The sequence below is a fragment of the Borostomias antarcticus genome (genome assembly GCF_949987555.1).
Source record: "Borostomias antarcticus genome assembly, chromosome: 2".
Lineage (NCBI taxonomy): Eukaryota > Metazoa > Chordata > Actinopteri > Stomiiformes > Stomiidae > Borostomias > Borostomias antarcticus.
Window position 1 is genome coordinate 23,771,913 of NC_140235.1, and position 71,593 is coordinate 23,843,505.

A 71,593-nucleotide genomic window follows, 5' to 3' on the forward strand; every position below is an offset into this window, starting at 1 on the left:
AGGGAGATGGAGGGAGATTGAGAGAGTGGCAGAGTGGATGGGATGAGATGAAGGGAGGGAGGGAGGATGGGTCGCACAGCCAGGGCTGATGAGAGTGAGCAGAAGATGGATGGATGGATGGATGAGAGAGGGATGGAGGAGGGAGGGAAGAAAGAGATTATCAGATTAGTGGCTGGTAAAGAGTTGCTAATTATGAGGCTTGAGCAACTGCAGGGTGGGGGTGGGGGGGTCATAGCTGTGCCGGCCGGGGGGAGAGGCGGGTTGGGGAGGTGTGTGTGTGGTTGTGGGGGGGGGGGGGGGGGGTTAGAGAGGGCTCAGATGATGAAACCTCCAGGGCTGGAGCTGGGGCAGCAAGCTAACGCCTCTCGCTCTCCTCTAATCCTCCCCCCTTCTCTCCTCATCTCTCCCCTCTCCCTCACTCCTCTCTTCTCTATTCTTTCTTCCCTCCCTCACTCCTCCTCCCTCTCTCTCTCTCTCTCTCTCTCTCTCTCTCTCTCTCTCTCTCTCATCTTGAGTTGGGCCGTACCCTAGGGTTTAGCATGCGGATGCTGACTTGTAGGGTAAAACGAGTGACCCAGTCATGTTCTAGCTATGTGTGTGTGTGTGTGTGTGCGCGTGCGTGCGTGTGTGTGTGTGTAAGCTGAGCTGAGGGAGAGACCATGCCATGCTACCGGTGGGGGTTTATCACTGTTGCTCATCAGACAGCAGAACAAAGCCTACGATAAGTGAGCAGCTGACCGGGCGCTAGTGTTTATGGCTAGGCTAATTAGCATTCTAACACTAGCCCCCCCCCCCCCCCGCCGCGCAACATAGGATCCCACTCGCTTCAACTCCGTCAGACCCACCGACCGCTAACAGCCACACGTCTGATTTCCCAAACCGAATTAGACCTGATCACACGCTGAAAAGCGGTTGTCGCGATAAAATAAACAGGCCCGGGCCCAGAGCGACTGAGAAATTAACGTTTACAGATAAGGATGATAAATAAGCGTGTGTGTGAGAGAGAGAGAGAGAGAGAGAGAGAGAGAGAGAGAGGGAAAGAAAGAAAGAAAGAATGCAGCCAGGCTGCCGCGGGGCCGGTTGACAGGCACAGACACGTGTGGGAGGCCGCTGGAGGAGGAGAGGAGGAGAAGCTGGGAGGAGGAGGAGAGATCACTTTTTGCCTGCTCCTCAACTGCAGCATCTCTCGATGTATGGGTTACGCCAGGTAAAGGTTAGCAGGAAAACAGGGATGGGGGAGGAGGGAGATGGAAAGAGTGAAAAACGAGTGAGAGGGAAAGATGAAAAGTTTATTTAACCAGGTAGAAGAAGCTTGAGCCAAATGACCTGACCAAAATGGCAGCATAAAACACAACAACAACAAAAAACTACAATCAAAGACAAACCAATATAGGACAGACAGACAGAGAACAAAGAACATATAAACAAAAAGAGAAGAGGAGAAAGATAAAAAAGAGTATGCAGTAGCCAGGAGGAAGGGGGGGGGGGTTATAGGGAATTGCTGTAGAAGGAAGGTCAAGATTATGTTAAGCAACATACATAACATTACTACAGTGTGTACAATGAGCAGTAAGATTATGTAGTGAAGCATTTGCACTAGGGCTGGGTATCGAGTCGAATTTCAAGAATCGATTCGATTCCGATTCACAAGGTTCGGAATCGATTATCACGATTCGATTCGATTCAATATCGATTTGGTTAGTGTTACTAAAACCTTTTTTTTTTTAGCTGTAACCTTAATTACATGACTGCCAAGTTATGCAACACATCAATACTAGGGCTGGGTATCGATACTGATTTACAAAAATGAATGAATGAATGAATCATTGAATTAATTATTGAACTATTCATTCCTTAATTTATTCATTAAATAAAATATCGATTTTGGGATTCATGAATTGATTCTGAATCATTTGATTCAGAATCGATTCAGAATCGATTAATCGATTTTTTAAACCCAGCCCTAATTTGCACACGCCCAGTTCAGTCATTAAAAAAAAGTCAGTGAGTAGGGTTTTAAAACTACGCAAGGTATTAATAAGAGCCGGAGCTTAAGAGTTTTTTGAAGTCCATTCCAGGTAGAGGGAGCAGAGTGCGTGAAAGCCCTCTTCCCAAACTCGGTGCGAGATCTGGGGACTGAGGCAGTTACGTAGTCCTGAGAACGCCAGCTATAAGATGGGTTTGACGTGGGAGTAAGGTGTGTACAGAGATGTAAGGGTAACAGACCAATGAAAGCAGAGCGAGGAAAGCGTAAACAATAGGAGCACCGGAGAGAGCGAGAGAGAATCCGGCTGAACCAGCCGGTCTAGTTTGTTTCTCCGTGCCGTCGGGAAGCTCCATCCCTGCGTGTGGCGCCGGCGGGCGACTGACCGGCTCCCCTAGTCCCGCTCCAGCCAATCGCCCCGCGGCGGTGGCCGGGGAGGGGGAATAAGTCCCGCCTCTTTCCGGGGTCCCATCTAGACGACTTATCTAGACGAGCTCTGTGCAACCAAACAGCTGCTAACGCACGCACGCGCACACACACGCACGCACACACTCGCAGTGACTAGTCAATGAGTCACATCTCTTTGTGAATGCCTGTGTAGGTCTCAGCGAGAGAGAGAGAGAGAGAGAGAGAGAGAGAGAGAGAGAGAGAGGTGAATGTTGAGGAATGTCCTCCACACTGACTTGTTTGCCAGCGTTTTCATGGAAAGACACGGCCTGATATGACACTTTCAAATCTTAAGAAGACTTGTTTCGATCGATGGACTTTTGGCCGATCGATGGGTTGATGTGTGGCGTCCTCCGAGCAGAGGGGCGGGTTCTGGTCAGGCGGCGTTCTCCCGTGCGGCCCACTGGTCCCGACTCCTCTGACTGGGCTGGAGGGAACAGCAGCGTCTTCACATTTCAATAGACTCATCTGCTCCCAGCAAAAATGACAGCAATGCAAAAATTGAAGTCATCTGACCAGCCCGTGTGTGTTTGTGCGTGTGTGTGTTTTGTAACAAGCGGAGGGGGAAGTGGTGTTTTAATTCATTTACAGTTAAACCTAGTTTTCTTTTCCCCTACCCCTAGTTTTCAACACTTGTCCGCATGCACGCAGGCACACGCATTGCTCTCAGATGGCGGGTCTAGTTGTTTTGCTGCTGAGAGAGAGAGCTTTGGCAATTGTGGCATTCATTCGTGTGTGTGTGTGTGAGAGAGAGAGAGAGAGAGAGAGAGACATGCTGGATTTTGTATTAAAGGTGGTCTCTTTCCCTGCAGTGTGAGCAGTGGTTGCTGACACACACCAGCTGGGCAAGCGAGAGGCGCGACTCCTCCCACTCGCCGCTCAAGCCGCGCCCCCTCGCCAACCCCCAAGCTCCGCCTTGACCCCGCCTCCGAGCCCAGCTGCGTTTTCGCCCTGGTCTCTGGACGGGTAAATATACCTACCTGCCTCCTCCTCCTCCTCCCCTCCTCCTCAGCGCGTCCCTCTTCCTACCTACCTTCCATCCCTCCGTCCGCCGTTCACCGCCATGCTCCACTCCTCTGCCACACGTCTCTCTCTCTCTCTCTCTCCTTCCCTCGCTCCTTCCCTCTGTCCGCCCCTCGCTCCCACGCAAAGCCCCCGTTATTCGCCTCCTCCACCTCCCTCCAACCTGCAGACAGACTGAGCAGAGCTGCTTACACCTTCTCACCATCATCATCATCATCTTCTTCATCATCATCATCATCATCACCTCAGTGACGCTTCATTCCGCATGTCCACTCCTACTTCCCCTTACTTCATATTGCATCCAGCGTATTATTTCCTTCAGTCCTTTGGCGTTTTCGCATAATTTTTGTTCAGCATCCGTGCTTTCCTCTTAGATGACCGCCGCTGTGTCATCGGTACCACCCGAAAAGCATTCATTCATTCATTCATTCATTCATTCATTCATTCATTCATTCATTCATTCATTCATTCATGCTTTCTCTCTTGTATGTGATGAATCAGCATGTGATTTTCCTGAGGCTGTCTTCTGTGCATGGCATGATCATATATGAAATAAGGCTGCTCTATAAAACCCATTTGTAAGAAGAACCCACTGAAAAAAAAGAAAAGATTCCAGATAGATGGAACCCGGGTCTGAAAGAGGCATGCTGGGTTCCAAACGGCACCGCACGTTCTATCTGGAACCCTGCGGACATGAAAAGGGGGTTCTTTTTCAGAGGGGTCTTCCGGAGGGTTCTACACAGCACCAGCTCGGCGTCTTCAGTCCAGCTGCTGGTCAGGACTTCCTGTCCTCAGCTCAGCGCCCTGGTTTAATAACACTGTACAACGCCTTTCACTCACTGGTTTTGTCATGAGCTGTGCAGCTGAAATCCATACTTCAGATACTTTGTGTTCTACTGTCTTTTACTGTGTTCTACTGTGTTCTAAATAAGGACCTTGGGTTTTCTGACTGCTCATTATGAAGACCTTAATGTGCTTTTAAATGTGCGATGTTTTTGTCGCCTGCGGCTGCAGTGCTGTGCTGAAGTGGTGCTGTTTTCCTGTGTGTGTGTGTGTGTGTGTGTGTTTGTTTGTGTGTGAGTGTGTTTGTGTGTGCCTGCGTATGCGTGCAGGTGAGTTTGAGTACAGCCAAACCAGCCCGTAGGAACCTGTTTTGTAGGGAAGCCTACACACACGCACGCACGCACGCTCGCACGCGCACACACACGCACACACACACACACACACACACACACACACACACACACACACACACACACACACACACACACACACACACACACACACACACACACTGGCCTGGAGCTGTCGAACTACAGCAGTCTCCCTCCGCCTTGTCAACAGCAGCTAAAACCAGCAGCTCCCTCACCAGCTCCACAGGTCCTCACAGAGTGGGTTCTCTGACTAACATAGATAAAGGTTTGATAGAATAGCTCAGTTCTTCAATATGGTGAGAAACAGAGTGTGAGAGTGTGTGTATGTTTATGTGAGAGAGAGAGGGAGAGAGGGAGTGATAACACGAGAGAGAGAGAGAAACAGAGAGAAAAAAAGTTCGCTCTCAGAGGATGAGAGAGAGAGAGAACAGGAAAAGAATCCTCCGCCGTGATTGGCCGGGCTGTGAATCCCGGCAGACATTTTCCTCTGCCACATTGTTCTGAGGTTGGCCGAGACACACCCCTCCCCCTGTCTCTTCCTATCCTCCCCTCCCTCCTTCCCTCCCTCCTTCCTCTCCTCCTGTGGCCTGTCTCTCCAGGCAGAGTTGTGAGGGGCCAGAGCGGAGTCGGAGAGTTTCATATGATGTTATCTTTCTTATCAGATCTGTCTCAACTCCCATGCACTGGGAGAAGGATGTGTGGGATTGTGTGTGTGTGTGTGTGTGTGTGTGTGTGTGTGTGTGTGTGTGCGCGCGCGCGCTTCAACGAAAAGTTATAGGTCTGCTTTAGGTCTAGGCTACCGTAGGTCTGCTTGAGTTTTGAGATATCATGCACACACACTTACACAGACACACTCCCATCAATCTGTAACTTCTTTGTCATGTTAGCTTAGCATAGCCTAGCCTGGCCTTTTATTTATGTTAGCCTAGCCTAGCCTGGCTCTCACTATCTAGCCTGGGTGGGGACTCAGTGAGAGAGAGATACAGATGTGGAAGACAGAGTGCATGATGCAAGACTGGGAGGAGGGAAGAGAGGGAGGGACAGAGGTATGAAAGAGGAGGAGAGAGGGAGGGAGGGAGGTATGGAGGGAGAGAAAAAAGGGACAGGGAGATGTGGAGGAAAAGAGGAAGCAGAGAAGAGGGTCTTTGTAGCCTCTCGATCCACCCTGCCCCCCTCCCCCTCCTCCTCCTCCTCCTCTCTTCCTCCCTCCTCCCCCTCTCCTCAGCCTGCCTCTGTAAACATAGAACCACACCGATACTGTGACCTTTGGTCTGGGGGAGGAGAGGAGGGGAGGGGCGGGGGTCGGAGAGGGGGAGAGATAGGGAAGGGAGGGTGATGGTGAGGAATAGAGAGAGAGAGAGAGAGAGAGAGAGAGAGAGAGAGAGAGAAAGGAGGGGTTGGATGTAGTGGTAGCTAGAGCAGGGAGCAGTGTGTGTTTGTGCTGTGGGAGGGGGGCAGGGTGATGATGATGGTGTGTGTGTGTGTGTGTGTGTGTGTGTGTGTGTGTGTGTGTTTGCGTGGGTGTGTATGTGTGCACGTGCGTGTGTTTGCGTTTGGGGCAGGGTGATGATGGTGTATGTGAAGCAGCCTACCTGTTGCATCTGGTAGTGAATGCTGCTACGTGGTGCCCTCTGGCCAGATGCTATTAATAAATGTGTGTGTGTGTGTAGGCCTCTCCCTCCGTCCATCCCTCTCTCTCCCTCTCTCCCTCTACCCCTCCACTCTCTCTCTCGCTCTCTCTGAGTGTGTTGTGTTGTGTGTAGGTAGTTAGGGCAGCTTGCTGTGTGTGTGTGTGTGTGTGTGGGGGGGGGGGGGGGCTAGAGGCTGTGTGTGAGATGGAGGGAGGGAGGGAGGAGAGACGAGTGGAAGAGAGGGGGGAGGGGTGGTCCTCTAAAACCCGTAGGAAGCTGGGAAAAAGGAAGAGAGAGAACTTCTCTCATCAATCAAACACACACACAAGCACGCACACACACACACACACACACGCACACACACACACGGAGGGGAGGGGAAGGGAGGGAGAGGCTCTTGTGACCGGGGAGGCGTGCGTTTCCTGTTGTGATTAAGGAGAGCGCCATGCTCCGCCACTCTGGCTTCAATGCCTCTCAGTCTCGCGCGCACACACACACACACACAAACACACACACACACGCACGTACACACACAAACTCAGATGCTACATGGTTCAGACACATATAGGCCTAGGACTAATTGAGTCCCCTGAGTTTCTTCACTCTGTGTGTGTGTGTGTGTGTGTGTGTGTGTGTGTGTGTGTGTGTGTGTGTGTGTGTGTGTGTGTGTGTGTGTGTGTGTGTGTGTGTGTGATTGTGTGTGTGTGTGTGTGTGTGTGTGCGCGTGTGTGTGGGTGGGTGCTTAGTTCAGTGGTGTCAGGAGAGAGAGACTGAGAGGAGGGTGGTAATAAATAGCCAACATATGGCCACCGGATCCCCCTCCCTCCATCCCTCATTCCCTCCTCCTCCTCCTCCTCAAGTCCCTACCTAACCCAGATCATGAGCTGACAAGCTAGGCTTTGATACAGAGGGCCCCTCAAACACACGTTCTCTCACCAGAAAACCCCCAACAGCCTAGTTCCCATTCCAATTCCTTGCCTCCTCTCTTCCTTCCGTCCTTCCTTCCTTCCTTGCTTCCCAACCACTGATCTGTGAGCGACTGAACCAGCGAACCTCCACGCGCACTCACCTATCCAGCCCTGTTCAGATCTGTGCCGGGGGCCCGGCTAGGTCAATAACACACAGGGACCAGGCTGCTCTTTCCCTGCTGTTTGCTTTCAGGACCACGTGTCAGTTCTGGCAGTTTGGCTCCAGGCCACCGTCCGTCCGTCCGTCCGTCCGTCCGTCCGTCCGTCCGTCTGTCTGTCTGTATCTCCGTCTCGTCAAGGATGCTGCTCACCACCTCATCACCGAGGCCCTGTCTGCGCCGACAGATGGCTACACTAGGCAGACGCAGAACACACACAGTCTTAACTTTATGGAGCTTTATGGACACACACACGTTCTGAAGCTGTGGGTATGCTGGTGCAGCAGTTGAGGCCTGCACCTTTTAAACTAGGCGTCACCTGACAGCACTCGAACGAAACTATGCACAGCTGTATACTTGAACGTTATCCAATTGCACTGCTTACATCATGGACACAGACACGGCCATCTGTGATCGGATGGGATGTGTAGATGAAGATAATACTGATTGATGAGACTGCTAGATGACGGATAGTATGGTAAATGACCTATTTGGGAACCTTTAAATGTCTAGCTGAGTACCTAGGACTGGAATGAGGAACTGACTAGTACTGATAAGATAAGTAAGATCAAGTGATTACAAGAATTACAATGTACATGTACCTGTACTTGTTGCACATGGCAAATCAACTTTCTATTCTATTCTATTCTTGACACACACACACACACACACACACACACACACACACACACACACACACACACACACACACTCTCCCCCCATACTCCTCCATAACGAGTTCCTGTCACTGGGTTACGTCCTCACACAGGTGTAGGAGAGGGTGTGTGTGTGTGTGTCTACCCCCCCACCACCGTAGGAGCGTTTAATCGAGTCACCCTGACCTCCACCCTGTACTTGGTCTACCGAATGCTGCGGTTGCCAGATTGGTGCACGGGGGGAGATAGGGTTGCCAGATTTAGCCTGGATGAAGGCCCCAGGTTGATTTAAGGGGAAGGCTGCTGACAGGAACCCTGGGTAGAGAGAGACCAGAGCTGACGCGGTCTCTCCGTGATTCAGACAGGTCTCCCTCCTGAGGACTCAATATTTCACCACATCTGATGGCGAACAACCTCACTGAAGTGGGAAGGACAGGCGGAGATGCAGACTAAGAGAGTGAGGAGAGAGAGGGAGGGGGGGAGGGAGAGAGAGAGAGAGAGGGGGAGGGAGAGACAGAGGAAGGGAGGGAGAGAGAGAGGGACCGGGGGACTGGGAGAGAGAGAGAGAGGGAGGGAGAGAGAGTGGGATAGAGAGAGAGGGAGGGAGAGAGAGTGGGATGGAGAGAGAGTGGAAGAAAGGGAAGGAGAGAGAGAGGGAGAGGGAGACAGAGGAAGGGAGGGAGAGAGAGAGGGAGGGAGAGAGAGTGGGATAGAGAGAGAGGGAGGGAGAGAGAGTGTGATGGAGAGAGAGTGGAAGAGAGGGAGGGAGAGGGAGACAGAGGAAGGGAGGGAGAGAGAGAGAGAGAGAGAGGGACCGGGGGACTGGGAGAGAGAGAGAGGGAGGGGAAAGAGGGATAGAGAGATGGGGGTGGAGGGAGGAAGGGAGGGAGAGGGCGCAAGAGAGAGAGAGAGAGAGAGAGAGATGGGGGTTGGATGGAGATGGAGATGATGGAGGCAAGTGCCCAGAGAGGCAGCAGACAAAACAAGATGGAGGAGAATGGAGGAGAGGGGGAGCAGGAAGGGAGAGCTGGAGGAAGGAGTGAAGAATGGAGGAGAGATTGGGTGGACTAGGATGGGGCAGCATTCCTTTTTGCTGGTCTTTTGGCATGGAGAGATGACTTTTCCACTGCTGCTGACACACACACACACACACACACTGACTAAGTAGCTTCTGTACTGTGCTCACAGTGTGACCTCCATGGCTCTCTTTTACAAGGATGTGCAAGAATGTCAGGATGTCAGGGCTGTACGTGTGTGTGTGTGTTTGCATGCGTGCGTGCGTGTGTGTGTTTCTGTGCGTACGTATGTCTTTGTGTGTGTATGTGTGTGTTGGAGGAGGGGGGGGGGTCATGGGTGGGTGTCAAAGCTGGAGTGAGAGTGATGGCTGGGAACAGATGTAGTAACAGCAGCCACCATGCCCCCCCCCCCAACACACACACACACACACACACACAGAGAACACTTTCCCCTGTGTGAGCTCGTGATTGCATCTCCTAACAAGTACCTTGTATCTTCACCACCAGTCAGTCAGTCACCAAGATCTGCTGTTAGACAATCACCATCAACCTACCCTCTCTCTCTTTGCCTCTCCCTCTCTCTCTCTCTCCCTCTTTCTCTCTCTTCCATCTATCTCCCTCTCTCTCTCTCTCCCCCTTACATCTCTCTCTTTCCCTCTCTCTCTCCCTCCGTCAGCTGTCTTTCCCCCGCTGGCGTCTGGAACCCCTCTTTCCTCTCCTCTCCTCATCATTCACGTCCCCCTCTTTCCTCCCTCGCTTCCTCTCTCTCTTTCTCTCTCTCTCTCTCTCTCTCTCTCTCTCCCTCTCCCCCTCTTTCTCCTCCTCTCCCTTCCTCTTTCTCTCCCTCACGCCATCTGTTGCCGTTCGTTTTAGCAGGCAGTAAAAAGTGTTTCCTCAGCGTTTGTTCCTCCAATCAGTGCTCAGCTGGGGAGGGGGAGGGAGGGAGGGGGGTTGGGGGGAGGGGGTTATGGAGGGGAGATACTAGGCTAATTAAAGAAAACAAATCCTGGGCTAAGCTTGAGATCAGGGGGGTAGCACCGTCGCAGTGTGTGTGCGACTGTGTGGCACCTGCCATGGCACGTTAACTAGTTTCTGTAACGTCACTTTACAGCGACATAGGGTCAACGCACATGCGCACATACGCGCACGCACGCACACACTTACTCTTTCTCTCTCTCTCTCTCTCTCTCTCTCTCTCTCTCTCTGAAACAGTAGCCTATATCAGCCTTTTAACTCCCATTTTGTCGTCCATCTTCAAGGGCCCGTCCTGGTGAACTTTAACCTTTAACCTCGGTCTCCTCTCCTCCGTCTTCTGCTTCATTCCTTTTTTATCTCTTCAGCTTCTGTCGTTCAGCCTTTATTATCTTCCTCCAACCCAACTGTATTTTTTTCCTTTTCACACACACGCACGCGCGCATACACACACACACATGTACAAACACACACGTACACACACACAGGGAGACAAACACAAGCACACATACAGACACACAAATATACATACTGTATATAGTACACACACGAGGCACACACATTCAGCCCCTCTCTCTCTCTCTGTCTGTCTGTCTCTCATTCTCTCTCTCTCTTTCTCTCTCTCTCTCTCTCTCTCTCTCTCTCTCTCTCTCTCTCTCTCTCTCTCTCTCTTCCATGAGGAGAAGGAAGTGGTCTGGTCCGGAGAGAGACTTCCTGTGGGGCTGTGTAACAGGAAGCAGCAATTAGCAGAAGGAGGAGGGGGGGGGGGGGGGGGAGGAGGAGGAGCAGGCATCTCTTTTACTCCCCTCACTTCCCTCTCTCCTCTTGCCATTTCTCTCCCCTCCCTCTCTCCTTGCCTCTCCTTTGGTTGCCCATGTGAGACAGGTGTCAGCTCTATAAAACACTGTGTTTGTGCTGTGTGTGTGTGTGTGTGTACGGGTATATTATTAAACCCTTGTCCACTGGGCGCCGTGCCAGACCGTTCTCTCTGTCTCTCAGACACAAGGTCACCTCATTCATGGCCCCCCCCCCCAACACACACACCAGCTACGTGGTACCCTCCACCTCCACTATCCTCTCTGCGTTTCAGAGTGTACTTTGACATGGCACGTCTGTATCAATAGATCACTTCAGTTAGTCATACGAGGTTAAAAATAGCGTCAGCAATAGATCTGGGAACTTACTTCCTGGAAATGTCACATGATCTGAATAGAAAGTTGATGTAGACATGTAGTCTCACCATGCCTTAGTGTGTGTGTGTGTGTGTGTGTGTGTGTGTGTGTGTGTGTGTGTGAGACCCACAGAATGTGTTTGCGTTTGTGTGTGTTTCCAAGATACAAGCTCACATTGTGTGTGTGTGTCTCAAGAGATGCAAGCTCAATGTGTGTGTGTGTGTGTGTGTGTGTGTGTGTGTGTGTGTACGTGTACGCATCTCCTCACCATCGCGTGTCTTAATGTGTGTTCACAGTGATGGAGAGCGCCACAGAGGACAAGCGTCCGGGGGGAGGAGTCAGCGCAGCCCTGACCGCAGAAGAGGCGGAGCGTTCCGGGGAACAGAACTCAGACTCCACCCACAAACACAACAACCTCACAGGTGCGTGTGCGTGCGTGCGTGAGAGAAAGATCGAGATTGCGTTTGAGAGTGTGTCGTGGACACCGCACCCCTTGTGAAAAATGGTTCCCTCCCCGCTCTTCGTCCTGCAACGACGGACGAGCTTCGCCTCCTGACGCTCCCGTGAACAGCTCCGCCTACTTTGCGGCAAACTTTTGTGCGATCCTGGAAAAGGCACCCTTTTGGTGGCACAAAAACTCCAAAATGTCAAATCACCTTAGCCTTCGACTATAGCGCCCAGTGGCTTTGCGTGACCAAATTAGAGCCCGGTGTGCACGCGTGTGTGTGTGTGTGTGTGTGTGTTAGTCACCACACTCTTGCCTCTCTCTTCCCAGGAAGCAGCAGAGCGATGGAGGAGGAGGAGGAGGAGGAGGAAGGAGGGGGTACGAACGGAGAGAGCGGGAGGGAGGGGCTGGAGGGCCCGGACGGAGGCGTGGACCTCTCGTCCATCAACGCCATGATGACGACGGTGATGAACGCCAGTCAGCTGAACGGAGTGGTGGATGCCGCCCCCTCGGCAGGCTCCACCCCCAGCAAGACCACGCCCTCCAGAGCCCCCAGCATCAGCCGCAACGCTCGGAAGAACCAGGTACGGATGTCTGTCACACGCACTCACACACACACGCACACACACACACACACACATATACATCCTGTCTCATTCACTCACTGTTGCGCGCGCGCGCGCATGCACACACACACACACACACACACACACACACACACACACACACACACAGCTGCAGACACACACATACACATCCTGTCTCATTCACTCTCTGATGCACACACACACACTCAGGCACACTCACACGCGCACACACACACACACACACACACACACACACACACACATCACAGTATACAGAGTCGCACACGATACACTGAGGCGTGTCTATGACAGAGCGAGACTGTAAACTGAGAGCAGTATTAGTAGAGAGAGAGAGAGAGAGCCTAGCTCCATTCCCTGAATTACGATTCAGGGTCTGGTTAGGCTCTCATCCAGCGTGATTTCTCGGTTGGTATTCCAACCGGGCCAATCGGCATCCTTCGAATGCGACGGAATTAAACTGTGCAATGTGATTGGTTAGTGGATGAACTGAGGACTCCCTCTTCGGCAGCACCCATCCCTGAAAACGACTACAATGAAATTAAATGGCAAATCAGTCTGAGAGAGAGAGAGAGAGAGAGAGAGAGAGAGAGAGAGAGAGAGAGAGAGAGAGAGAGAGAGAGAGAGAGAGAGAGAGAGAGAGAGAGAGAGAGAGAGAGAGAGAGAGAGAGAGAGAGAGAGAGAGCACTCAGCACCATCAAGTCTGAGATGAACGGTCAACTGGCGGAGGTGGAAAAGGCACAGGACAGTCAGTACACACTAGAACATCATGCTCTGGCTGTCATCCAGCTGTGTGTGTGTATGTGTGTGTGTGTGTGTGTGTGTGAGATTGCGAGACGCCAGGATGAGGAAGAGCAGGTGATGAGACCTCCCCCCCCTCACCCTCCACGTCCCCGCTTCAAACGAGGGGCGACAAATGGTTCCCCTCCTCCCACCCCCCTCCTCCTCCCGATCCCCCCATCTCTCCTCTCTCAATCCTCCCACCCCCCTCCTCCTCCCCCCGATCCCCCCACCTCTCCTCTCCTCTCTCAATCCTCCTTTTGTCCACGGGGCAGGAGCCACATGGCCCATGTTAGAGCGTGAGGTTGGCGGGCTGAAACACCAACAGGTGTCACTTACGACACACACACACACACACACACACACACACACACACGCATGCACACACACACTCTTGTCTTGGAGGGCTACAGGCTGCCTCATCTCGGCCTGTTCCCCATGTTTCCAGCTGTTAATTCTCCACCAATGAGCCGTTCGCAGTTCAGATCAACATCCTTAGCCGAGAGATTTGATTGGCTATCGAATAGCTACCATGGCCCTGTCCAGAACTACAGATATTCCTTCATACTTTCCGTAATTTCCTTTTTATTATATTATAATAATCCAGTAGAATTCATCCCCATGAGCTCTCCTTGTTTACAGTCCTTGTTCTCAGGGCATGGTCCTCCACTGAGGTGGGATTACGCAGTGGTGGTTATGTAATCTACCAGATAATGTCAGACTATAACCAGAAGAAGACACAGGTACACAGAATTAGCACCGTTGCGTTCGTTTGTGTGTGTGTGTGTGTGTGTGTGTGTGTGTGTGTGTGTGTGGCAGAGAGGCAGATACACAGGTTTAGCACCACAGTGCACACAGTCAGGTGAGGAGAGCGGAGCTCTTTAGGAGAGCCGACATGTTCTCACTGTACGCGGCTGGAATGTGCTCTTCACATCACTTCCTGACGCAGGGCTGCCAGACAGGAAAAAGGAAGTGTTTCCTAGAAACAGTGCTGGGGGATTCTGTGTGTGTATGTGAGTGTGTGTGTGTGTGTGTGTGTGTGTGTGTGTGTGTGTGTGTGTGTGTGAGAGTGTGCACGTGTGTGAGATGATGTGCGTGCGTGCATGTGTATGTGTGTGTGCGAGTGTGCGCATGCGCATGTGTGAGATGTGTGTGTGTGTGTGTGTGAGATGGTGTGTCTGTGTGTGATGGTGTGTGATGGTGTGTGTCTGAGATGATTCCGTCAGAGTGCAGTGCTATGCCTGAGGCAGCTGCAGAGTTAATGATCAGCTGTAGTGTCAACAGAGAGCGGAGAGGAGGAGAGGAGGAGGATGGTGTCGGGTTACATCAGGCTTAAGGTGAACTAGGAAGCACTTCTACTGTTCCAGGATGGTCTCAACAGTCACACACACACACACACACACACACCACATAGGCCCAGTGGTGTAGTGGAGGGTATAGAGGTATATGAGTATACCCTCTAATTTATCCATGGACCCACAGTATACCCATGTCTTTAAACACCGCTAATTTAAAAACTGTAACACAGTTATTAAATAACAGTATACAGTATATCCACTTCTTCAAACACCACTAATATTTTAAAATATTTCTACACACTTCTTTAGTCAGAGTATACCCACTTCTTTAATCACCACTACACCGCATATGCCATTTCCAAATATGTTTCCCTGCATCTGAACTGTGTGTGTGTGTGTGTGTGTGTGTGTGGGTGTGTGTGTGTGTTTGCAGGATGCCAAAGACGACAGCTCTTCAGCCTTCATCTGTCCACTGTGTGACAAGAATTGCATGACCCAGCATGGCCTCACCATGCACATCAGACAGGTATGTAGTACTAATACAATATACTGCTATCATAATATTAGAATAGTACTACAATAATACTTAGTACAATGCTACTTCCAGTACTACTGTACAGACCTTGCACATCGGACAGGTAACACTGCTGCTACCTGTGTTCCCTGATCCCTCCCTCCATCCCTCCCTCCATCCATCCCTTCATCCGTCTCCATCCCTCCCTCCTTCCCGCAGCACAACTCTGAGAACGGGGCGACGGACCACTCCTGCAGCATCTGCGGGAAGGCGCTAAGCTCCGCCTCCTCGCTGGACCGCCACATGCTGGTGCACAGCGGCGAGCGGCCCTACAAGTGCAGCGTCTGCGGACAGACCTTCACCACCAACGGCAACATGCACAGGTGAGACTGGTGACGCGCGTGCGCGCACACACACACACACACACACGCACAGACACACACACACACACACACACACACTAATCTGTCTCGACTCTCAACTAAATGTAAGAGAGAAACAGATACACACATACACACACACTCTCTCCCTCGCTTTCTCTCTCTCTCTCTCTCTCTCTCCCTCTCTCTCTCTCACTGTCTTGCCCCCCTTCCATTTCTCTGAGCCTCAGCTCTCATTCTTGTGTTTGCCTGACCTCAGCTCTCATTCTTGTGTTTGCCTGACTCACCTCCCCATACATTCCTTGTACGGCCCAGCCTATAGAGCATCTATACAGCCCAATATAGCATATAGCCCAAGTGTGTTAATGTCAATAAGCCTTTCAGTAGTCTGGCTGGCCTGGCTAGGTGTGGCCGCCCCACCCCAACACATGTGGAGTCCTGTCTTGTCCTGTCCTGGCCTGACCCATTCAAAACCGCTGTTAGCGCTTGTGTCGTTAGCACACTGCTATTCCTGGGTCATAGAAAATGCACTGTTGACATCTGTGTTAGCTGGTCTCGGGTCTGTAGGTAAGAAACCACCGTAGAAATCCGTTAGCATAGTGCTAGCGCTGGACCGTAGAAAAGCCCTGTTGGTGGCTGTTAGCGTAGCGCCGACCGTCCTCTCATCATCCAGTCCCATTGAAACGAGCGCTAGCTCCGCTGTTAGCACCTGTAGCTAGCCACACCTTCCTGGGGGCGGTGGACGACGAGAAGAGAAAAGACAGAGGAGGGTCAAGAGAGGAGAGAGAGCGTATCTGAAAATAAGGCGGGGCATCATGGCATCCCTGTCAGGGTGGTAGCAGTATCAGCCCCCCTGTCAGGGTGGCAGCAGTATCAGCCCCCCTGTCAGGGTGGTAGCAGTATCAGCCCCCCTGTCAGGGTGGTAGCAGTATCAGCCCCCCTGTCAGGGTGGTAGCAGTATCGGCCCCCCTGTCAGGGTGGTACAGCAGTATCAGCCCCCCTGGTGAACGTTGGGCAGGTCAGGCAGTTTGCCTCGGGACAGCGGGTGGGGTTCAGGAGGCTGTGGCGTACAGATAAATGACTGGGCGTTGTCTCCGTGTGTGTGCGCGCGCTTGTGTGTGTGTGTGTGTGTGTGTGTGTGTGTGGGTTGGGTTATTGGTGCTGCTGGTCGCTGCTGTTTGGGGAGAACAGAGTCACAGGAAGTGGGAAGATGGCTTTCACCCTCTCAGGCATCACACATACACACACACAGTTGGGGTATCGCTCTCAGCATGCTTGACTGATGGCAGGGTTAAATACTTACTTCCTCTCAATGCTGTGGGGGGATGGGAGGTGTGTGTGTGTGTGTGTGTGTGGTTGAGCATGATAGAGCAGGTTGTAAGAAGTGATGCAAGAATTAAAATGAATTTAAACAGAATGTTGTGACATTCTAACAGTTGTAGTTAGTGAATAAAGTGAGTCAACTCCCCCACGCTAGTGAACCAACTGTTCTCAAAGTGATAAAGTGAGTCAACTCCCCCACGCTAGTGAACCAACTCTTCTCGAAGTGATAAAGTGAGTCAACTCCCCCACGCTAGTGAACCAACACTTCTCGGAGTGATGAAGTGAGTCTGCTTCTCCATGCTAGTGAACCAACTCTTCACGGAGTGAGTTTCATCCCTGTGCTGCTGCTGTGAGGATGTGGATGTTGTCTGCTAGCAAGAGAGGTGTTTGGTTTAGTCATTGGAACACTCTTGCATTCTCTCTCTCTCTCTTTCTCTCTCTCTCTCTCTCCCCCCCCCCTTCTCGGTCACACCATTGGTATGAGGAGGTGTGGGCAGGAAGGAATGAGAGTAGGCCCACTGACTGACTGACTGACTGACTGACTGTGTGTGTGGTGTGTAGTGTGTGTCTGTGTGTGTGGTGTGTAGTGTGTGTCTGTGTATGTGGGAATATGAGAGAGTACCGGGGCTGGTTTGTCCATCATTGTACCATAGTGCTCTCTATTGTTAGGAGAATACTGTAGCTTTATTTGTGTCAAATATTCTCAGGATAGGGTAATGTTAGTTACACTTTTTCTAAATGGAGTTTCCCATGAGTCAGGACAGCAGCTAAGATGAAGTGTGTAGCTCAGAAGAGATGCGTGTGTGTGTGTGTGTGTGTGTGTGTGTGTGTGTGTGCGTGTGTGTGTGTGTGTGTGTGCGTGTGTGTGCGTCAGCCAGGCTCAAATGATGAGCTGAAACTGTCCATGTGTCTGGCAGAGGGGAGGCCATCTTGTGCCAAAGCATCACATGAAATGGGGCCTGTTGTTGTGAGGAGGCCGCTCGGTTGTCAAGGAGAGCCATCCCATTAACCTATTATGGGCTGTGAATGGGCCTGGGGAGCAAAGTGAATCTGATTGGCTGTTTTTATTTGCTTTAACTCTTTATTGGGGGACTCTCAAGTTCCAGTTAGGAGAGAGAGAGAGAGAGAGAGAGAGGAGGAAGAAAGTGTGAGAGAGAGAGGAGGAGAGATGGTTGTTCGTTAGCCTGTCTGCCCTTGCTGTGACATTGCTGCAGTAGCAGGGTCTGTGTTCTGGCCCCACAGCGCCCCCTGTGGTCTACCAGTGGCAGTGCAGGGGAACTGCAGAGCAGGATGGAAGAGGGAGAGAGAGAGACCTGTTGAATCATCAACTACCCCGTCTCCGTCTGGGACACACAGACAGAGTAGTCAGGGTTGAGTAGCTCAGAGACGAGTAGCTCAGAGAAACACCAGTCTTATGTGTTGTTTTGTTTATTTCCTATGTTGATGTACATATAGACGTACTGAGCAACCTAACTCTAGTTATTTAATAGCTATGCGGTGTTTTCTGACAGGTTTGTCATAGCTTCAGATGCCTGGCCCTTAATGATTGATAGATTCAGCATTGATCATTAACCCGAGTCCAAGATAAGAGCATCTAGAGAATACTGTTAAAGGAGTCTAGTGATAGGCTTATCAGCCAGGGAGTTTGAAAGCTCACTTGTGCACAATACACATCAACCAGTCACCCCTCAGATGCAGGTAGACAGAGAGGGAGGGAGAGATGAGGAGAGAGAGGGACAGGGAGAGATGGAGAGAGAGAAAGGGAGAGAGTTTCAGTGTTGTTGTTTTTTCTACCCAGGTTTGGTTTCATCCAACCACAGCTCGCTGACTCAGCATCTTTGCTCTCCCCTGATTGGCCGGAATAGGGGTCAGAGTCCAGTGGCCGGGGCAGGGCTGCATTCCATTCCTGAGAGTCTGCTCCTTCCCCTCTGACCATGTTCTCTCCTTCACTCCTACTCTCGTCCTCTGCTTCACTGACCTCAGGTTAACTGGATAGGTATAAGCGGCAGCTGCACTGTGTCTGCCACACATCCAGATCTCTAAAGATATGTGAAAATGGAATAGAGGCTAGTGTAGAAAACAAGGTAGTGAACAAGGAGGCAAGTTTGGGAGCTGTCTTGTCTGTATTGGAATGTGTCCCCGGGACTGGAGGCTGTCAGGCCCCCAGTATGGGCGTCCAACTCACTGCCTGCTATTAATAACCCTCTCAGGCTGAGGAGTGAAAACTGAGACATGTTACCAGCACTGGATGACCTTTACTCTCACACTGACACTGACACACACACACACACACACACACACACACACACACACACACACACACACACACACACACACACACACACACTCTTAAAGTTACTGAGGCAAGCTCACCCACACACCAACTTAACATCCACTTGTCTCAATTCCAAATACATTCACACACACAGTACACACACTAGCATCACTAATTCACGCACCACACACGCACACAAACTAGCATCACTAATTCACACACACCACACACACACTAGCATCACTAATTCACACACACCACACACACACTAGCATCACTAATTCACACACCACACATGCACGCACACTAGCATCACTAATTCACACACACCACACACACACACAAACTAGTGTCACAAATTCATACACACCGCACACTAGAATCACATTGATGATTGATAGAATATTGCATACACAAGAAGTTTACCCCATTGACACACACACACACACACACACACACTACTACTGCTACTACTACTACTACTACTACAACTGTTACTATTAGAACACACACACACACACACACACACTGAAGCCACATGATTATCCACGTGCGTTTGTGTGTGTGAGGGAAAGGATGTGCTGATGTGTTTGCCAGAGTTTTTGTCCTCCTGTTCCCCCCTTCTCAAACACACACACACACACACACACACACTTACTCACCCTTCCTTAAATCAACTGATGGCATTTGACCTTTCACCGGACAGAGCAGTCGTGCAGGGAGGAAGAGGGGGAGGGGTGCTGGGGGAGAGAGGACCCTAACCCCCCCCTTCCCCCCCACACACACACACACACACACAGGTTAAACTAATCAAAGCACCTACTCAAGGCTGCACTCATTTACATAGATAGCCAATGATGAAGTCAGACAACTGTTATCTTGCCCCTCCCTCCCTCCCTCCTGCCCCCCCCTTCTCCTCCTCTACCCCGTCTCCCTCTCCTTCCCCTCCCCCCCCCCTCTCCTTTCCTCCCACATCCTGCCTCCTGCCACCTATCACGGATAGATAGTTAGCTGAACTTCCCCTCTCTCTCTCCCTCACTCCCTCCCGTTCCATAGCAGAGAGCACTCCATCTCCATAGGCTTGTTGCCCGGTCATCACGCCCCGACATGGCAGAAACACAAGTCACAAACTCTTGTGGAAACGGAGAGCACATACATATCGACACAGATGAGTTCATCAACAAACAATACAGATGAAATAAAATTAGCTTTAATGATCCCTGGCGGGGGAAATTTGGGAGTTACAGCTGCGAAAATGTACAGCATAGATCAGAGTAAAGAAAAGTGAAACAGATATATACAGTACATAGGCTACTGTATGTGTATAAAGTATAGAATATATTATATCCAACAACTCAACATGGTCTCAGATGAGGAAGACAATGGGCCTTATGTAGCGATGCCATCGCCGTGGCGATCATAGCGGTGATGGAAATGACTTCCTTACTCTCTCCTGGGCTGAGGCCCTTATATGTGCATGCTGAGTGGGCTGGATAATTACAGCAACATATACACTTTGTGAGAGTGTGTGTGGGTGGGCGGCTTAGAGCCTGTGGTCCAGACAATTCCCCAAGGGAAGCCCAGGGATCCCCCCACCCTCTCTCTCTCACCACGTTACGTTACAGCTTTTTACTGATCGACCCGAGTTTTCACAGTCTGGTATAACCCTGCTCTCAACCTGGCAACCCTCCATACAGTAGCCCCCCCAGGCCTGCTCCCAACCTGGCAACCCTCCATACAGTAGACCCCCTAGGCCTGTTCCCGTTCTGGAAACCCTCCATACAGTAGACCCCCCAGACCTGCTCCCACCTGGCAACCCTCCATACAGTAGACTCCCCAGGTCTGCTCCCGACCTGGCAATCCTCCATACAGTAGAACCGCCCCCAGGCCTGTTCCTGATCTGGCAACCCTCCATACAGTACAATCCCCCAGGCCTGAGTCCAACCTGGAAACCCTCCATACAGTACAATCCCCCCAGGCCTGAGTCCAACCTGGAAACCCTCCATACTGTACAAACCCCCAGGCCTGAGTCCAACCTGGCAACCCTCCATACAGTACAATCCCCCAGGCCTGAGTCCAACCTGGCAACCCTCCATACAGTAGAACCCCCCCAGGCCTGAACCTAACCTGGCAACCCTCCATACAGTAGAACCCACCCAGGCCTGAGCCTAACCTGGCAACCCTCCATACAGTAGAACCCACCCAGGCCTGAGCCTAACCTGGCAACCCTCCATACAGTAGAACCCACCCAGGCCTGAGCCTAACCTGGCAACCCTCCATACAGTAGAACCCACCCAGGCCTGAGCCTAACCTGGCAACCCTCCATACAGTTGAATCCCCCAGGTCTGAGTCCAACCTGGCAACCCTCCATACAGTACAATTCCCCAGGCCTGAGTCAAAGTTGGCAACCCTCCATACAGTAGAACCCACCCAGGCCTGAGTTTAACCTGGCAACCCTCCATACAGTAGACCCCCCAAGCCTGAGCCTAACCTGGCAACCCTCCATACAGTAGACCCCCCAAGCCTGACTTCCCCTTAAAACAGTATCTGAGAGCCTACCTTTATTCAACACGATTCTCCCTCTCTGTCTCAGGTATCTCCCTCTCTCTCTCTCCACCACCTCCATTTCTCTCTCTTTCTCTCTCTCTCTCTCTCTCTCTCTCTCTCTCTCTCTCTCTCTCCTTCCCTCTCTTATGGTGTGTTCCATTTGTACCGGAAACGTCGGGATTCCCAGGTTAGACGTCAAACTCGCCATCAATACATCACCTGAACTCGGGATTTCCGCCATTTTACTTGCGATAAATAATCCACCCCGACTTCATCAACGTCAGCTGCTGACGTAAATCAAGATGGCTACTCTGCGCCACAACAATATATGAAAGCTGTAATACGCTTCTGTATTATTTGTGTCTCTTTAAATCAATCGTACACACAGTACTGTTCAACCTCTATCAGTGGACAATATTGCTACGAAGTTTGTATGCGCAAAATAGCATAGTCCGTAGTTCGTTGTTATCAGCTGGTATTGCCAACAATGGCTAACAATATCTAACTTGTCTAGAACTACAAAGATGGGCGAAAGTGGGGTTATGGCGTTTTGTTTCTGGAACACATTCGACTGGGATGCGACGCCGTCCCGGGCGCCACATTCCGAGCTCCGATACAAAAGGAACGCAGCATCAATTACGTTTTGGTGAAATATCCGGCCTGTTTACCCGCTTAATAATGGCACAGTGAAGGTGTTAAGCTCCTCCCTCTCTCCCTCAGACATATGAAGATCCATGACAAGGACCCGGCCAGCTCTGTGCCCGTCAGCCCCCCCTCACCCACCAAGCGCCGCCGCCCCTCGGCCAAGAGGAAGTCTGGTCTGGAGGAGGAGCTGGAGAGAGGAGACCAGCCGCCCAACAAGAAGGTAACGCACATACAGTACACACACACACACACACACACACACGAACACATGCTCTCTCAATACTACACACTAGGGCACACACAGACGAGCACTCGCTCAGGCACACAGCTCAGTATCCAGTTCACTAGACTTCTTTAGGCTGAAGGGTGTCTGTATTAAGTGTATTAAGCGTCACTCCAGCCCATGTCGTCAGTGTAAAGAACATAACAGTAGACAGCCTGGGACAAAGACAGAGCTCCAGACTTCCTGTCCAGAGCCGCTGTCCTAACCCCCGGAAAAGAGCTCTGTGGCTGGAGGGAGATTCTTACGCTGGCCCGTCTGTCTTCCAGGTCCTGGAGGAAATCCTCCTGGAGGATCTGGCCAGAGGAGAGGCCGAACAGCTGCCCTGCCCCATCTGCTTCAAGACATTCAGCTGCAAATACGACCTGGAGAACCACATGGAGACACACCCCGACACCACGCTCAGGTATGACACACACACACACACACACACATACATACACACACACACACACACACACACACATACACCATGCTCAGGTAATATACACACACATAACCACAGGTCAGTCTCTTAACAGACCCAAAGTTCATAGTTCAACCCTAGGCTCTTCAGAGGTTACAGGTCATTCAACCCTAGGCTGAATGACCTGTAGCCTCTGACCTCTACTCCTACACCTGGTTCCCTGGACATCACACATACATGAGCCATGGCTAAAGTTATGCTTTGATAAAAGCTGGCTAAGCTAAAGGCATACTTTGATAAAGGCTGGCTAGTCTAAAGCTATACGTTGATAAAAGCTGGCTAGTCTAAAGCTATGCGTTGATAAAAGCTGGCTAGGCTAATGCTATGCGTTGATAAAAGCTGGCTAGGCTAATGCTATGCTTTGCTGAAGCTGGCTAGGCTAAAGTCGACGAGGCTAAAGCTATGCTATCCTAAAGCTTGCTATGGTACTGTCATACATGTTAAGGCCCGCTATGCTAAAGCTCCCCGTGCCATTGATATCCATGCTAAAGCTACGGATACAAGCTACAACCATAGCTGGAGAATTACACGGCGCCAGGCTAAGATAAAGCTAAAGCACTGTTAATCAGTCTGGATGTTTCACAACGTTACACCCAGCTGAACAGATCCGTCAAGTCAAGTCGGGTCAAGTCACATTCCAGTCCGCCCCTACCTTCCTCCACTGGCTGGGGAGGAAGAGGAGGATGGATGGATGGAGGGAGGGAGTGGGGGGGGATGAAGGAGCTTTGAAATGGGGGTTTGAAGGAGGGAGGGAGGGAAGCTTAATAAGTCACAGAGGGGGAGACTTCGGGCCTGGGGGGAGGGAGGGGCACCGTTGCCGTGGAGACGGCACACCGCCAGACACGGTTGCCACGGCGACGTGTCTCCGCCGACCCAAAACTTCTCCCCGACTTTGAATTTAACGCCTAGCTAGCCGCTAGCCATAACTCATGACCCACAGCTAACCGGCTGTTCCTTTCTAGGGGTAGATGGAGAAAGGGGAGAGAGAGAGAGAGAGAGAGAGAGAGGAGGGGACTGAGAGACGGAGTGGTGTAGTTTATCTGGTTATGGGGGTGGCTACGCGCATTTAGCAGTAATCCCGGTTAAGCAGTCTGCCGGGGGAGAGAGAGGGGCAGCTAAGAGGATAGATACGGCCTGACTGCTCACAACCTGCTCCACACCTCTACACAGCCTGGAGCCACAGGGCAACACCCACACCCACACGCACGTAGACCCATGCACTCTCACACACACACACACGCATACGCACACACATAAACGCGCGCACACACAGACAAGGGTAATTCTCTGGGCCGGAGCCAACCTCTGTGGGATTAGGCTGCTCTCACAGACCTGTCTGAGAGACAGAAAACAAATACACACACACACACACACACTTCAGGCACGCAAATAGAGTTGTACACAGAGTACCTGGCGTAGTCTCTCTGGCCGGTACACACAGAGGTGCAAAACCACGGGGCAAGACGGGGGAGGGATGGAGAGACGCAGGAGAGGCGGAGCAAGGGATGAGAGCTAAAATGGAGAGAGGAGAGAAGAAGGGAGAAGAGGCGAGGAGGAAGAAGAGAGGTGGGATGTAAAGGGGGGGGGGAGGATAAAGGAGGATAGAATGGGGGGAGGGAGGGAAGATGGGGGGGGTAAAGATGGAGGGATGGAGAGGAGAGGACCAGGAGAGGCAGAGATGGAAGAGGGCGATTAGCGTGCACGCTAAAGCCTCTGGTAATCCCCTCAGACACCTCGTTAGAGCACGGACGGGGGGTAAACAGGTGTTTGTGTATGTGTGTTGGGGAGGGGGGGGGGGGTGTTTGTGTGTGTGTGTGTGTGTGTGTGTGTGTGTGTGTGTTGATAAGAGACTGGCTGTGGTGGCAGACGTTGAGCAGCTGTCCCTCTCAACGCCTAATGAGTCTCAGACCGACAGTGCCACAGGCCTCGCTACGGGTTATCACACACACACACACACACACACACACACACACACACACGCACACACACGCACACACACGCACATACATGCACACACATGCACACACATGCACACACACACACATGCACACACACACTCTTTCTCCCTCTTCTCTACCTATTGCACACACACACTGGGATTCTCTAAATACAGCTATCTACATGCATACACACATACACACACACACACACACACACACACACACACATTAGTTGTACAAAATTGTACATGATCATGATTGAAGATGAAAACCAGCTCACAGCCGAACTTGCTTTTCAATCCTGGGGTGTCGAGAGCTAAGTCGTCTAGGTGTGACCTGTATTGTGTTTGGTCCCCCACCCTGCGTCTAGGTGTGACCTGTATTGTGTTTGGTCCCCCACCCTGCGTCTAGGTGTGACCTGTGCTGCGTTTCGTTCCGGACCCACCGGGGTCTGCTGCGCCACAACGCCGGCGTCCACAAGCTGCTGCCCTCCGATCCCAGCGGACGACCCTTCATCCAGAACAATCCCTCCATCCCCACCGGCTTCAACGACCTGGCCTTCATAGACTTCTCCTGCCGCAAGTTCCCCCACATCGCACAGGTACACACACACACACACACACACACACATAAGCACACACATGCTGAGTGTGGTGTACATGGGTGATAATCATCTCTTAATTGATTGACACTGTTGAGACTTGGGACAGTCTACACTCAAACTATTAACACAGAGAGACTCAACTCCTCTTGATAACCTTGTAATCAACCTCTCTCAATTTCAATTAAAATGTTCAATTCAATTGGCTTTATTGGCACGAAAGAACAAGTGTTCATATTGCCATAGCAACAGTGGAATTACAGAAATAATTTTGTATACACATACATGTCACAAATAATTACCTAAAAGCAAATACACACATAGATGCAGATAAAGCATGCATACATCCTATACACTCAATATTTTAACATTCTGCATTCTAAAGGAGCATACTGTACATACAACACATTACGATATTACAATATAATTAAACAAAATATGTGTGTAAATTAAAGCATTAGTTTAGTTGTTCTCAAGCTGTGACATTTTTGTACAAATTTAGCAGCAATTAATGTACATTTTGGTATTTTACCTAATTGGTAAGGCATTTTGTCAACATTAGATTTAGTCTTAAATTCTCATATATTTTTGTGATTTGGGGTAAAGAGCTTTGTCTAAAGTGTTGGTATTGTTTGCATGCTGTGAGGAAGTGAAGTTTAGTTTCTACTTCCTGTGATGCACAACTTGAGCATAAGCTTTCTTCTCTAGACCAAGTTTGTCTATGGCGACCCCTCTCAATACCCCGATTATACACACTAAGTCTCTCTCTCTCTCTCTCCCTCTCCCTCTCCCTCTCCCTCTCCCTCTCCCTCTCCCTCTCCCTCTCCCTCTCCCTCTCCCTCTCCCTCTCCCTCTCCCTCTCTCCCTCTCCCTCTCCCTCTCTCTCTCTCTCTCTCTCTCTCCCTCTCTCTCTCTCTCTCTCTCTCTCTCTCTCTCTCTCTCTCTCCCTCTCCCTCTCCCTCTCTCTCCCTCTTTCTCTCTCCCTCTTTCTCTCTCTCTCTCTCTCTCTCTCTCCCTCCCTCTCTCTCTCTCTCTCTCTCCCTCTCCCTCTCTCTCCCTCTTTCTCTCTCCCTCTTTCTCTCTCTCTCTCTCTCTCTCTCTCTCTCTCTCTCTCTCTCTCTCTCTAGGTGTGGTGTGAGACCAACCTGCGGCGCTGCACCTCAAAGTTCCACCGGTTCGTGTGCGAGTCGTGCGACAAGGCCTTCCCCCTCCGCTCGGCGCTCGACCTCCACAAGAGCACCGCCCACGAGCAGCAGCAGGAGGAGGAGCCCGCCCCCGTCTCCGCCCCTACCCCGGAGGCCGCCGCCCCCGCTGAGACCCCGCCCCCGGGCCCTCAGCAGCAGCAGCAGACCAGCTTCCTGTCGTCGCTGGGTCTGCAGCACGTGTCCCAGGTGAAGGCGGCGCCGTCGGAGGAGGCGGAGCGCCAGGCGCAGCTGGACAGCATCCGGGTCATCCACGTGGAGCCGCCGCTCTCCTCGCTGCCCCAGGAGGCAGCCGCCGCCTACCTGGGCGGCCTGGCCGGGCTGGGGGGCCTGGTTGGGCTGCCCCTGCTGGAGGCCGCCGCCGCCTCGTCCGCCGCCGCCTCAAACTCCGCCTCCCTGCAGGGCCTGTCTCAGAGGGAGGCGCTCAGCCTGCTGTCCCTGCAGCCCTTCCCGGCCGGCTTCCTCCTCCAGCCCGACGGCGGCGCCGTGGCCCGGCCCGTGTGCGGCGAGGTAGAGCTGGCCGACATCCAGCAGATCCTCAAGGTGGCCGCCGCCGCGCCCAACCAGATGGGGCTCCTCCCGCCGCTGGCGAAGGCGCCCGGGTACAGCGGGGGGCCGCCCCAGGGTCTGGGTCAGGGCGGCGGGCAGGGTCAGAAGGCCATGCCGACGCTGAAGCCCAAGCCCCCGGTGACCCCGCGCTCCAGCCTGACCACGTCCACGCCGCCGCCACTCCAGACCACCCAGCTAGCGTCGCTCGGCTGCATCAGCCCCGGACTGCCCCCGCTCGCCCCCGGCCGCCACTTCAAGACCCCCTACCAGACCTCGTCCTCCTCCTCCTCGTCGTCCTCCTCCTCGTCCTCGTCCTCCTCCGGAGGCCAGATGGAGGCGGAGTGCATGGGCCACGCCCACACGCCGTCCGACTCGACGGAGCTGCAGATCAAGCTGGAGGAGGCGGGGCCCGGCGGTGCCGGCGGCGGGAAGAAGGGGGCGGGCAAGGGCGGCGCCGGCGGCAAGGCGCTGTACCCGTGCCGCTTCTGCGACCAGGTGTTCGCCTACTCTGGCGTGCTGCAGGCACACATGCGCTACCACCTGGGCATCCTGCCGCACCAGTGCAACATCTGCGACTACGTGGCGCCCGACAAGGCCACGCTGATCCGCCACCTGCGCACGCACAGCGGCGAGCGTCCGTACGTGTGCCGCGTCTGCCACTACCCGTTTACCGTCAAGGCCAACTGCGAACGCCACCTGCGCAAGAAGCACGCCAAGAGCTCCCGGAAGGAGATCGAGAAGAACATCAAGTACGTCACCGCCGCCGCCTCGTCGTCGTCGTCATCCGGGAACGGCACCACGACCGACGCCCCGGAGCCGGCGGCACCGCCGTCGGGCGAGACGGCGTGCCGCTTCTGCGGCGAGGATCTGAAGACGTACCGGGCGCTGCAGATCCACCTGCGCACGCACAACGGCTGCCAGCGGAAGCCCTTCGAGTGCCGGCGCTGCGGCGCCGCCTTCCTCGCCAAGCGCAACTGCATCCACCACCTGCTGAAGCAGCACCCCGAGGTGCAGGAGCGCGAGATCGAGGAGCACATCGCCACGCTGATGCCCGTCGGCGTCAACGCCAACGGCGCCGCCGTCAACGGCCTCCCGCCCGCCCCCTCTCTGCAGGTGGTGAAGATGGAGGAGCTGGGCGCCGCGTACCACCAACACCACCAACACCACCACCAACACCACCAACACAACGTAGGGGCGGAGCTCGACCAGCCCCTCGACTTCTCCAACAAGAGGGGAGGAGGTGGGGCCGGGGGCGGGAGCGGAGGCAGCAGCCTGGCGGGCAGCCAGGCGGGCTCCCCCGGGATCAAGCTGGAGAGCCTGTCCCCCGCCTTTGACGGCCCGCTGGACCAGCCCATCGACCTGTCCATCCCCAAGCACCCCAGCAAGCGGCCGCGGACGGGGGAGAGGAGGGAGGTCAAGCTGGAGCAGAGCTCCCCGTCCGGCGCCCTGGAGCTCCATCACCTCCACCACCTCCACCACCTCCACCACCCGAGCCCGGCCCACGGGGGCGAGGAGCGAGATAGGACGGCCACCGCCCCCCAGCCCGGGTGCTACCAGCTGCCCCCCGGCACCACCGCCGCCCTCCCCGCCCCCGGACGAGCCCCCCGGCTCAAGCCGCTGCTCCCTAAGCCCGCCGCCTCGTCGTCGTCGTCCTCCTCCTCGCTGAAAGAGCTCCCCCCGCTGGCCTCCATCGCCCAGATCATCTCCTCCGTGTCTTCGGCGCCGGACCTGCTGAAGAGGGAGGTCGGCCCGGACGCCGTGCCCCCCGCTGGCGCCGAGCCTGCCCAGTTCCCCGCCGCGCCGCTGGAGAGCCCCGACCAGGCGCCGCCGGCCACCGCTGCCGACTCCACCCCCGCCGCCGAGGGCGCCCCCCCCGCCAAGAAGAGGGGCAGGAAGAGGGTCAGGCTGGCCGGCAAGGAGAAGGCCGTCCTGCCCGCCAACCCCGAGCTGGCGACGGGCAGCGGCATCGACCTGGAGTCCAGTGGAGAGTTCGCCAGCGTGGAGAAGATGCTGGCGACCACCGACGCCAACAAGTTCAGCCCCTACCTGCAGACGGGCGCCGGCGAGCTGGCCGGGAGGAGAGAGGGAGGAGGAGGAGGAGAAGAGAAGGAGGGAGAGGAGAACAAGCGATCGCCGGGACAGTCCAAAGTGAAGAAGAACGCCTACTCGAACTCGGTCCAGAAGATGACCTGCCCCTTCTGCCCCAGAGTCTTCCCCTGGGCCAGCTCTCTGCAACGGCACATGCTCACACACACGGGTACGACTGGAGCACACACACACACACACGTCCATGCAGGTAAACCCTTATCCCGAGCCAAAAACGGCCACCCAGCTCCAATGTTTAAACATGCTCATATAAACTGCCTCTGAGCAACAATTTCAAACATTTCATACATGCTACGATATTTCCATATAGCTTTTTCTATATCAATAATTGTCTTAGTATTAGTATAGTATGGTTCCTGAGGTGTGTCTCATCTCTGTATGTTGTTGTCTGGTGACTATACTAATGTATTTTTCCCTCTCTGTTGTTGTTGTTGACCTGCAGGCCAGAAGCCGTTCCCCTGTCCCAAATGTGACGCCTTCTTCTCCACGAAGTCCAACTGCGAGCGCCACCTGCTGAGGAAACACGGCGTGACCAACCGCTCGCTGAGACGCAACGGAGCCCTGGGGAAGGGCAAGGACGGAGACGACGGCTCGCAAGAGAGTGGAGGTACACACACACACACACACACAATCTGACTCAGACACACACACACACACACACACAATCTGACTCAGACACACACACACACACACACACACACACACAATCTGACTCAGACACACACACACACACACACACAATCTGACTCAGACACACACACACACACACACACACACACAATCTGACTCAGACACACACACACACACAATCTGACTCAGACACACACACACACAATCTGACTCAGACACACACACACACACACACACACACAATCTGACTCAGACACACACACACACACACACACACACACACACATCTATATGCACATAAACATGCATGTAAACACACTCAACACATAAACAGACAAATGCACCCAAATCATGTGACTTACATGAACAGCTCCTCCTCTTCCTCTTCCTGTCACGTCACAGAGAGCCAATCAGAGAGCGAGCTGGCGGGCATGGAGGCGGTGGACCTGAGCAGCGGCGAGCAGGATCAGAGGCCGGGCTCCTCGGACCCGCACCGTGCCCAGCTCGGCCCCAGGCCCCCCTCCTCCTCCTCCTCCGGCCCGGAGCAGAGGTCCGACGGCCATCGGGCGGCGCCGGGCCAGAACCAAAGCCAGTCGGCACAGAGCAACGCCGCCAACGAGGACGACGAGGACGACTCTCAGAGCAACAAGAGCCTGGACCTCAACTTCGCCAGCAAGCTCATCGACTTCAAGTTCTCCCCGTCGGCGGGGGGCCAGCAGCACGCCCAGGCGTCTTCCTCCTCCTCCTCCTCCTCCTCCTGTTCCTCCTCGGTGGTGGGGGAGGAGCCGGAGAGGGCGGGCGGCCAGCCGCAGGAGGGGTTGGAGGGCAAGCTCAGCTGCAAGGCGTGCAAGAAGAGCTTCCGCTACGCCGTGACGCTCGCCCGCCACGAGAGGGCACACCAGGGCGAGGGGCCGGAGAGCGGCCACGCCCCCAACGCCGCCGTCATGCTGCTGCCGTCCGCCGAGGAGGAGGAGCAGGGGGAGGAGGAGGAGGAGGAGGAGGAGGCGGACGGAGAGAGGGGGAGAGGGGCCGCGGAGAGCGAGGGAGGAGAGAGCGACTCGGAGGAGGACGAGAAGGAGAAGGACGAGAGGGGGAGCGACGAGGAGGGAGGAGCCTCGGAACCAAAGAGCGGCGAGGCCGGCGCCGGCAAAGCGGACAAGAGGAAGAAGATCTGCAACGTGTGCAGCAAGCGCTTCTGGTCCCTGCAGGACCTGACCCGGCACATGCGCTCACACACAGGTAACGCCGCACAACACACACACACACATTTTTCTGGTCTTTGCGTGCTATCGTTGACCCTTCCCTCTTCTAATTCTCCTTTCGTTCTCTGTGTGTGTGTGTGTGTGTGTGTGTGTGTGTGTGTGTGTGTGTGTGCGTGCGCGTCCCCCCCTCCCAGGCGAGCGCCCCTACCAGTGCCAGGTGTGTGAGCGGACCTTCACCCTGAAGCACAGCCTGGTGCGCCACCAGCGGATCCACCTGAAGCCGCGCGGCACCGACGGGCCCGACGCCAGCGAGGGCGCCGGCCTGGGGGCGGCCGACGACGAGGGCTACAGTGGCCGCTCGGCCAGCGAGGGGGAGTGCACGCCCACCAGCACCGGCCCCCCCTCCGAGAACGAGAGCGAGGGCGCGAGAGAGGAGGCCGGCGAGGAGGGTAAGAACGATCCCCAGGGGTTGGCAGCCTCGGAGGACGGGGGGGAGCCGGTGGCGGAACCGGGGCCCGACTCGGAACCGGCGGTAGAGTCGGCGGCGGGGAAACCGTCAGAACCAGCCTCGGAACCGGTGTGCGAGGTCCCCGCCGCCGACGACCAGGAGCCGGCCACGGACAAGGATACGCCCGCCGCCGCCGAATCCACCACAGACCCATCTGCAGACCCGGCGGCCACCTCCGGCGACGCCCTGGAACCGGCCACAGACATGCCCACTGACCCGCCGACCCTGGCTGCCGACGGGTCAGCACACAGCTCCAAAGACCCAGCCTCCTCCTCCGCCTCCTCCTCCTCCTCCAGCTCCGCCGGCCCAGAGAAGGAGCCCTCGTCCCCCACCCCGGACCCCGCCACGGGGGGCTTCATCCAGGGCCTGCTTGAGATCCACGCCAGCCCCTCCCTGGAACACATACTCCCCAGTGGGGAGCCTTCTCTGGTGGGAGTGGAGTGAGGGAGGATCCCCCCCCCCCCCCCCCCCATCCTGGTTCTCTCTATGCAGTGGTCGGCTCCTGTGTGACGCCCCACAGTGCCATAAGACAAGGTCCCCTCCCCGATGCAAACAGGCCCTGGTCTGAACGGAGAACAAACCTAGTCTCTTAAGTGCCTTAACTACTACTTCTATGGGTTGGAATTGTTTTTGGTTTTTTTGCTATATCTTTATCGACATTTATCAATCTGGAGGATCTAATTTTTATAGCTTTTTATGGTGATGATGATGATGATTGCATAATGTTTGGGGGATCTTGCTATTACGTTGAGATGAATGAATTATCGAATATCGAGCAATAAATGGATGAGCTTAGCGTGGGATGTTAGGACGTTTCTGAACTGATGCAGGGACTCCTGTCGCTGTCTGATTGAAACTCAGCAGAATAACTGACTGAGCAGGAGGAAGACTGAGGAAGACTACCAGACTGGCCCCCCAGATCCGGGGGCCCCTCCATGTAACTGGAAACACAAGCAGACAGAACCAGAGAGACAGACCTCACCTGGGCTCTTTCTTCCTCTTGTTGATATGAACTCTTCTCCTGTCCTGTCTGGTCTGCTCACGATGTCAGGTCCACCATCTCTGTTAATTCCTCTGATTTGAGAGCATGTATGAACATGTGCGAACATGTGTGAATAAGAGCCAATTGAGTCTGGAGATCAGACAAGGGCTTTTTTTTGTTGAAACCAGACATGAGAATGGATAGTCTACTTGACAACCCCTGATGAGTGTTTTGTAGACTTTTTTTCTCTCCCCCTTCCTTTTCCAATGATCTCTTGCCATAGATAATAATATGGGCAATATTTGCCCCGGTTCATTCAGAATCATTCTCAGTCTGTCTTGTATCTGTATGTAGTGGTGGTGTATTCTGAGTGGGGTACAGTGGTTGTTGTCAGCATGGTAGAGTGGGGCTGTTCTCAACAAGGTAGAGTAGGGTATTCTCAATGTGGGTTGTTCTGAGTTTATGCGAGTTGAGGAATTCTTTTAAGTTAGTGGAAATGTACTTTTCATGAACAAAAGGGCTTGGTGTGTGTGTGTGTGTGCGCATGTGTGCGTGCGTGTGTGCGTGTTTGTCCCACTCCCCCCCTCATGGGGATGTCTCAAATGTTCCTGCAGCAGCTTGAGGTAGATATTAGCTGATCTGAGACCAGGCCATCCTGACAGTAACCATGAGGGAGTAAGATTAACATCTGACCAGGGGTCAGTTGTGAGGTCTAGTCTTCCATACATGTTGACTGTGTTTATATCAGCATTACCTGTGGTGGTGGTGGTGGTGGTGGTGGTGGTGGTGTGTTGTCACAGCAGTGGGCTTAAATACTGCTCTGATGTTGCTGGTGTTTGTTTTCTTGTCTTGTGTACTTGAACTGTCGCCCTGCTGCCCCCTCTCCCTCCCCACCAGGGCTAACCCCAATGAACAGCTCTCATACTTCAGGAGGGGGGGTTCAACTATCAGTCATGTCAACCAACGGGGTTTGGGGCTTTATAAGATTTATATATATATAGCTATGTGTCCTGTATTTTTTATTTTATTTTGATATAAAGGAACCTCAGAAGTAAACGAATCAAACCTCAACGCTCATAATGAACTGGTAATCCAGGCAGCATCAGGCGCGGCGGTGGTTAGGCTGGGGGGCGGAGGGATACAGAGGTTAACTAGATCCTCCTCCCCCCAGCCCCTCGGGACTGCCTGGTGCTGTCTATTTGGCACTAACAAACCAACAAACTACTACTATTACTACTACTATGATGATGATGATCACAAACAGCAGAGCAATCAAATAGAGGAAATTAACTGAACAGAGTTGGGCTGCAGTTTCAGTGCTGAGTATGCCGGTGCAGAACTGAGTATTAAAAGGGGACTTTCCACAAGTTATCAGATGGATGTACTCATCAGCACACGGTGACTGTGGAGACCCCTAGTGGTGGGACAGCGGAATCTCCTCTTGAGCCTGCTCTGACCAAGGCAGGCGTCGGCAGACTGGAGGTCGCCTCAAAGCTGCCTTGATCCCCGGAAACTGTTCTGTTCTGTGTCAGTATGGACTCAGCCTCTCTCTCTTTCTCCATGTTATTTTTTTTGTACCTGTCGTTTCTGCGTGTGTGTGTGTGTGTGTGTGTGTGTGTGTGTGCGTGCGTATGTGTGTGTTTGGGTTAGTAGGAGTGACTGGAGTCTCCATAAGAATGCACATGACAGACTGTTTTACAATGTATTTATTTGGAGCCTGAGTGGAGAAGCCATGTGTTAATATCACTGATGCTGCGGAGAACACCATGAGACAGTCTCCCCGAGGCAGATATTAATCTGGGGACAACCGTCAATTAGCAATAATCACTATTATTGATTCTAAAGCTTTATCTAGACCTATATCTGTGTCCGCGGATGGACAACTGCTGGGTCTAGCATTATATTGTTTATTATTTTTAGTTTGGCTAAGAAATGATTCCCCCCCCCCCCCCTGTCTCTCAGATATATAAATACTATAAAACTGTGAAATTCATTGTGTTCAGTTAAAGGGTGAGTTTTTAGGCTAGTTTGTTTTCCTGCATGGTAACATAATTGTGTCGAGTTATGGATGATTTATTCTTCATTTCTTTCTGTATCTCTCTCTCTCTCTCTCTCTCTCTCTTTATCTAGCTCTCAGGGTCTTTATACAATTCATATTCAATACTTCTTCTTTTTTTTCCTGAGTTGCAAGAAGTTCTTCCAAGTCATGATTTTTGTTTCATTGTTTTGTATTTTAACGATTAAAAAGCTGTCAATCACTACATCTAGCACTTGACTGTGAACTCAACGACCAGCAGAGCAGGGAGAGCTGTGTGCTGCTTGCCAGACTCCCCCTCCAGCAGAATTATAACTGAACAGTGTAGAAATACTGATCAACATGGTGGTTTTTCTCTTGATTTTTTCCTTCCCTCGTCTTTTTTCCCCTCTTTCTTTGTTCATGTTGTATCCCCCCCCTTTCAGATACATTATCAGTCGTTCGTATGTCGTAAGAAGTTGTTCTTACGGATAGATCAAACCAGATCTGACTCCTGAGTCTAGAACTGATGGACTGGCAGTCTGTGTCGTGCTCTCGTTGTGAAAGGGAACTTGAAAGGAACCTTTAAACATGATGGCTACATTCAGCCTCCCCAACACTGACTACAGTACATTATACTGGACCTGTTCAGAACTCACGTTAGCCTGTTAGCATCTGGTACCTAATGTTAATGTATTGTTAGCATCAGGTACTGTGCTGCTCCTCCCCTCTGCCCCTCCCTAACTGGTGGTATTACAGTAAATGCTAGTGGGTCACAAATCTAGAGATGTACAGCTGTTCTGTATGGATACAAATTTAAAAGCAATAAAGATATATTAAGGAAAGGTGTGTGAATCAAACTGGTGTTGTGCCCGTTTTTGTTCCCCGAATCTATGAAACTAACAGGTTAGCAGCTGAATGAAGTAAGAATTGTATGAAAGATCCATCATTACCACCCAGGTAACTCTCAGGCCAAACAGTTTGCATCACAAATGTTCAACACAACATACAGAATAGTTTCATGTGAAGGAACTGGAACTAAATGCTTAGGACATTCTTATTACTTAAAACTATTTTCGACATCAATCTGGTCAGTCTACACCAGTATGAATAAAGCTCGTTCAGACTCGGAAGAAAAAATGCACTAGAAAAATTTAAAGCCACAATAGCATCTTTTTCATCGCATTCTTTTTATTTCAAAGATGAAAATTTATTTTGCGTTCCATCTGTATAATCTATAAAGAAAGTTAAAGATTTCATAACACAATTGCACCAGTAAAGAGTTGAATCTTTAACCACTGAATTTTCACTAGATGTACGATTGTTACGTTAAAAAGTATTTAACAAAATAAGACAATTAAAAAAATCAGTCCAGCAACTTCCTTGACCTTTCAAGATGGAGGTAAGGAGACATTAAGAGGGTTGAGGTTTAGCCTACAAACCGTAGGATCCAAGGAATGAACCACGGTTCTTGGCCAAGCCATTCATCCTCAGCTCTGAGAACTCAGCAGTGCCTAGTGCCATGCAGTATTACAGGGAGTATTACAGGGAGATACTCCAATAAGAGTGACTCATCTTGCTTCTATATGGTCTTAAAGGCCTTGACCACATGATGTCCTTCATACCTGTTTGTTAACCAGATAAAGCTCTAGTCCAGCAGTCTCTTTTGACAGGACTTACAGGTTGTAAACTAGGCTTAAGTGGACAGGCCAGCTAGCCTGGCAAAACAACCATAAATCACTCCGCTCATCATCACTGTTCTCTGAAACAACTGCAGCAGAATCAAATTCAGGTTGGGTTGCTGTTAGGACACAGGGTTTCAGACCGGTATAGAGTGTAGATATCAGCGATGGCCTTTGATCTGGAAACTCAGGAAATATTGTATTTTATAAAAGCCCACAAACTCTGGGAATAAATTAACTCTTCCGTTCCACCAGATCACAACAGCTGTCCTCGAGCTCTGTACACCAGTGTTTTAATCAAGATAAACATTACAAAAACATTTTCTTCTAAAAATCCAATCCTGAATACACAGTTCTGTCAACTGAAGCCTGGAGTATGAAGAATGCAAGTTTCATTTACAGTTAATTATAGTAAACAGAAAGTAAAGTACAAAACAGGCACATCAAGGGCTTCGGGGAGGAGTACTGGCAAAAACTAGACAAGCATTCCCTCACAAAGGTTGCTTCCTCCCATGCTCTCTAAATCCCTTCTATCCACTTCACAGATATCACAGGAAAAAGCCATGTCCAACTATGGACAATCATCCCAGTTCTGTGGAGGGGAGTGAACAAGGACACCCAAGTAGACTAGGAGAAATGGAAGGGAACAACTTTCTGGAATGCAACGTGTCCCAGGTTGCCTGTATCTCCTTCCCTAGCATGTGTCCACAGAGTCATCCAAGATGTCAGTAAAAGCGTAGCATAGCAGTGCACTTCAGACAGTGGACAGGAAACTGGCAGCCATTGGACCGGACTCCAAGTTCTCTAGCACCCCCCTACCTACCCATAGGCTGCCAGATGAACTACAGGCAAACACCCAGAATGTGCAGATTGTTTAACCAGTGCAAAAATAAAACACAAAAACAAAGATGTAATCATGGCTGCCCCCCCCCCACAATAAACAAAAACCCAGAAAAGAACACACTATACTGCCTCAGAAGTCCAATTCACAGGTACAGGCAGTGCCAAATAAGAATCAATCTAGAAACAAAAACCTGAAGTGTAGCGTTTCCCATTATACTGTAGCCCAGTGTCCCATCCCTCAGAAACAACCCCCCCCCTGCTCTACACAGGATAACCATTCAAACTAAAAGGAGACTTGTGTGGTTGCTTTATGAAACTGTTTACAAAGGGCCATCCTCAGCAAGGTTGGCACTAAAGTTCTCTGTAGGGAGGACAGGGGTCATCTTTGTTTTCGTGGGTGGCTTGTTTGTTTGTTTGTTGTTTCTTCCCCCAGCAGATAGGTGGCGTTGGGCTGGTCGCAGCACGTTGTTGGCATGTCAGTGGCAGGTGCCAGGTGGTGCTTAACTGGGGGGGGGGGGGGGGGCTTTCCGAGGGGGTGTCGCCAATCACTCGTCAGAACCAGCGGAGCGTTTCTGGTTCCTCTTACGGGGAGATCGCCTGGGGGAGGCCTTGTCTGGAGGAAGAGAGGGATGGAGAGGGAGGGAGAGAGAGATGGAGGGGGAGAGAGAGGGATGGAGGGGGAGAGAGAGATGGAGGTAGAGAGAGGGATGGAGGGGGAGAGAGGGATGGAGGGGGAGAGAGGGATGGAGGGAGAGAGGGATGGAGGGGGAGAGGGTGAGAGGGTGAGAGGGGGATGGAGGGGGAGAGGGGTGAGATTGGCAAATCAAGAGATTTTCACAAGAGCACACCGGAAGCTCCATTACATTAGAAACAACTTAATCAGACCAATAGACATATTCCGATTTATTTTGTTTATTGAATGTATTTGTTGATTTGTGTCTGTTTTTAGTAAGCTCGTCGTCACTGTAAATGAGGGAAACCTCGGAGCTTTACGAGTTAAAATAAAGGTTTGAAATGAAATAACCTAGACTGGTTTCCTTTATACTGTACAAGTAAAACCTAGTTCTAAAATAACAACTGTCAAGAGAGATTTCACATTAAAGGATATCGTATAAAGGATAGCCCTGTTATAAGGTTATTTACGATCATATACAACGGCCCATATACACATTTTGTGAAAAGACTGCACTCAGATATTAGTGCTCATTGCTCATGTCACAACTAAGGACACAATGGATCTCTGTGGGTATATATATGCCCATAGAGATCACCATTCATCAAAACTTGGACCGCTGTATATGATCGTAAATAACCTTATAACAGGGCTTATGATGCGAAACACCAAACTAGTCCACGAGTGCAGGAAAGTAGTTAAAATCTGATGAGATTGTACATATGACACTATGATCCAGTACCCTAGCCAGCTAATAGCCACCATTACTACCACAGACAGGACAGAAGCCTCACCTCGACGACTCTGCACTGGAAAGGCAAGGAAAGGACGGAAGGGAAGGGAGGGAGAGAAGGAGAGAAAAGAACGAGTGAGTGACCCGCATGCATAAAGAGAGAAAGACCAAACAGGTTTGTAGAAACCCAAGCCAGGTCAGAACACAGAGACAGGCCGTCTGAGTATGACCCCCCCCCCCCCAAGAGACAACACAGAGGGCAGTCAAATATTATCACCAGTTACCAATAAAGCTTTACAGGTTCGTGGAAAGAACATTCTAGAATGAAGCACAGGCAGGGAAGTGGTAGGACACAGGGTCCCCTTTGAGTGCAGCAGACACCAGAACATATGTCCCCGCTTTCATGCAGTAGTTCTCACTCACACACACACTTACTGATCTGGTTGAGGGTTTCCTGTGGGATCCAGCTCATGTCCACATCATTGTGACTAGATGTTCCCATCTCCACTTTGGCAGGACGCCTCCTCTGTGTACGTACGTACGTACGTACACACACACACACACACACACACACACACACACACACACACACACACACACACACACACACACACACACACACACACACACACACACACACGAAGTGAGCAAACCGGAAACAGGATGTGATGCGACCAGCCTGTAAACTGTGGAGGAGTGAACTTCCGCAATCTGTTTCTCACATTCTACCCTTCCAGCTTCCTCCCTCTGACAGTCTTTACCTGTTGCGTCTGTGGGGGCTGAGAGACTCATTCTAGACCGCTGACCTCCCCCCTCCATCTGTGGGGCTGAGAGACTCATTCTAGACCGCTGACCTCCCCCCTCCGTCTGTGGGGCTGTGAGACTCATTCTAGACCGCTGACCTCCCCCCTCCGTCTGTGGGGCTGAGAGACTCATTCTAGACCGCTGACCTCCCCCCTCCGTCTGTGGGGCTGTGAGACTCATTCTAGACCGCTGACCTCCCCCCTCCGTCTGTGTGAGATAACTACAGCTGTGACTGGACTCCTGACAGTCTAACATGTTTCTGAGCGTGTCCCTTCTCCGTCTGTCTACCTCAGACTTCCTGAGGAGCGTGCTGGTACCATCTCTGATCCTGCTCTGTTCGTCGCTGACCCCTGCCTGAAACAACAACAGTAGGGTTGCAAAGGGGTGGAAACTTTCTGGAAATTTACCATGGGAAGTTATGCTTCCATTACGGGAATTTGGGAAATTTTGAACTTTTTTGGAACCTTTTAACAGCTTTTTTTCAACAACTTTTTATTTTATAGAATTATTTGGGGATTTTATCCCACTTTCACCCAATTTGGTAGCCAATTGACCCTGATCTAGTGTTCAGTTACCCCCTACTAACTGACCCTGATCTAGTGTTCAGTTACCCCCTACTAACTGACCATGATCTAGTGTTCAGTTACCCCCTGCTAACTGACCCTGATCTAGTGTTCAGTTACCCCCTACTAACTGACCATGATCTAGTGTTCAGTTACCCCCTGCTAACTGACCCTGATCTAGTGTTCAGTTACCCTCTACTAACTGACCCTGATCTAGTGTTCAGTTACCCCCTGCTAACTGACCCTGATCTAGTGTTCAGTTACCCTCTACTAACTGACCCTGATCTAGTGTTCAGTTACCCCCTGCTAACTGACCCTGATCTAGTGTTCAGTTACCCTCTACTAACTGACCCTGATCTAGTGTTCAGTTACCCCCTGCTAACTGACCCTGATCTAGTGTTCAGTCACCTCTATCACATTCTGCCGTCTCTATAGTGGGATATAACTGTAGTCGCCTATAAGGCTTGGTATCGGATGTCTGATATGGCTTTTATGTGTGTGTGCCCGCGCGCGTGTGTGTATCTTTCCCTGTTGAACAGCCATCCTATCCAAAGTACAGTTGGCTATCTCTCTGGTGTGGAGATGGGTGGGGTGGAGATGATGATGATTGTGGTGGTGGAGATGCAGGGAGTTGGTAGTCTTTTACCTTCCTGGACTCCAGCAGCTGGTGAAGACCTACAACGCCCAGGAGCCCCAGGCCGGACAGGAAAACATACATGAAGATCCTGAGAGAGGTGGAGACAGAGATGGTTAACATAGCACACACTGCCCCCTGGTGGCTGGGGTGAACTGCAGTTAGAATGGTTGTGTGTGTGAGAGTGTGTGACAGTGTGTGAGACAGTGTGTGTGTGTGTGTGTGTGACAGAGCGAGAGAGCATTTGTGTGCATGTGAGGGTTTGTGAGACTGTGCGTGTGAGAGATTTTCTGAGTGTGTCTGTGAGAGAGTGTATGAGACAGAGAGAGAAACAGAGACAGAGAGCGACAGAGAGAGAAACAGAGACAGAGAGGTCCAGTGTGTTCCAGACCCCAGCCAGGCTGACTCACGTCTCTCCGTCCAGGCCATCCTCCCTCTCGGTGACGGTGACTGTCTGGTTGAACACGGCGTCCTGGAACACGTTACCCTGGGAACGGGAGAGAGAGGTGAGTAAGGAGCCGTTAGGAATTTTGACTATTACTCAAAAACTAGAAACCTATTCTGAACAGACCGAATCAAAAGTCTTGTCAACACAGCATACAACATGGAATGTGTTTATACAAATACACACACACAAGCCTGTAACTCACGCTGCTGTCCTTGTAGTTGAGATTAATGACCAGTCCGAAGGGCCGCCCACCCATGGGTTCAGCAGGGATGAAGGAGTACTCAAAAGTGGCTTGACGGCCCGGGGGAACAACTACACCTAGCTGTAACACAATAACAATATCCATTACTACACAATACAAAACTCCCCCACCATATGGGGGTTTTTCTGCATAGAGGAATTTTTGGTGCCCCCCAAAGAGATTTTAGAAAAATCACCAGTGCCAAAATTCAAATTCTCTCCAAATGTGTTTGATAGCTTGTTTCAAGTGCAGCCCATCCCTCTTTCTTGCATTGTCCATGGTTTGGACCACTAGTAATCGAGAACCTGTCTATTAATCATCAGTATCTTAATCGTTTTGGATTCATATCCATTTTGTGCCAGATGCCCTGATGAAGGCCTGAGCAGGCCGCAACGTGTAGCATTAGCCCGTGAAAATAAAGGCTTTTTAACTTTATCCCAGAACAAGAGTGCCTTGGCTCCTCTCTTTTTGGCCATTTTGTGTCATGTTGGGAGATTTCCTGCGATTGTGGAAAGTGAGCTCAGTCAGAACGACAGCAGAAAGAGTATAGGCCTATACATGCTGGTAGGCTACTCGGCATAAAACTGAGGTTTCCCAAAAAAAATTGTGTGCGCATCACCCCCCAAAGACCCATTCTGAGCCAGGAAAAACCCTGTTATATATATAGTCATAAATAATGAGTCCTTTTGCCTAACCTAACCCATCAAACGCACACACAAACACACACAAACACACACATACAAACACACACAAACACACACAAACACACACACACACACACACACACACACACAAACACACACAAACACACACACACACGGATGAAGTAATGTAGGCGATATGTGCCTTGCTCAAGAGCACATTGGCATCCAAACCAGCCACCCCACCTGCAGAGCGGTGAAGTTCTGGATGTAGAACTGGAAGTCCTGGGGGTAGCGGAAGGAGGCATCCAGAGACTCCACCACAAAGTTGTCACTGCTGCCCTTGTTGGTGAAACCCATCAGGAACTTGACTATGTCGTTGGCAGGGAAGTCTGGGAAATGTAGGAAAGGAGGAAGATTAAATCCACAAGGAATAATCACACTGGAGTGCGTCACGTTCTTTCTTAAGGTACTGGAAATAGCTATAGGTTGGGTTTCGAACCAGTGTAGGAGGTCCAGTGATGCGTTATGTGACTGGGTCTGTTACCTTCGCCCTTGACGAAGAGGATGGTGGTGTCAGCGTTGGGGGAGGCCTTCATCTCTCCCGCCAGGGTTTCCTCCTCCTCTTCCTCCTTTTCTTCCGTCTAAACGTTAACACAATTAGACATCAGTCACCTGCATTCATGAGGTCTGGTCCAGTGTACAAGGGGCTACTGGCACAGTGTCTAGAATACAATAATACTCCATTGATGGTTTAATCCATTGATGACTGTATTTCTCTCTGCAGCATTTCCTACCAGCTCCGTATTTTCATCATCCTCGACCTCAGCTTCGTCATCCTCATCCTCAGCGGTCACGTCATCCACAGTGTCTTCATCCACATCCACTGCCTCTTCATCCTCAGTTGCATCCTGGGCTGACACCATCGTCCCTGCAAGCAGCAGAATAACTTACCACATACTGTTAGCTCATCATAGCTAGCTGACTTGTTACTATTATGCAAATACTGATAGTTAGCTAGGTCTAAGGCTAATACATTTTCCAATTCTTTATGGCATCGCATACAAAGGCTAGCACACCACACGGCTCAGAAACTCAATATGATTGGTTAGCAGGCTTACATACCAGGCTTTGCCCAAAAAAAATAGAGGTCGTATGAGGCCAACAAGAGCCAAACCACGCTTAGCCCCAAGCTATCTTGCTGTCAATCGGTAGTCTAAGTTAAACAATCAGGCTCTGTGATTTGACCGTGGCGTGCAGCAGTGACTGACGTGTCAGGCGAATAGCATAATCAGTCAGTGATAACGTTAGCTAAACAGTTAGCCATCTGCTAGTGCTAACGTTAGATATCCATCAAGATGTGATTTTATGTTAGCGAGCATAGCAACCTCATTAACGGGGGTAACTTAGCTAAATTAACTAACGTTGACTTTACAAGAAAAGCTGGCGGGTTTGACAGATTTGGATTTACATTTTGCTTGCTTGCCAGCTAGTGGTCCTGCTAACCTTAGCAAACTTTAGCTAACCGCTAGCTTTAGCTAGCCGCTAGCTAATTCTAAGGACACGTCAGTCTAGTGAGAACCGATTGAAGACTAGCAAGACTAATGACCCACCATTTATAAAAAACTGCATAATTTTAATGTGTGATTTTATTTTGACAATTTGACGGTGCGAATACTTGTCACATTAAGTGCTTGCAATGTCGCAGCTGTCAAAAATATATACAGCCAGGCAAGTTGCACATGTCACACAAGCAATGGCCCTCCCATTGAATGTAACGTTAGCTAGCTAGTGGCGGCATTAGCCTTGCCCGCTACTTAGCTGACCAGGGTTGTTTCAGCTCATTAAATACTCTATTGATAAACTCACCTTTCATGAAGATCGTTGCTGGGAAAGCTAGTAATACTAGCAGCAACAGTTTAGGTAGTAATTTCATCATTTTGAAGCAGATTCAGTGAGCACTCCGTCTCAATATCGGTCAGTGTGCATTCGTAATGCTCCCCCGAGGAGTCGTGAATTCCGTCTACCAATGCGCATGTGCAGACTGCAGTGCACAGCTAGCTGTCAATTTTGTGACTTCTTCTTCTTCTTATGGCGGTTGGCAACCAACATATGGTGTGCATTACCGCCACCTACTGAAATGGAGTGTGGCTCACAATTGGTTCTACACATGTATGTATTAATATAACTGGATACAGCCACTCCATTCACTGAGCGCTATCACAAATGAAGCCCTATTGAACCGCGCCATCTTGGCAAATTTGTAGTCATTTGACTATTTCCGGTGACTTTTGTACTTGCGCAGTTGTGCTTTTCTTGCTTTCCGGTGACTTTTGTACTTGTGCAGTTGTGCTTTTCTGGCCTACGTGCGTCCACGCCGGGAGTGTCTACGCGTTTCGCAGTTTAGCGATAACACCATTGAGTTTAGGGTTAAGGAAGACCCTAACCCCTAACCCTACACCTGACCCTCACCCTAAACTCTATGGTGTTCTTGCTAAACTGCGAAAAGTAATCTCGCAACCCGGTAGCCAACACGCAAAGTAGGCTAGTGCATGGCGAACTGGGCTAGCTAACATTGGTCGCAGATGTCCTTGGGAGAGACCTTTATGGGAGGCTAGCTCGCAGCTCGTGTTTGCGTGTGTGTGCGCGTGTGTGCGGTCAGCTGGCCCATCCAGTCCTACTAGCTGTTTGACGTGAAGGACGAACGAGAGGTCAAAAAAAGTAAGGGGAAGGGGAATGCCAGGGTAGATGAATGAAGGAAGGAAGCAAACAAACTCACTATGACATGCCAAGTACTAGCCTGCTTCAAGAGCTCCATCATCATCCCTGTCCCCAAGAAAGCAAGGACGACTATAGACCCATCACCCTGACCACTGTAGCAATGAAGGTTTTTAAGTGCCTTGTTCTGCAGCCTCTCAAATGCATCACAGACCCTCTCCTGGACCCCCTGCAGTCCGCCTACAGAGCCAACAGGTCAGTGGATGATGCAGTAAACATGGCCCTTCACTTCATTCTCCAGCTGGTTGATGGACTTCAGCTCTGCTTTCAACACCATCTTCCCGTTCACTCTGGAGCATGCGCTTACCTGACCCCACCTGCAGGTAGACCACAGACTTCCTGTCTGACAGGAAGCAGCACGTGAAACTGGGCAAGCACATCTCTGACTCCATAGTCTCAAGACCAAAACCATGTTACTGCATGCTGCAGATCTCTCTATGGTACTGGGACACTTCATGCAAAAATCTGGTGTTCAAATCCTGGCAATTCATTGGTAGCACCGGAATCCCGGCGACACCAGTCAGTAACGACTTTCGCAATCAGGCATTCCCACCCATAGATATTCCCTAACCTGGGCTAGTGTCTCTCATTTGCTGCTATGACCTGTCACTCTTTCAATTTTGACCCATCGATATGCCAACAGAACACCTGCTTGGGTGGCGAAGTGGCACAGACTCTATTATGTAGTATGCAGAGCGCAGCAATTCAATGTAATATTTGAGTCTGGAGAGAGACTACCATCAGTACAGGCTCCCACCAAGGCTGTTTTCTCTTCCCTCTAATCTTCGCAATGTCACAATTAGCAGGCACAATGTTAGTCAATTATTGATAGGAACTCACCCAACAGCCCTTGAGACACCGATTAAGTTCCCATCTTTTCAAGTGGCCCAGCTCAGGATTTGAACCAGCAACCTTTCAGCAACCGGTCTGATCCTAACTGTACTGCCCCAAAGACCAAAGGAGGACAGGAGCAGAGGAGATTGACCCCAGGTGGACATCAAGTTCAAGTTTCAAGTTCAAGTTTTTTATTTGACACTTGTATGGCAGTTAAAAACTGAAATGCATGAGTATTTTACAAGAATATTTACATTAAACCTAGGCTAACTCAAATTACCAATAGAACAAACATTCAATATTTAAAATGGTCATTCAAGATTCTTGTCAGGGAGGGGATGGGAGACATCCTGTATCTTTTGGTTCTTGTCCTGGGTGTCTGCAGGTGTGCTTCATGTCTGGTGTGCCGACCGGACACCTGGGCTCTGAAGGGGGGGGAGCCAGTTCTTGAAGGGGGAGTTCAGGAGGCTCAGTGCAAAGTCCCTACAGAGTAACTTTCTTCTCTCATGGAGGGTGGGGAGAGAGAGAGTTTGGAGAGCGTTTGGAGAGAGTTTGGAGAGCGTCCTGGTAGCCAGAGTATGACATCTTGTGTGACCGGCTGAGCTGTCAGTCATGATCATCCTGAGCTCTCCCGTCTAGTTCAGCCAACCAATAACTCATCTCTTGTATGATTCAGATAAGCATCCGCTGGCTACCCCATGAGGGCCAAATATACGTATATAAGATGAAGAACACACCTGTAAGTGGTAAGTACATTTTATTTATAAACCATGTGCTGTACAATAGGAACATTTAAGAAAATAGGAGTAAAGGAACAATATAAAACATACAAAAACTACAGAAGGCAAACACACTACAAAACAAAAGTGTTTACGGACCAGACATGTAATGAGGAGGCAGTGGGGAACAGAAGCTGTGGCGCGCAGAGCAAGACCATAACATGCTACTGGCTGTTACACAAGCAGGCTCTGCTCTGACCGAACGAGACTAGATCCCATGGCTGCAGACGACGTCCATGCCGCTAGCTCTGAGTAAGAGGATGTCGGTTAGGCTGTAAAATAGGTGTTGGTTTAAGGCCACTAGAATGTAGTGATTTGAACCTGTCTCTCCAACCTTAAACCTGGTCCCAACCCTGTTCTGTCCTCTGCAGGAATAAGACCTAGTCTCAACCCGGCCCCAGTGAACAGGTGGCCATAGCTTCAGTCAACTGAATTGATGGTGGTGGATTTGCAGCGGCCTGGGTATTCTCTTACAGCACAGACGGACGAACAGAGTGGACGGATGGAGGGAGGGATGAATGGCGGGATGGATGGAGGGATGGATGGACAGAGGGGTAGCTGGGCCTGCTTCTCTCTGCTCTGAGGGGTTGTGTTGTATCTTTCAACAAGGGTTCTCTTGTTGGACAGTGGCGTGGATTCAGGTGAGCGTGGGTCCCTTGTTGACGACCCCTCCAATTCTCGGGGCTCCCCACGCCTCGACACGGTCCCCCGAGGCCGCGGCCAGGCGTCCTGCTCTCACGTTCACCTGGGAGAGAGAGACAAAGAGCATCAGAATGAGAAAGAGGGAGAGAGGTGAGGCCAATAAAATGTCCTAAATATTTGAGTGCCTTTTAGACTGAAAGAAGAAAGAGACTCACTCCATTGACGCTAGCCCGGTTTGCACAGCGTCCTCGGGGGCCGGCAAGGTACAGCAGGTGCACCTGTAAGAAGAGAAGATGACTTGACCTGACTTGTGGTGCCGCGAGTGTGAAATCCATCCAATCAGCATAGACAGACATACGGATGCACATCCCGCTCACTAACTGTCACCTCGGAGTGTGTGTGTGGTGTGTGTGTGTGTTTGCGTGTACCTGGAGTTTCTGGAGTGGCGTTCCTGCCCTTCGGCTGTGGTCACGGTGTGGTCTTGGCTCCAGCCTCACTATGGAGATGGAGACGCTCCACCAGGGGTTCTGCCACTGTGTGACATCATCAATCAGGGACAGCCGATAGCATATGTCTGACTCACCAAGTAACATTGCGTGATGTCTTCATACTATTTGTATTTGATTAATTCCCATACATTCCTGTAAATCCCTGTGGGAAGTGTGTGAGTATTCCCAGAATTTTGCATCCCTATTCATACTCTTTGTATTTTGTGGCTGTTTTTGCCAGACCACCACAGGTTAAAATGGCGTCTCAACTGACAAGATGCCGCGGAGCCTGGTGACGAGTGACGGCCCCACTCACCTCTGGAGCCGAAGACGCTGACCTTGTTGGGGACGCCGGCGAGCAGCACGTCAGCCTAGTAGGACAGGCAGCGCTGGTCAGGCCCCTCCCAGCCCCTCCGCTCCCCAGGTCCCACAGCCTTGCCGTGCGGTCGGAGGAGTCGGACGCCAGCAGGGGGCCGCCAGGCGCCTCACCGTGCCCCGGTGGGAATGCATGAGGCCCGCCCCGTCAGCAGTGTGCCCTTTGACCCCCTAGGGTCTGATGCTCTTGTCCCGTGAGCCTGAAGCGCACACCGCCCTGTCCTTTCCCCACCAGGAGCACAGAGCGCACCGTGGCGATGTGAGGGGAAAGCTATTAGCCAACTCCAAATAGTACAAAATGCTGCAGCACATGTCCTCACTAAGACCAGGAGGGCACACACTGCACTTGTTACTTGTCAGTTTTAGATTTTAAGATTATTTTATTAGTCTATAAGTCATTACATAATCAAGCACCTAAATACATACCAGATATGCTTTAAGATATACACCCAGTAGGTCCCTCAGGTCCTCTGACACTGAGCTTTTAATGGTCCCTAGAGCCAGGACTAAGAGGCAGGTAATTTTTAAGCAAGATCTTAAAACACAACTTTTTAACATTGCTTTTACCACATAGTTTTACTTGTTTTAATATCTTTGTGCTCTTAATTTGAATTCTGTTTTATAGTTTTTATTCTATTTTACACTATCCTAAAATGCTTTTACTTTTATAGTTTCTTTTAAATCTGTTCTCACTGTGTTGGTAGGATTTATGTTTTTATCTGTCTCTTTTTACGAATAGTGCTATATAAATAAAATGGCATTGACATCTGGAAAAAAGAACAATGACTTATTATTGATTTACATATTTATTGATTTATATATATATATTTATGGAGTATATTGATATAGTGGAGGAGGTTTGGATAGGCATAAGGATTGTGCAGGGTGATTGAATGGATTGCATGGGTGGTTGGGGTCTGGTTGGAAGGATTGAATGGATATTGTTTGAGGGGGGGGTTGCTGGTGCTGCTCTCAGTCAACTTCAGTCATCCTTTGGGATCTTTGAGGAGCAGGTCATGATCTTCCAGAGGCCGCTGAAGAATTTACGAACCCCCTTCTTCTTCTTCTTCATCATATTTTTCTTGTTGTTCACTTCCTCTGCAAAAATGATCTCTAAATTGAGTATTGTGTAGAGAAGAGAGAAGGAAAATTGTTTGATATGAAATATAGATCATATTATGATATATAGAAATAGATGCCCTAACACCCAAAATGTCTAACCTGCTGACTGCTGGACCGCAATGGCCTCCTTGATGGCCTCCTCAATGGCCTCCTTGATGGCCTCCTCAATGGCCTTGGAGATCTCCATGGCCTCCTTGATGGCCTCCACGATGACCTTTGGTACCTCAATGGCCACAATGACCTCCTCAATGGGCTTGGGGGCCACAATGTCCTCCTTGATGACCTCCTCAATGGTCTTGGGGATCTCAATGGCCTCCTTGATGACATCCTCGATGACGGTGGGGGCTTCAATAACGTCCATGATGTTCCAGATGGCCTCAATGTACTCCATAATGACCCTGGGGGCCTCAATGACCTCCTCAAGGACCTTGGGGTTTTCATTTACCTCCTCCATGAACTCCTCAACCTCTTTGAAGGCCTCCTTAATGACCTCAAAGATCTCGTCAATGTCCTCGGGGGCCTCACTGGCCTCCTCAATGCCCATGGGGGTCTCAATGACCTCATCAATGGGCTTGGGGGCCACAATGTCCTCCATGATGACCTCCTCAATGGGCTTATGGTCACCCTGTTTCTGGCCATTCACGAGCTCAATCGGCTTTTTCTGCAAGACAGGTTCAATGATGACAAAACTGTGTCAATGGATCAACTGGAATATATATATATATATAGCCTATATATATATATATTTTTTTTTTTGTAAGATGATGTTACATAGTGTTAGGTTACCTCCTGCAAGTTGGAACCGTTTGAAGGAGAGGCCTCACCCATGGATTTATTATCCATATATTTAGAATCCATAGGGGCTCTGTTGAGACAGAGTGCAAGAAACAATTATTTTCTGCGCGCCACAGCTTCTGTTCCCCACTGCCTCCTCATTACATGTCTGGTCCGTAAACACTTTTGTTTTGTAGTGTGTTTGCCTTCTGTATAGTTTTTTTCTGTACAGTAATGTTTTATATTGTTCCTTTACTCCTATTTTCTTAAATTTTCCTATTGTACAGCACATGGTTTATAAATAAAATGTACTTACCACTTACAGGTGGTGTTATATTTAAAAGTCTTCAAATATCTTCAAAAAGTCTTCAAATATGAATTGTAAACTTTAAATAAAAAGAAGTTCACATAGATTCAAAAATCAATCTACTTACTTCGACATATAATTGCATTTACAAGTTGCTGATTAATCGTGTTGTATAAGGATGCGGTTGTCCGTCAATGTGAAGTTAACTCTGAAACAATATTCAACTCTGTGGAATTAGCCTACTTATATAGAATTATATAGCCATTGTGATGTCGGTCATTATTACGCGCACGGAAATCTGATGACTCTTGTGTGGTTGTCATAGCATGTGGTGATTTGAAATAACGTTACCATACGAACTAGTCTAGAATTGATTCATAATAAGACTGGCCCCTGTATATATACAAATATGTATATATACAAATTTCAACATTCCACCCCTACTGTAGGCTACAGGAACATCTTTACAAATCACATCCGGACGTCGACGTAGCCTGTAACTTACATGTTTGCCAATTTATCAACGTGATGCTGCAGCCTACGTTCAGCTTATGTGTTCCTATTCAAGGGAATAAGCATTAACAAACATGTCAAGCATAATAGGGCATTATTTTTATTAGATCTTTGAAGTCCGACTCCGAATCCATGCTGTCCTGTTGCAAAATGTTCATGGTGCGCTTCTTGTAGATAGGGATAAGAAAATGAACTTTCCCCTTATGTCCGCTAGGAATGCTGTTATGCAACATGATATTTGCAAATAGGCCAATAGCCACAGCCAAATGTAACCCGGGAGTGTACGCGTTTCGCAGTTTAGCGATAACACCATTGAGTTTAGGGTTAAGGAAGACCCTAACCCTAACCATACACCTGACCCTCACCCTAACCTTAACCCTAAACTCTATGGTGTTCTTGCTAAACTGGGTTGCGAAAAGTAATCTCGCAACCCGGTAGCCAACACGCAAAGTAGGCTAGTGCATGGCGAACTGAGCTAGCTAACATTGGTCGCAGATGTCCTTGGGAGAGACCTTTATGGGAGGCTAGCTCGCAGCTCGTGTTTGCGTGTGTGTGCGCTTGTGTGCGGTCAGCTGGCCCATCCAGTCCTACTAGCTGTTTGACGTGAAGGACGGACGAGAGGTCAAAAAAAGTAAGGGGAAGGGGAATGCCAGGGTAGATGAATGAAGGAAGGAAGCAAACAAACTCACTATGACATGCCAAGTACTAGCCTGCTTCAAGAGCTCCATCATCATCCCTGTCCCCAAGAAAGCAAGGACGACTACAGACCCATCACCCTGACCACTGTAGCAATGAAGGTTTTTAAGTGCCTTGTTCTGCAGCCTCTCAAATGCATCACAGACCCTCTCCTGGACCCCCTGCAGTCCGCCTACAGAGCCAACAGGTCAGTGGACGACGCAGTAAACATGGCCCTTCACTTCATTCTCCAGCACCTGGTTGATAGACTTCAGCTCTGCTTTCAACACCATCTTCCCGTTCACTCTGGAGCATGCGCTTACCTGACCCCACCTGCAGGTAGATCACAGACTTCCTGTCTGACAGGAAGCAGCACGTGAAACTGGGCAAGCACATCTCTGACTCCATAGTCTCAACACCAAAACCATGTTACTGCATGCTGCAGATCTCTCTATGGTACTGGGACACTTCATGCAAAAATCTGGTGTTCAAATCCTGGCAATTCATTGGTAGCGCCGGAATCCTGGCGACACCAGTCAGTAACGACTTTCGCAATCAGGCGTTCCCACCCATAGATATTCCCTAACCTGGGCTAGTGTCTCTCATTTGCTGCTATGACCTGTCACTCTTTCAATTTTGACCCATCGATATGCCAACAGAACACCTGCTTGGGCGGCGAAGTGGCACAGACTCTATTATGTAGTATGCAGAGCGCAGCAATTCAATGTAATATTTGAGTCTGGAGAGAGACTACCATCAGTACAGGCTCCCACCAAGGCTGTTTTCTCTTCCCTCTAATCTTCGCAATGTCACAATTAGCAGGCACAATGTTAGTCAATTATTGATAGGAACTCACCCAACAGCCCTTGAGACACCGATTAAGTTCCCATCTTTTCAAGTGGCCCAGCTCAGGATTTGAACCAGCAACCTTTCAGCCACCGGTCTGATCCTAACTGTACTGCCCCAAAGACCAAAGGAGGACAGGAGCGGAGGAGAGCAGAGGAAATTGACCCCAGGTGGACATCAAGTTCAAGTTTCAAGTTCAAGTTTTTTATTTGACACTTGTATGGCAGTTAAAAACTGAAATGCATGAGTATTTTACAAGAATATTTACATTAAACCTAGGCTAACTCAAATTACCAATAGAACAAACATTCAATATTTAAAATGGTCATTCAAGATTTTTGTCAGGGAGGGGATGGGAGACATCCTGTGTCTTTCAGTTCTGGTCCTGGGTGTCTGCAGGTGTGCTTCATGTCTGGTGTGCCGACCGGACACCTGGGCTCTGAAGGGGGGGAGCCAGTTCTTGAAGGGGGAGTTCAGGAGGCTCAGTGCAAAGTCCCTACAGAGTAACTTTCTTCTCTCATGGAGGGTGGGGAGAGAGAGGGTTTGGAGAGAGTTTGGAGAGAGTTTGGAGAGCGTCCTGGTAGCCAGAGTATGACATCTTGTGTGACCGGCTGAGCTGTCAGTCATGATCGTCCTGAGCACTCCCGTCTAGTTCAGCCAACCAATAACTCATCTCTTGTATGATTCAGATAAGCATCCGCTGGCTACCCCATGAGGGCCAAATATACGTATATAAGATGAAGAACACACCTGTAAGTGGTAAGTACATTTTATTTATAAACCATGTGCTGTACAATAGGAACATTTAAGAAAATAGGAGTAAAGGAACAATATAAAACATACAAAAACTACAGAAGGCAAACACACTACAAAACAAAAGTGTTGACGGACCAGACATGTAATGAGGAGGCAGTGGGGAACAGAAGCTGTGGCGCGCAGAGCAAGACCATAACATGCTACTGGCTGTTACACAAGCAGGCTCTGCTCTGACCGAACGAGACTAGATCCCATGGCTGCAGACGACGTCCATGCCGCTAGCTCTGAGTAAGAGGATGTCGGTTAGGCTGTAAAATAGGTGTTGGTTTAAGGCCACTAGAATGTAGTGATTTGAACCTGTCTCCCCAACCTTAAACCTGGTCCCAACCCTGTTCTGTCCTCTGCAGGAATAAGACCTAGTCTCAACCCGGCCCCAGTGAACAGGTGGCCATAGCTTCAGTCAACTGAATTGATGGTGGTGGATTTGCAGCGGCCTGGGTATTCTCTTACAGCACAGACGGACGAACAGAGTGGACGGATGGAGGGAGGGATGAATGGCGGGATGGATGGAGGGATGGATGGACAGAGGGGTAGCTGGGCCTGCTTCTCTCTGCTCTGAGGGGTTGTGTTGTATCTTTCAACAAGGGTTCTCTTGTTGGACAGTGGCGTGGATTCAGGTGAGCGTGGGTCCCTTGTTGACGACCCCTCCAATTCTCGGGGCTCCCCACGCATCGACACGGTCCCCCGAGGCCGCGGCCAGGCGTCCTGCTCTCACGTTCACCTGGGAGAGAGAGACAAAGAGCATCAGAATGAGGAAGAGGGAGAGAGGTGAGGCCAATAAAATGTCCTAAATATTTGAGTGTCTTTTAGACTGAAAGAAGAAAGAGATTCACTCCATTGACGCTAGCCCGGTTTGCACAGCGTCCTCGGGGGCCGGCAAGGTACAGCAGGTGCACCTGTAAGAAGAGAAGATGACTTGACCTGACTTGTGGTGCCGCGAGTGTGAAATCCATCCAATCAGCATAGACAGACATACGGATGCACATCCCGCTCACTAACTGTCACCTCGGAGTGTGTGTGTGGTGTGTGTGTGTGTTTGCGTGTACCTGGAGTTTCTGGAGTGGCGTTCCTGCCCTTCGGCTGTGGTCACGGTGTGGTCTTGGCTGCCGGAGATGATGTAGTTGTCGTCCTCAGCCAGGCACAGCACAGCCTCACTATGGAGATGGAGACGCTCCACCAGGGGTTCTGCCACTGTGTGACATCATCAATCAGGGACAGCCGATAGCATATGTCTGACTCACCAAGTAACATTGCGTGATGTCTTCATACTATTTGTATTTGATTAATTCCCATACATTCCTGTTAATCCCTGTGGGAAGTGTGTGAGTATTCCCAGAATTTTGCATCCCTATTCCTACTCTTTGTATTTTGTGGCTGTTTTTGCCAGACCACCACAGGTTAAAATGGCGTCTCAACTGACAAGATGCCGCGGAGCCTGGTGACGAGTGACGGCCCCACTCACCTCTGGAGCCGAAGACGCTGACCTTGTTGGGGACGCCGGCGAGCAGCACGTCAGCCTAGTAGGACAGGCAGCGCTGGTCAGGCCCCTCCCAGCCCCTCCGCTCCCCAGGTCCCACAGCCTCGCCGTGCGGTCGGAGGAGTCGGACGCCAGCAGGGGGCCGCCAGGCGCCTCACCGTGCCCCGGTGGGAATGCATGAGGGCCGCCCCGTCAGCAGTGTGCCCTTTGACCCCCTAGGGTCTGATGCTCTTGTCCCGTGAGCCTGAAGCGCACACCGCCCTGTCCTTTCCCCACCAGGAGCACAGAGCGCACCGTGGCGATGTGAGGGGAAAGCTATTAGCCAACTCCAAATAGTACAAAATGCTGCAGCACATGTCCTCACTAAGACCAGGAGGGCACACACTGCACTTGTTACTTGTCAGTTTTAGATTTTAAGATTATTTTATTAGTCTATAAGTCATTACATAATCAAGCACCTAAATACATACCAGATATGCTTTAAGATATACACCCAGTAGGTCCCTCAGGTCCTCTGACACTGAGCTTTTAATGGTCCCTAGAGCCAGGACTAAGAGGCAGGTAATTTTTAAGCAAGATCTTAAAACACAACTTTTTAACATTGCTTTTACCACATAGTTTTACTTGTTTTAATATCTTTGTGCTCTTAATTTGAATTCTGTTTTATAGTTTTTATTCTATTTTACACTATCCTAAAATGCTTTTACTTTTATAGTTTCTTTTAAATCTGTTCTCACTGTGTTGGTAGGATTTATGTTTTTATCTGTCTCTTTTTACGAATAGTGCTATATAAATAAAATGGCATTGACATCTGGAAAAAAGAACAATGACTTATTATTGATTTACATATTTATTGATTTATATATATATATTTATGGAGTATATTGATATAGTGGAGGAGGTTTGGATAGGCATAAGGATTGTGCAGGGTGATTGAATGGATTGCATGGGTGGTTGGGGTCTGGTTGGAAGGATTGAATGGATATTGTTTGAGGGGGGGGTTGCTGGTGCTGCTCTCAGTCAACTTCAGTCATCCTTTGGGATCTTTGAGGAGCAGGTCATGATCTTCCAGAGGCCGCTGAAGAATTTACGAACCCCCTTCTTCTTCTTCTTCATCATATTTTTCTTGTTGTTCACTTCCTCTGAAAAAATGATCTCTAAATTGAGTATTGTGTAGAGAAGAGAGAAGGAAAATTGTTTGATATGAAATATAGATCATATTATGATATATAGAAATAGATGCCCTAACACCCAAAATGTCTAACCTGCTGACTGCTGGTTCGCAATGGCCTCCTTGATGGCCTCCTCAATGGCCTCCTTGATGGCCTCCTCAATGGCCTTGGAGATCTCCATGGCCTCCTTGATGGCCTCCACGATGACCTTTGGTACCTCAATGGCCACAATGACCTCCTCAATGGGCTTGGGGGCCACAATGTCCTCCTTGATGACCTCCTCAATGGTCTTGGGGATCTCAATGGCCTCCTTGATGACATCCTCGATGACGGTGGGGGCTTCAATAACGTCCATGATGTTCCAGATGGCCTCAATGTACTCCATAATGACCCTGGGGGCCTCAATGACCTCCTCAAGGACCTTGGGGTTTTCATTTACCTCCTCCATGAACTCCTCAACCTCTTTGAAGGCCTCCTTAATGACCTCAAAGATCTCGTCAATGTCCTTGGGGGCCTCACTGGCCTCCTCAATGCCCATGGGGGTCTCAATGACCTCATCAATGGGCTTGGGGGCCACAATGTCCTCCATGATGACCTCCTCAATGGGCTTATGGTCACCCTGTTTCTGGCCATTCACGAGCTCAATCGGCTTTTTCTGCAAGACAGGTTCAATGATGACAAAACTGTGTCAATGGATCAACTGGAATATATATATATATATAGCCTATATATATATTTTTTTTTTTGTAAGATGATGTTACATAGTGTTAGGTTGCCTCCTGCAAGTTGGAACCGTTTGAAGGAGAGGCCTCACCCATGGATTTATTATCCATATATTTAGAATCCATAGGGGCTCTGTTGAGACAGAGTGCAAGAAACAATTATTTTCTGCGCGCCACAGCTTCTGTTCCCCACTGCCTCCTCATTACATGTCTGGTCCGTAAACACTTTTGTTTTGTAGTGTGTTTGCCTTCTGTATAGTTTTTTCTGTACAGTAATGTTTTATATTGTTCCTTTACTCCTATTTTCTTAAATTTTCCTATTGTACAGCACATGGTTTATAAATAAAATGTACTTACCACTTACAGGTGGTGTTATATTTAAAAGTCTTCAAATATCTTCAAAAAGTCTTCAAATATGAATTGTAAACTTTAAATAAAAAGAAGTTCACATAGATTCAAAAATCAATCTACTTACTTCGACATATAATTGCATTTACAAGTTGCTGATTAATCGTGTTGTATAAGGATGCGGTTGTCCGTCAATGTGAAGTTAACTCTGAAACAATATTCAACTCTGTGGAATTAGCCTACTTATATAGAATTATATAGCCATTGTGATGTCGGTCATTATTACGCGCACGGAAATCTGATGACTCTTGTGTGGTTGTCATAGCATGTGGTGATTTGAAATAACGTTACCATACGAACTAGTCTAGAATTGATTCATAATAAGACTGGCCCCTGTATATATACAAATATGTATATATACAAATTTCAACATTCTACCCCTACTGTAGGCTACAGGAACATCTTTACAAATCACATCCGGACGTCGACATAGCCTGTAACTTACATGTTTGCCAATTTATCAACGTGATGCTGCAGTCTACGTTCATCTTATGTGTTCCTATTCAAGGGAATAAGCATTAACAAACATGTCAAGCATAATAGGGCATTATTTTTATTAGATATTTGAAGTCTGACTCCGAATCCATGCTGTCCTGTTGCAAAATGTTCATGGTGCGCTTCTTGTAGATAGGGATAAGAAAATGAACTTTCCCCTTATGTCCGCTAGGAATGATGCAACATGATATTTACAAATAGGCCAATAGCCACAGCCAAATGTAACCCGGGAGTGTCTACGCGTTTCGCAGTTTAGCGATAACACCATTGCGTTTAGGGTTAAGGAAGACCCTAACCCTAACCATACACCTGACCCTCACCCTAACCCTAACCTTAACCCTAAACTCTATGGTGTTCTTGCTAAACTGGGTTGCGAAAAGTAATCTCGCAACCCGGTAGCCAACACGCAAAGTAGGCTAGTGCATGGCGAACTGGGCTAGCTAACATTGGTCGCAGATGTCCTTGAGAGAGACCTTTATGGGAGGCTAGCTTGCAGCTCGTGTTTGCGTGTGTGTGCGCTTGTGTGCGGTCAGCTGGCCCATCCAGTCCTACTAGCTGTTTGACGTGAAGGACGGACGAGAGGTCAAAAAAAGTAAGGGGAAGGGGAATGCCAGGGTAGATGAATGAAGGAAGGAAGCAAACAAACTCACTATGACATGCCAAGTACTAGCCTGCTTCAAGAGCTCCATCATCATCCCTGTCCCCAAGAAAGCAAGGACGACTACAGACCCATCACCCTGACCACTGTAGCAATGAAGGTTTTTAAGTGCCTTGTTCTGCAGCCTCTCAAATGCATCACAGACCCTCTCCTGGACCCCCTGCAGTCCGCCTATAGCCAACAGGTCAGTGGATGATGCAGTAAACATGGCCCTTCACTTCATTCTCCAGCTGGTTGGTGGACTTCAGCTCTGCTTTCAACACCATCTTCCCGTTCACTCTGGAGCATGCGCTTACCTGACCCCACCTGCAGGTAGACCACAGACTTCCTGTCTGACAGGAAGCAGCACGTGAAACTGGGCAAGCACATCTCTGACTCCATAGTCTCGACCAAAACCATGTTACTGCATGCTGCAGATCTCTCTATGGTACTGGGACACTTCATGCAAAAATCTGGTGTTCAAATCCTGGCAATTCATTGGTAGCGCCGGAATCCCGGCGACACCAGTCAGTAACGACTTTCGCAATCAGGCGTTCCCACCCATAGATATTCCCTAACCTGGGCTAGTGTCTCTCATTTGCTGCTATGACCTGTCACTCTTTCAATTTTGACCCATCGATATGCCAACAGAACACCTGCTTGGGCGGCGAAGTGGCACAGACTCTATTATGTAGTATGCAGAGCGCAGCAATTCAATGTAATATTTGAGTCTGGAGAGAGACTACCATCAGTACAGGCTCCCACCAAGGCTGTTTTCTTTCCCCTCTAATCTTCGCAATGTCACCATTAGCAGGCACAATGTTAGGCAATTATTGATAGGAACTCACCCAACAGCCCTTGAGACACCGATTAAGTTCCCATCTTTTCAAGTGGCCCAGCTCAGGATTTGAACCAGCAACCTTTCAGCCACCGGTCTGATCCTAACTGTACTGCCCCAAAGACCAAAGGAGGACAGGAGCGGAGGAGAGCAGAGGAGATTGACCCCAGGTGGACATCAAGTTCAAGTTTCAAGTTCAAGTTTTTTATTTGACACTTGTATGGCAGTTAAAAACTGAAATGCATGAGTATTTTACAAGAATATTTACATTAAACCTAGGCTAACTCATATTACCAATAGAACAAACATTCAATATTTAAAATGGTCATTCAAGATTTTTGTCAGGGAGGGGATGGGAGACATCCTGTGTCTTTCAGTTCTGGTCCTGGGTGTCTGCAGGTGTGCTTCATGTCTGGTGTGCCGACCGGACACCTGGGCTCTGAAGGGGGGGAGCCAGTTCTTGAAGGGGGAGTTCAGGAGGCTCAGTGCAAAGTCCCTACAGAGTAACTTTCTTCTCTCATGGAGGGTGGGGAGAGAGAGGGTTTGGAGAGAGTTTGGAGAGAGTTTGGAGAGCGTCCTGGTAGCCAGAGTATGACATCTTGTGTGACCGGCTGAGCTGTCAGTCATGATCATCCTGAGCTCTCCCGTCTAGTTCAGCCAACCAATAACTCATCTCTTGTATGATTCAAATAAGCATCCGTTGGCTACCCCATGAGGGCCAAATATACGTATAAGATGAAGAACACACCTGTAAGTGGTAAGTACATTTTATTTATAAACCATGTGCTGTACAATAGGAAAATTGAAGAAAATAGGAGTAAAGGAACAATATAAAACATTAAAAAACTATACAGAAGGCAAACACACTACAAAACAAAAGTGTTTACAGACCAGACATGTAATGAGGAGGCAGTGGGGAACAGAAGCTGTGGTGCACAGAGCAAGACCATTACATGCTACTGGCTGTTACACAAGCAGGCTCTGCTCTGACCAAACGAGACTAGATCCCATGGCTGCAGACGACGTCCATGCCGCTAGCTCTGAGTAAGAGGATGTCGGTTAGGCTGTACAATAGGTGTTGGTTTAAGGCCACTAGAATGTAGTGATTTGAACCTGTCTCCCCAACCTTAAACCTGGTCCCAACCATAACGTAATCCTGTTCTGTCCTCTGCAGGAATAAGACCTAGTCTCAATCCGGCCCCAGTGAACAGGTGGCCATAGCTTCTGTCAACTGAATTGATGGTGGTGGATTTGCAGCGGCCTGGGTATTCTCTTACAGCACAGACGGACATTACATTACATTACAGTCATTTAGCAGACGCTTTTATCCAAAGCGACTACAATAATTGCATTTAACGTAGGAAGAGCCAATGTACTACTACTTGCCAGAACTCACAAGTGCATCTTCTTTCTAAAACAAACAAGTGACTAAGAGCATAATCTAGTGCTGAAGGCAAAGTGCAAGAATCACAATCTAAAGTACAGTGCAATATAATATAATAAGTGCTTAGGTGGGAGGATTGTTGTAGTACTTCTTGAAGAGATGAGTTTTGAGCCTGCGACGAAAGATGGGCAGCGACTCTGCTGTCCTGACATCAGTGGGCAGCTCATTCCACCACTGCGGGGCCAGGACAGAGAAGAGCCGTGACCGTGTCGATCGACCGCAGGAGCCTCGGAGTGACGGGGCAACCAGTCGCCCTGAGGTAGCAGAGCGTAGTGGTCGGGAGGGGATGTAGGGTTTGACCATGGCCTGGAGGTAGGAGGGGGCTGTTCCTTTCATTGCCCTGTAGGTTAGCGCCAGAGTTTTAAACTGGATGCGAGCCGCTACAGGGAGCCAGTGTAGGGAACGGAGGAGGGAAGTTGTGTGGGAGAATTTGGGGTGGTTGAACACCAGGCGAGCAGCAGCTTTCTGGACAAGTTCCAGAGGTTTAATGGCTGACGCCGGTGCCCCCGCGAGGAGGGAGTTGCAGTAGTCCAGGCGGGAGATGACCAAGGCCTGGATGAGTACCTGCGCCGTTTCATTAGTGAGGAAACAGAGTGGACGAACAGAGTGGACGGATGGATGGAGGGATGGATGGACAGAGGGGCAGCTGGGCCTGCTTGTCTCTGCTCTGAGGGGTTGTGTTGTATCTTTCAACAAGGGTTCTCTTGTTGGACAGTGGCGTGGATTCAGGGGAGCGTGGGTCCCTAGTTGACGACCCCTCCCATTCTCGGGGCTCCCTACGCCTCGACACGGTCCCCAGAGGCCGCGGCCAGGTGTCCTGCTCTCACGCTCACCTGAGAGAGAGAGACAAAGAGCATCAGAATGAGGAAGAGGGAGAGAGGTGAGGCCATTAAAATGTCCTAAATATTTGAGTGTCTTTTAGACTGAAAGAAGAAAGAGACTCCATTGACACTAGCCCAGTGGCGCAGCGTGCACAGTGTCCTCGGGGGCCAGCAAGGTACAGTAGGTGCACCTGCAAGAAGAGAAGACCACGTTAGCAGAGCAGGCGGGGCTTGACATGTGGCTGCAGAGGACGTCCATGCCGCTAGCTCTGAGTAAGAGAGTGTCAGTTAGGCTGTAAAATAGGTGTTGGTTTGAGGCCACTAGAATGTAATGATTTGAACCTTTCTCCCTAACCCTAAACCTGGTTCTAGCCCAAACGTGACACCGTTCCATCCTCTGCAGGGATGACTTGACCTGACTTGTGGTGCCGCGAGTGTGAAATCCATCCAATCAGCATAGACAGACATACGGATGCACATCCTGCTCACTAAGTGTCACCTCGGAGTGTGTGTGTGGTGTGTGTGTGTGTTTGCGTATACCTGGAGTTTCTGGAGTGGTGCTCCTGCCCTTCGGCTGTGGTCACGGTGTGGTCTTGGTTGCCGGAGATGATGTAGTTGTCGTCCTCAGCCAGGCACAGCACAGCCTCACTATGGAGATGGAGACGCTCCACCAGGGGTTCTGCCACTGTGTGACATCATCAATCAGGGACAGCCGATAGCATATGTCTGACTCACCAAGTAACATTGCGTGATGTCTTCATACTATTTGTATTTGATTAATTCCCATACATTCCTGTTAATCCCCGTGGGAAGTGTGTGAGTATTCCCAGAATTTTGCATCCCTATTCATACTCTTTGTATTTTGTGGCTGTTTTTGCCAGACCACCACAGGTTAAAATGGCGTCTCAACTGACAAGATGCCGCGGAGCCTGGTGACGAGTGACGGCCCCACTCACCTCTGGAGCCGAAGACGCTGACCTTGTTGGGGACGCCGGCGAGCAGCACGTCAGCCTGGTAGGACAGGCAGCGCTGGTCAGGCCCCTCCCGGCCCCTCCGCTCCCCAGGGCCCACAGCCTCGCCGTGCGGTCGGAGGAGTCGGACGCCAGCAGGGGGCCGCCAGGCGCCTCACCGTGCCCCGGTGGGAATGCATGAGGCCCGCCCCGTCAGCAGAGTGTGCCCTTTGACCCCCTAGGGTCTGACGCTCTTGTCCCGTGAGCCTGAAGCGCACACCGCCCTGTCCCTTCCCCACCAGGAGCACAGAGCGCACCGTGGCGATGTGAGGGGGGGAGGGGGGGCCCTTGGGTCTACTGCCGGCTCCTCATGCCCATCCTTCTCCGCCACCCTGACTCACTCCTCCCCCTCGACGGGCTCATTAGCCTGGTCCCTGCCCTCTCGGCCCCACGCGGGGACCAGCCCCTCCTCTCCACCAGTGCTGCTCTTGGTCCTCCCTCCTGGCCTCCCTGGCGGCCCTCTCTCCTGCCTCGCCCGCTCAGCACATGATCAGCTGCTCCATCTCCACGCGGGTGGCGGGCCAGTTGAAGTGCTCCCTGGGCCCCACAGGGATGGAGGTGAGCCTGACCTGTGAGCCTGCGTGCTCGTGACCGCCATGCTCCCCACCCGCGTTGCCTAAAGCGAGACGCACCTCGACGGGAGGAGAGGGGAACCAGGTCCGCGTAAAGTATGTCGTCGTTTCTGAATTCCGAAAGGCCCTGACAGAGGGCTGGAATGGTGCGTTTCTGCATGAGCGAGATTAAGCAGACGGAATTTCACTCCCGAGCAGTTTGTGGCGAGGCCGTCAATGGGCCACACTCCCCTGGGGGAGGACCGTGATGACACACTGGGCCGGGAGATAGGAGGCAATGCGGGCCAGCACCTCCCACGGCAACGACAACAAGCCACTTCCTTCGCCAGCAGGGGTGGGGCTTGGTTCTGCAGAGGACAGCACAGATGCTGGAGGAAGCCTATTTGAGACATAAAGGGTGGGTAGGTGTACAGAGATGATAAAATAAATCCAGAGATGTATCCACTGATACCTGTGGAGGAGACAGAGAGAGAGAGGGATGAGAAGGACCTACCATAGCTGTCAGGTCTGGGGGCGTCATTGGGGTCCTGATTCAGAAGGACAGGTCCAACCTGCCAGCCAGCATCTCTCCTCACTGACCCCGCCTCTTCTCCCTCCACAGTGACCTGCGGCTTGTGTGTTTAGCTATTTTTGTTGTCATCTGCATCACCTTGTAGCGGCTGAGCTCGAGCAAGGTCGCAGGGAAAGAAAGATATCTCGCGGGAAACTCAATCTAATAGCGAACATGCCAGGCAGGCTTTGGGTCGGTCGATTAAAAAAAAAGTCAACTGATTATGTTCTCTTTTGTGTTTGTGCTCTTTGCCACCGCTTATAATGAAGATGCCTCCTTAAGCAAATAGTTTGCGGTATTCCTCAAATGTCCAGTAGCCTAGGTTGAGCGAGTAGGCTACGTGGGATATAGCTTGGCTCCCAGCGCAGCGGTGAACAGGACTGTTTATGGAAAGGCTCCTCGGGCTGACAGGGCAGAAAGGGGATGAGAAGAGATGGCCGTGGTGTGAAGCAGAGGTGTGCTGGAAGCCCCTCCCTCACCTGGATGGACACGCCCCTCCCCAGGTGAGGACAGGGGGAGACTAAGGTGGGTGATGACGTATCGGCTCGAACACAGAAGAGATCTCAACGTCCATACACACAAAGTGAACAAAAGTTCACTATTAACTTCTGAAACCATTGATTTTGAATTGGGGCAGGTTCTTCCTAGTTACTGCAGTTGCGTAACAGTGTAAAAAAGACAGGTCAAGTTTTAGAAAGGACTTTCTCAAAATGTTTACCCGTTTGCCCTGTCTGGATTCTGTTCATTATGCACCTATTTAATTTCAAACCTTTATTTGTACTCGTGAAGCACTGAGGTTTCCCTCATTTACAGTGATGACGAGTTTACACAGACACAAATCAACAAAACAAATGCAATGTAAAATAATATTAATATGAATATTAATAATGAAGTCTCCGACGCAAATTCAGCCGAGGCACGTAGCCTACGTCACGGCCGGGGGGTCAGCAGAGGTTAATCAGTCACGCATGACGCAGCACCAGCTGACTGTAGCTGTCATAGCATTGGTCAGCTCACTAGAGCGCATGTATTTAAGCTGTCAAAACATGTCATTGTTCGCGCTTGCTTTACTGCTGGTCGTACATTGCATGCTCGCTGTTGCTGCTCTATGCCCTTCGCTCGTTCTTTGCTGTTCGGCTGTGTTTCCGTGTTTTGTGCTTGCCTTACCTTTCTGCCCGCGATGTCTTCTCCGGTCCGTGGTTTTGGGGATTCGTTCGGCGCGGTCGGTGGTCGACCGGATTCCGACGTTGAGTCCCTCCTGGACGTGGGCCCGTCCGGGGGCGCGTCCGCAGGCGTCCGCCGGAGCCGTCGGCTAGCCGGCCGGCCCTCGCTCTTTCCCGGCGCGGAGGACTGGCCTCTGACTACTGTGCTGGAGGTTCTATTTCGTAATGGTGTCTCCGTTCCCGGGGGTGCTTCCCGGGAGCAGCTGCTCGCGCTTTTGTTCACGGTCGATGACCCCGCCCCCGCCTCCGTGCCCAGGAAGGCCACTCAGAAGAGGAAGAACTCCCGGGATCCGGAGGATTATCCCGTGTTGTCCTCGGATTCTCCGCCTGCGCCTTCGAGAGGGTCCGCGCCGGTGCCGCCGACCGCTGTTCCCGCTGGCCAGGCTGGGCCCGCGGCCGATCCGGTGCTGTCGGCTTTGCTGGCTATTCAGTCTTCGCTGACTTCGATGGATTCTCGGATCCTGGCCCTGGAATCCCGCCCGTTGCCGGCGGCTCGTCCCGCGCTGCCTGCTGCTGCCGTTGCTGCCCCGCCCGTGCCTCCGCTGCCCGTGACTGCTGCCTCGGCGGGTGCCGGTCCCGTGGCCGACCAGGGTTTCTTCCTTCCCCTGAGATCGCTAGGAACTGCTGTTCCCGTTGCCGTGGGTGGGAGTCCCGTTCTTCCCTCCGGCTGCCGCCGTGTCTCCCTCGCTGCGCAGCCAGATCCTCGCAGGTAACAACGTCAATTTAGTGAGGATCCTTCTCATCTCTGAGACTGTCGACAGGCGGGTGGTCGATTGCGGGGACGTGTCCGTGACTCTGAAGGACAGTGACCCCCGGTTGTCTCGGTCCCTCACGTTCCCCGAGTTCGTCATCGCTTTCGGGGTTTTCTGGGATATTTTGTGCGAGGTGTACCCTGATCGGCGGGCGGAGCTCGACACGTATCTCTCTGTGTTGGCCGATTTATGCATGTGTTATGGGGGTACGCTGTTTTACGAGTACCATCGCTCGTTCTCATCGAAAGCTGCGATGTTCCTTCAGCGCTTCAACCAGCGACTGGACTGGTCCGTGCTGGACTTGGCGCTGGTTAGCCGCCATTTTACTAGCCGCCCGGCCCTCTCGTGCGCTGTTTGCGGATCTTTTTCGCATGCCCCCTCGATGTGCCCCAGGTCCGTGCCCGCGTCCGCTGCTGGGTCGAAGGCGTCGGCGCAGGTAGTGTCTCGCCCGGCAGTAACACCGTTGTGCCACAATTTTAATGAGAATGTGTGCTCCTATCCTAATTGTCGGTACATGCATTGTTGCAGTTACGGCCGGCTCACACGCTTGCGTTTGATGCGTCAACTTTGACGGATGCCATTCACTTTCGCTGCCGCACGCAACAACAACCAATCACATTGTCCAAAACTGCGCTCGCAACAGCTGAGTATATTCTCCGAACCTGCTAGCGCGAACTATTTTGAAAACCCACCCGGCTTTTCGTTTAGTGCTGTCATGGATGCTAATCTGGTCGAACGTGTGGCGATCGTTTATGCATTGTGGTTGAGGCAACGTGAACGTGGTGCCCGCAGGTATTGGGTACATCCTATCCTGAAAACAAACAATTCAAACAGCGATTGTCCTCCATCTTGGTATCGAAAAATGTGAAATCCCGCCTTGCGATGACGTCTTTCTCCGTCAAGACATCTGATTGGTCGGCAGCTCCGGCAACGCATCTGAAAGTTGAAAATGTTTTAACTTTCGACGCTAGCAACGCAGGCAACGCAACGCACCGGGACAACAACGGAACCAGAATGCCATTCGGCTGCAGCCATTGAAAGTGAATGGCATCCGTCAAAGTTGACGCATCAAACGCAAGCGTGTGAGCCCCCCGCTGCGGGGACGGGCATCCGAAGTCCGTGTGCCCGCGGCGGGCTCGTCCCGGGCAGGCTGCTCCGAAGCGGCCGAAACGGGAATAAAACCTTCCACTCCCATCAACGTCCCCGAGCTGGGGAGGGCGTTGTCCAAGCATCCAAATCGTTGTTTTGTCGGTTATTTGCTGTCTGGACTGGTGCATGGTTTTCTGGCGGGGTTAGCCTGGCTGCCTGTTGTTTCCCACACATGTAACAATCTGTTGTCTGCTGTTCAGGAGCCAGAGGTGGTGGACGCGCTGCTGGAGAAGGAGGTCAGGAAGGGCTTCATGATCGGTCCGTATAGCTCGTCTCCGTTTTCTATCGCGCGCTTTAGTCCAATCGGCGTTGCGACTCGTAAGTACTCGGGTAAAAAGCGGTTGATTATCGACCTTTCTGCCCCCCACGACGACGTGGTTCCCAGCATTAACAGCCTGATACCCCTGCCTTCTTTTTCCCTCTGCTACGCGTCGGTCGATCACGCGATCAAGCTAATTACAGCGGCCGGTCGAGGTGCGTGGCTGTCTAAGGCAGACATCACGGACGCGTTCAAAGTGATGCCCCTCCATCCGTCGCAGTGGCATTTGTTCGGCGTCCGGTGGCGCGGCCTGATGTATTTTTCGGTTCGGCTGGCTTTTGGCTGTCGGAGCAGCCCCAAGATTTTCGACTCGCTCGCTGAAGCGTTGTGCTGGATTCTACTGAATAACTGCCGTCTACCGTTCGTTGTCCACCTGCTGGACGATTTTCTGCTTGTCGATCCCTCTGCCGACCCGGGCCACTGTATCACGGCCCTGCGTGGCGTTTTCTCCCAGCTGGGCGTCCCTCTGTCCGACGAGAACACTATCGGCCCGCTCACGCAGCTCGAGTTTCTCGGCATCCTCCTGGATAGCGTAAAAATGCAAGCATCTCTGCCCCTCGATAAGCTGGATCGGGTTCGGTGCGTCATGCGTGAAGCGCGCGAGCGTTTGATTATCACTAAGCGGGAGTTGCTCTCACTGCTCGGGCATCTGAACTTCGCGATGCGCGTCATCCCGCAGGGCCGCTCATTCGTTTCCCGGCTGCTCGAGCTGGCCCGGTCCGTCGTGCGGTTGCAGGACCCGGTCTGCTTACGAGGGCTGTCGTTCGGACCTCCGGTTTTGGTCCCAGTTGTGCGACGGTTGGAACGGCGTTTCATTTTTCTATAACGACGGCTATGACTCTTCGGCATCCCTCCGGCTGTTTACTGATGCTGCGCCTTCGGTGGGTTTTGGGGGTATATTTCTAGCGCTTGGCCTACTGAACTGACCTCACAAACTAACCAAGCCAGCTCCACGGCGCTCATGGAGCTGTATCCCATAGTAGTCGCTACAATATTGTGGGGACCTCAGTGGTCTAGAAAACTTATTTTATTCTTCTGCGACAACGAGGCCACAGTAACCATAATTAACAATGTCCGTTCGAACGTTCCGTTCATTAACAAATTCATGCGCCGCCTCACATGGCTGTCCGTGCAGGGGAACTTCGTTTTCCGCGCCGTGCACATCCCCGGCCTCGACAATCAAATCGCTGACTCGCTGTCCCGGTTTAATTTGCAGAAGTTCCGCAGTTTATGCCCGGATGCGGCCCCGTCCGGCCTGGTCTGCCCTCCTTTTCGGCAGACGGTCCTGGACTGAATGAAGCCCTGATGCCCCTCCTGTCATCCGCCTCCCGATACATGAGGGCCGGTCTAGCCAAGACCACATTAAAACAATACGACTCTGCATGGTCTCGCTTCACTACGTTCTGCTCCACATTCAATGCAAACGTCATGCCTGTGAATATTTCTATAATATCTGCATTTATAGTTCATTGTGTCGAGTCTAGGCGGCTGCGGCCTCAGTCGGTTAAGAGTGTTGTTGCAGGTGTTCAATTTCACATGCGATGCCTGGACCCCTCCACCGTTTCTCTGCTGGGGAACCCATCCATCCAGCTCCTTCTTAATGGCATCGCGAAAGAGCATCCCCAAGGCAAAGATAAACGTCTTCCCTTCACTCGTTCATAGGTTAATCGCACGGTTGAGGCAGGGGTGTTTTGATAGTCACTCGGATTTAATGTTGGAAACAGTCATTCTCACGGCTTTCTATGGGTTCCTGAGGGTCGGTGAATATTCTACACGCACATCGTCATTCAACCCGGCGCACGACCTCACTCGGGCAGATGTCACGTTGCACGCGCGCTATTTCGTCCTGCACCTGAAGCATTCAAAGGCGGACAGAGCTGGTGCCGGCGTGACCGTTTATTTATCAGGCAATAACACCTTGTTTTGTCCTCTGTCCTCCATGAGCTCCTACCTGACGAGCAGACCCCAGGCCGGTGAGGAGGAGCCCCTCTTCATAGCAAGAGAGGCAAAGCCCATGACCGGAGCCTGGTTTGCCGCCAGACTCCGCACCCTCTGCCAGGCGTGCGGGCTCCCACCAGACCGGTACACTGCACACTCCCTCCGTATAGGAGCGGCAACCACCGCCGCCGCCATCGCCCCGGTGTCTACCCTGAAGTCCATGGGCCGATGGTCCTCATCCGCTTATGAACGCTACCTACGGCCCGGAGTCCAGGACATTCTGGATGCCCAGAGAGCTATGAGTGGACTGTGACATTGGGTTGGGGGGGTACTGCGTATTCAGGTGGTCATGTGGCTGGTGCACTATTAAATGTTGTCTGGCTCATCAGTCAGAGCGCTCTCCGTCAACCCTTCTGCGCATGCGGGCCGCGGAGTTGCTGGTGTGTTCTTTGGGGGGTAGTTTGCAGGTATTCCACCAGCGTCGGCCGGTGGATGCCAGAGTAGCCGCTAGCTGGTCTCTGTGGCTTTCCGTGGCGGGCGCCATGGAAGCAGAGACACGAGGCTGTATCTCCCGCGGAACCCACGAGCGTCGGCCCGTGGGGACCAGGGACTATAATGTACAGCAGTCCTCCTGTGGCACTCTTTGACGGTCTTAGTGGGCTGAGTTACCTCCGAGTGTCTTCCCGATCGCGGCCCACTCTGATCGTCATTGAGGCAGGGGGCTAGATGCCGTTCCCCCTTCCTGGCTCTCTGGGCCAAGGGCTTGGCCCAGAGGGGGGGAACACCAGATTGCCTCCCCCTGCTAACGCGCTCCACGCCGGTGGAAGGCAGGGGGCCCCCCGGACAGAGCACACCGCCAAAAAAAAAAATAATATGCATGTATTATGCCGCTTGTATAATAAATGTTCAAATTTGACAAAAGTGATCTCGTCTGAATTAATATTAATCATCTATGAGCTGGATGTCGCTCTCACCCATCATAGGGGCTGGTGTACTGTATGTTGTTTTGAATAAACAATAATAATAAACACTAATTAGCAGTTTCTTCAGAATTCAGGCGCTAGGTTGGCAGAGGTTTACCTTTTCTCATAGCTATCGTTAGTCTCAAACCAGGAGCTCACACAGCTAGCAAATGTTGAGTTGAGCTAAATACTAGAAATGGAATTTGCAATCAATATGGATTAATGATTAATGGATGAAAAAGCGGTTGTTTTACGCAACTGCCCTGTACTGTACATGCAAAAGTAGCCAAGATGTAGGCTACAGTACAGGATCCCTTAACTCTATAATGCATGTTTCACTTTTTAAAAATGTAAATGTAGCCCTGGGAGAACGTGAAAGGAGTGCAGACAGGAGATGCCATCGCTACGCAGCCTGGAGACATCGCGCCGCCGCCGGGGACAGGAGATGACATCACTACGCAGCCTGGAGACGGTACGCCGGGGACAGGAGATGACATCACTACGCAGCCTGGAGACATCGCGCCGCCGCCGGGGACAGGAGATGACATCACTACGCAGCCTGGAGGTGGCGCGCCGGGGACAGGAGATGACATCACCACACAGCCTGCCCGAGCCGCATCCCCATGCCGCCTCCTCCCTTCCACACAGGCTCCTCCCCAGCCCCCTGCCTGCCTCTTGCCCCAGCCCCTCCTCTCAGCCAGCTCCTCTTCGTCCGCTCCTCACCCCTGACTCGACCACCTCCACCATCATTATCGACAGCTCTATAGTCAGATACATTTACATCTCTCCCACATCTGCAGGCTCTGGAGGTTTTAAAGGATGATTTTAAAGCACTTATAAGTTCCCTGCTAAACACTGGAAAACGGATCCTCATCTCTGGGCCCCTACATACAGAAGGGGTGCAGAGAGATGGTCCAGACTGTTTGGGCTTCACACCTGTCTACAGGATTACTGCGCTTCTCTAGGAGTCCCCTACATCTCCAACTTAGACCTGTTCTGGGAGAGGCCTAGCCTACTGAAACGTGATGGTCTCCACCCAAATCGGCTGGGGGACAGGCAGTTCTCTGAGAACATGGCTTCTTCTCTCAGGCGCTGACATCCTGTTGAAAATTCTACCAATCCATCTCTCCTAGGTCCCGATCCTACTGACACAGTGTACATGAATGGATCTGGTGGGATTTTTGACATAATAAATCAGTCTCCTTTGTAAAAGAGACCTCTGTCTCAATAGGACTTCCCAGGTAAAATAAAGGTTTAATAAAATAAAAAGTCAGCTTTTAGTGATCCTCGTGTCTCTAGTAGTAGGCCTATAAACACGATTGCCCAATGCCTTGCTTTTACAAGATCCTACAGAGTCAGTGACAGACCAAATGGAGGATCCATAGACAATTTGATTTCTGTGCCTCTAACAAAGTGTAGCGTGAGTCAGCCCCTCTATCCAGAGAATATATCAATGGAAATTCTGAACATCAGGTCCCTAGCTGGGAAAACGTTCCTCATCAACGATCTTATATGTGGACGTAAATTAGACAGTATTTTTCCAACTGAGACTTGGCTACATGAAAATGGGTCAGCAGTCCTTATTGAAGCCTCTCCTCCCAAGTCTAGTTTCTTCCAGTCTACTAGAAGTGGGGAAAAAAGGGGGAGGGACAGCGACCATAGCTATGGACGCTCCGAACTGCAGAAGCATATCACACAATCTATGATAAGATTATCATCACAGGCGATTTTAATCTGCATGTTGATAATGAGGGTGACTCGAAGGTCAGGGACTTTATAAACCTCTTGAACTCAATGGACTTTAGTCAGCACGTCACTGGACCCACTCACAAGGCCACACCCTTGACCTTGTGATCTCAAAGGGTCTCACGACTGTTGTATCTTCTATCAGTGACCAGGCCGTTTCTGAACACTTTTGTATTTTTTTTTTTTACAGCACTGATACCCATCTCAGCACAAGTTGAGATTAACTTGGTTAAGAAACGCTGCCTGAACTCTGCAGCAGCCGATAACTTTGCAATAATGATGAACACAACCCCTGAATAACAACCCCTGAAGTGGGGCTGTCACATGTAAATGACCTAGTGACCAATTTTAATGCCAAATTGAGCGCTTCCCTTGACTCTGTAGCAAATGCCAAGTCAGAAACCTAGGTGTTATGTTTGATTCAGATCTTAATTTGGAGGCCCATATTAAGAATGTGACTAAGACATCTTTTTATCACTTGAGAATCATTGCTAAAGTGAAACCCTTTCTCTCCCAGGCTGACATTGAAAGTCTAATGCATGCTTTTATCAGTAGCAGGTTGGATTACTGTAACACTCTCCTATCTGGTCTATCTGGTCTACCAAAGAAAGCTATTAGCCAACTCCAAATAGTACAAAAAGCTGCAGCACATGTCCTCACTAAGACCAGGAGGG

General features: G+C 50.8%; 2 protein-coding genes across 3 annotated transcripts; one reads left to right on the plus strand and one right to left on the minus strand.

The window, feature by feature from the left end:
- Nucleotides 1-12,049: 12,049 nt before the first annotated feature.
- Nucleotides 12,050-32,010, plus strand: rreb1a (ras responsive element binding protein 1a). The gene is made up of 10 exons (XM_084461504.1): nt 12,050-12,210; nt 14,743-14,835; nt 15,043-15,206; nt 22,069-22,213; nt 22,543-22,679; nt 25,091-25,280; nt 26,408-29,288; nt 29,580-29,744; nt 30,170-31,006; nt 31,164-32,010. Exons 1-10 carry the CDS (start codon nt 12,079-12,081, stop codon nt 31,919-31,921), a joined length of 5,502 nt encoding a protein of 1,833 aa, XP_084317630.1. The 5' UTR covers nt 12,050-12,078; the 3' UTR covers nt 31,922-32,010.
- A 3,648-nt stretch (nt 32,011-35,658) lies between these two features.
- On the minus strand, nt 35,659-43,751 carry ssr1 (signal sequence receptor, alpha). 2 transcript variants are annotated; one of them, XM_084451659.1, is made up of 10 exons: nt 43,605-43,751; nt 42,533-42,666; nt 42,283-42,379; nt 41,982-42,127; nt 41,056-41,175; nt 40,816-40,892; nt 40,418-40,496; nt 38,840-38,930; nt 38,466-38,480; nt 35,659-37,611 (listed from the first exon to the last, which is right to left on the minus strand). In XM_084451659.1, exons 1-10 carry the CDS (start codon nt 43,672-43,674, stop codon nt 37,544-37,546), a joined length of 897 nt encoding a protein of 298 aa, XP_084307785.1. In that variant the 5' UTR covers nt 43,675-43,751; the 3' UTR covers nt 35,659-37,543. The 2 variants fall into 2 exon arrangements, with proteins under 2 accessions (XP_084307785.1, XP_084307786.1); XM_084451660.1 differs by lacking the exon at nt 38,466-38,480.
- Nucleotides 43,752-71,593: the final 27,842 nt, after the last annotated feature.

Coding starts and splice junctions, on each gene's coding strand:
- rreb1a (XM_084461504.1), top strand. CDS start 12,079: ATGATGACGACGGTGATGAACGCCAGTCAGCTGAACGGAGTGGTGGAT. Junction 22,214..22,542: donor ACCAGCCGCCCAACAAGAAG/GTAACGCACATA, acceptor TCTGTCTTCCAG/GTCCTGGAGGAAATCCTCCT. Junction 22,680..25,090: donor CACCCCGACACCACGCTCAG/GTATGACACACA, acceptor CCCTGCGTCTAG/GTGTGACCTGTGCTGCGTTT.
- ssr1 (XM_084451659.1), bottom strand. CDS start 43,674: ATGATGAAATTACTACCTAAACTGTTGCTGCTAGTATTACTAGCTTTC. Junction 42,128..42,282: donor CCTCTTCGTCAAGGGCGAAG/GTAACAGACCCA, acceptor TACATTTCCCAG/ACTTCCCTGCCAACGACATA. Junction 41,176..41,981: donor AGAACTTCACCGCTCTGCAG/GTGGGGTGGCTG, acceptor ATTGTGTTACAG/CTAGGTGTAGTTGTTCCCCC.